The following is a 67,500-nucleotide window of genomic DNA, read 5'->3' as shown; positions in this document are numbered from 1 at the left end:
CAATATTTATAATACTTTTTCAACAAAATAAAAGCAGTACAAAAATTACTACCACAACGTATGAATACAGTACAAATAAAGTATTTAGACTTTAGGGAGAAACATGTTTAATTGTCATGAAAACATTGTTAAAACTGTCAAATGTGAAATCAACAACACTTTACAGTAAGGATGTATTTGTTAACATTAGTTAACCCTCCGTGGCATACCCAAAACTTGACAAAAAAATAAAAAATAAATTAATAAATTTAAAAAAGGAGGGTCAAGTGTTTGGTGTCATTGTAAAGAAAACTTGTAAGATTTTTTAATGATATTGATTATGATACATTCTGAGACTCTCAGACTAAGAAACTGATGAAAAATCACACAAAATGTTTTTCTGATTTGACATTATATATCTCTAGGTGTAAATAAGGTGGCTCCAAAAAACTGCTTCTGTTTTGTTCCCAATCATGTCAACTGTACCTGAGAAACATTCTGTGTTGATACGACAAAGCAATCAAAAGTTATAGCTTTACAAAAATGTGTCCAAAAACATCTCCAAACAAATAAATATATAATAATTGTACACAAGAACTAATTACACATGCAAACACAACAATGACTAAAGGTTTGCATAGCATGCAGACATGATTTTAGTAATGAGATTTCACAGAATGAGTTTTGACGGTTCAGTACTTGGACCGCTCCTCTTCTCCACATACATGTCATCACTAGGATCCGTCATTCAGGCTCATGGCTTTTCCTATCACTGCTATGCTGATGACACACAACTCATCCTCTCATTCCAGCTGGATGATCCGACAGTAGCTGCCCGGATCTCAGCGTGCCCAGCAGACATTTCGTGTTGGATGAAAGATCACCGCCTCCAACTCAGCCTTGCTAAGACAGAGCTGCTCGTGCTTCCAGCGAGCCCAGCAATTCATCACAACTTTACCATTCAGCTAGACTCATCAACAATTACACCATCCAGGACAGCCAGAAATCTTGGAGTTGTACTTCACAGACCACATCGCAAAGACTGCCCAATCATGCAGATTTGCCTTGTACAACATTAGGAAGATCAGAGCATGCTACACAACTCTTCGTCCAAGCTCTTGTTCTATCCAGGCTGGACTATTGCAATGTTCTTCTGGCAGGCCTTCCTGCATGTACTGACAAACCTCTGCAATTGATCCAGAATGCGGCAGCGAGAGTGGTCTTCAACGAGCCCAAAAGAGCGCACGTCACGCCTCTCTTCATTAAACTGGCTGCCAATAGTTGCTCGCGTTAAGTTCAAGGCATTGATGCTTGCTTACAGAACAACCACTAGCTCCGCACTCCACTATCTAATCTCACTACTTCAGACTTATGTGCCCTCCAGAAGCCTGTGTTCTGCGGGTGAATGGTGCCTCGTGGTGCCATCTCACAGAGGCACAAAATCACTGTCCCGGACCTTTACCTTGACCATTCCCTGCTGATGGAATGAGCTGCCTAATTCCACTCAAGCGGCTGTGTCTTTAGCCTCTTTCAAAAAACAGTTAAAGACACATCTTTTTCTTGAACAACCAACCCATTCATACTAATGCACTACCTTCATGTTCTTTAAAAAAACACTGTGTAATAGCGTGTACTGCTATTAGCTATGTGAGACTTGTATTACAGCATTTATTATACTGTTGCCCCTTTTATTGGATGAATCGCTTCTATTGATCTCCTCATTTTTAAGTTTGAAATGTTTTTAAATTTTACATTTGTGACGGAGTAGATCGTCACCGTTGGCGAGGCAACACTGGCATGCATTTACACACCACAAACATCCCTTTTACTCCCCTACTGCTATCTGCTATTGGAGACGTGGGTGCACATGTGATCCCTTAGCTTACGGTCATTTCCCTTACACATACACATTTTCCCCTCCATCAGTAATCATCCCGGTTACACACAAACACAGTCTTGTCTGTTTGGTGTTTGTTTGTCGGTGGAGTCGGTCTTCCGGATGGCAGGAGTTGGGGCGGCCAAGCCGAGCGCTCACTAGCGGCTGGCTTTTATGACGTCAGTCCCGCGTTGTCGACACAGTGCCACAGGAAGCCGATGAAACCATGTCTGTGTGTTAATAGGGGAGAACTGTTATACATACCTGGGAAAAGAAAAGTGTATTAACATATTAACAAATCATCTGGATGCCATTGTGTGTTTAATGTTAATGTTTTATTATTATATTAACTCTCTGATGTATATATGTAAATAGATGTATCTGTTGTACATATTTATCAATTTATACTTACCTGAGTGTGGTTGGCTCCAAAGGGGGGAGGAGCCTGGGCTATAAAGTGAAGCCCGGACTTTACTCGGGGGTTCTTCCAATGTCGGTTGAGCAAGCGACTCTAAGAGCTTTCCAAGAACATATGACACATGGCTATTTGATGAGATTGATGTTTTTACTGATTGCAATAATATGTACAGTGCACATTTGTTTATAAATTATCAAAACAGAACACTTCTGATTTATCTGTAAATTTCAAAGCACTTGTTCAGTTTTGGTCATAATGTCTACATGCATTGGAAAGTAGAGCTTCTAAACTTTCAAACGATACCGATTTTGTGTTGGTCAAAACTGTAGTACATTAGTTAACATGAACTAACAATGAACAATGCTTATACAGCATTTATTAATCTTGATTTATGTTAATTTGTACTTATTGAAATGAAAAGTTATATATTTTAACAATAGTTAATGCAATATGAACTAACAATGAACAATTGTATTTTCATAAATTAACGATAACAAAGATTAATAAATGTCTTAAATAATGTTTTTATTAATTGTTAGTTGATGATACCTAATGCATTAACTAATGTTAACGAATGGAACCTTATTGTAAAGTGTTGCCATGAATCCTAAAAATCGGCTTTACTGTCTTAGTGCAAAATAATTTGTTTCTTTTTTCTTTTGACGTTGAGGTGAAATATGAGCTGGACATGTTCTTGAGATTCATCCTTTCATCTACACTTCTGACATCTGTACGGCACTGATCACTCGATGAATGAATGTGGAAATCAATGTAAAATCTGAGCAAGTGCTCAGTCCAGATCAACATCAGTGTGTGTTCACAGTTTACCTGATGCAGGTCGTTTCCAAGTGCAAACTCTTGAAAATATCCCGGAGCAGCAGAGGACTCTCGCACATCTTGTGCTGACAGCCGAGGTGGTAATGCACGCCGGGAGGAAGATTATAGTTCCTGAACACATACACCTTCACTGGAGGACCTCTGTTCATCACTGTACTCACTGCTGACACCTGCAGGACCAACAACACACACACTACTCACTTCTGCACTGGAGATAAAGTTTGTATGAACTATCTTCTGTGTAGTCTGATTGGAGATGTGCTGATGATGGTTTTTGTGTTTTGACATTTCAAATGTCCGTCCGTGATGTTTCAAAGAGAAGATCTGAGCCCATTTTCTCCCTGTGAAGAGTTGAAATGATGAAACAGCTGTGATGTGAGCACTGTCACATTCTGCTTGTGTTCTACAAGTCTACAAGTGATTTAATAAAATCATGTTAACACACATATTGTTTATGTCTTGTGTCTATACTTTTGAAACAGTGAGTATTTTAATGTTTACAGATTGACCCCATTGACTTCCATTGTAAGTGTCTCACTGGAACACACATTTGTGCTTTTGTAAAGAAAAGGAGGGACGAGTCGAAATTAATTTTTATGGTAATCAACAATTGCCACTTTTCCACCATTGTGCTGAATGGTTCTGAGCACGGAACGGTTTGATTATAAACCGTTCTCGACCTGGAGTGCTCGGTACGGTTTGCTAACCGTACTCAACCGTGCTGGGGGAATGGCTTTAGTACATGGTGACTTACGATTGTCAATTTGCCAACGCCAAGGTAACGTATAGCGCTTTAATTTATTTCTGGCTTGCCAAGTTTGCTAATATTTGTCTGAAGTTAATAAAAGTTAGTATATGTTTAGGAGGGCTGTTAGATTCCAGAAATCTCGGAATCAACTCCAATTCTGATTCCTGATTTCGTAATCAATGGAATCGATTCCAAGAGTCGATTCCAGACTCATCTTTTCTATTCTTTTTCGATTCCGAAAAAAAAATACAAAAACACAAAAAAACGGCAGGTTAAGTCTCATAATAAACAGCTCATTACAAAGCGTTCTTTGCACTATTTAAGATAGCATGAATGACATTTATTATTAACGGTCTATTTTAAAATTAACAATGGGCCTAGATGCACATCCCAAACGCGGCGCTTTAATCTCATGGGATAAGGGAAGTTTGAGCAGCTGCGCCTGTATTTTGAAAAACTACTGCAAATAATGTTTAAACACAATTTAACCCACATTGAAATTGCCTGTTAACATTTATTAGTTGTTCTTGTTATAAGGTTTATATTAGTATGCAATTGTCCACGACCTTTTGTACACTGAATAAAATGTCCAAATAAAAGCTACACTTTAGTTTTATTTAAAAATCCAGGTTTTGTCCTGGTTTATTTCATACAATATAAAAATATATTTTAGAATGTGTATTTTTTGTTATTAACAATTTGTATTGATTCCATTCATAAGACAAACAAACACAACATAAAATACAGAATCAATTATATACATTAAACTCCTCCCCCCGACACAAACACGCACTACAGTGGCCACCAACAATTAGAACATAAAAATAAAAAATAATAAAAAACATAAACAACATGAATGCACATACACATCTGCCCCTCCCCGAGAACCCTCCAAAAAAGCCAAATATAATATAATGTGTATTTAACTTTTTAGCTAGTCTGGGAACTTTGACCTTTCTGCATCTTTGTGTCTGATGGCATACACGAGCCCTCATGATGATAAAACTCTCACCTTTTACTGTTTGCTTTCCTTTTCGTGACATGAGACATGTCTTTTCTGTGTATTAGAGTAAAACCAGGGCAAAAGCTGTCCTAAAAACTGGAACATGTGATCATCCTCCATAGTGCACTCGCTCCAGTGTTTAGTCATGTGTTACCAATGGACTGATGTGTTACGGACATTTCACCGCACCAAAGTGGAAAACAAAATTGTAACTGCGCCACTGTAACGGTTTTGCTATGAGAACTGCTCGGCCCGATGGTTGAAAAGCGGCTATTATGTCACAAATACGGTTGTTTGATCTTAGCTTGTATTGAACCCAGAATATTCCTTTTAAGCTGCGCTATGGAATTATTATTATTAGTAGTACATAAAAAATCCATGTTCAAAACTTTGATCACAGGTAACATCAAACCTGGAGATTCATCAACAGAAGAGCAGCCCCGAAACACAACGGATGTAAATAACAAAGCTTTGTTTGAAGAGACAACAGACCCCTGAGAGGAAACACACAGAATTATATATAGTTAAACACATTCACACACAAATATACAGAGGGTCTCAAAAGCCACTGAATCAGAGCTGCTGGTTCCTCCTCCATCGATGGACAGGATCCCTCTGTTCTTCACTGGCTCGATGTAACCCGCCAGAACCAGAGCTTCTCTCACAGCTGCCTTCAGACACAGAATCAACTTCTCGTGACAGACACAATCTGATAGTTCAGGGATTGAACCTGCAACCTTCTGCTTACTAGCCCTGAGCCTTGACTACTACACCACACCTTGACAGCGACTGATCATGTTTCTGGGAACTCCAGCAGATGACGAATGAGTTCCTCCACTCTGCTGATGTAGAGCTTCACGTCTGACATGTGCAGAAGAGACTGAACCAGAGCTCGATTATCCACACTCACAGTGATCTACAAAACACCACAAACACACTTGCTATTTACATTTAAAAAATATTCTACAGTCTAAACTAGAGATCAGTTTCCATCCAAAGATGTCAATTCATGTGTAAATCTGAATATCACAACAACAATTCACGAATAAAGCAGCATTTAATGGAAATACAAATGGAAGTTGAAGCCACTGTGGCTCTTTTATTAAATGTAATAAATGATTTTGGGGGCCTGGGTATCTCAGCGAGTATTGACGCTGACTACCACGCCTGGAGTTCGAATCCCAGGGCGTGCTGAGTGACTCCAGCCAGGTCTCCTAAGCAACCAAATTGGCCCGGTTGCTAGGGAGGGTAGAGTCACATGGGGTAACCTCCTCGTGGTCGCTATAATGTGGTTCTCGCTCGAGGTGGGGCGTGTGGTGAGTTGTGCGTGGATGCCGCGGAGAATAGCGTGAAGCCTCCACACGCGCTACATCTCCGCAGTAACGTGCTCAACAAGCCACGTGAAAAGATGCGCGGATTGACGGTCTCAGACGCGGAGGCAACTGAGATTCGTCCTCCACTACCTGGATTGAGGCGAGTCACTACGCCACCACGAGGACTTAGAGCGCATCTAAATCTGTCATCATGGATAATATTCATCCATATCTTTATCCTCACTTCAGTTACTCAGAAGCAAGAGCATGCAAATAAAAATGTGACCCATTAAACCTCATCTAGTGAAATATATACTGTACATATATATATACAATTCTTCAGCTTAATTTGGTAAATACTTAAATAAAGAGTATTGTAACAGAGCTGGTGTGTTTAGGGCTTGTTTATAATTCAAAGTCCCCCGTTATGCACCAAATCATTATTTCTATTGGTTTTTATTGGGATTTTGGTTGAACAATAAACTGCATCTGGGATTTTATTTATTTTGGACTCTTGTAGTCTCAGTGTCTGTCATAGTAAGGAAAGACTAAGAAAAACATTTTCTAAAAACTATCAGCCTTTTCCATCACCTTAGTTATCAGTATCGGCAAAATCCACTATCGGTTGACCTAGAGTTTTATTTCCTAGTTTATGTGCATGTCTTCTTACTAGAGGTGTTACGGTTTATCGTGGCACGATACATCGCGGTTCAAAAATGTGACGATGCACACCTACACATCTACTTCTTACCGGATAAAAATGCATCCACCTTTTTTATGTGCTTTATTTTGGAAAGTTTATTCATATCTTGGTGTTTCCATCTAGCATTTTAAGCAATTTCCCAAAGTTTGCATAAGGATACAGTATATGGTTGGATCCCAGCTACTGATGCTCTTATTCTAGAAAAATCCAGAATGGACCTAATTGGAAATCAATGATCCATTGAATCACTTCAAAGGTCAATAGAGGTCAGAGGTCATTCTGTGCATGACAGAAATTGACATTGAGTTGTATATTTGCTGTTTATCTAACATACAGAGACTTAAAAAAGCATTTGGACACCAAAATCACACTTAAAAATGTCTGAATTTCATTCCATTAATAACTAAATATGGCACTAGGAGGTGATCTTTGGTGGGGTACTTGTATGTTTGTTTCACTGTCAGTTTCACTGCAAACGATTGAACGCTCGGCGCAGAGGAGCTGAAGTAATTCCTGAGTCCTTTACTGGGAGAGAAGGTGGTCGAGGGTTCCACTGATGTCGCCTGCTGTTCTTTCACTGGCAGAAGGGTCATGTGACCCGTTTCCTGTTGTTGGGTGGATGGGGCGACATCTTTGACATCTGATTTAGACTCTTCTGTTTTAAGTAAGCTGCCAAAGTAAGAGTTGATATGGTGAGACAGGTAGATGTAGGTCTCGCCCAGGTGGACGCTGAGTGAAAGAGGGGCGTGGTCTGTTTGGCTATGAGAACACTGGTGGGTGGAGCTACAGTTTTGGTCTGGGATGTTCCTGTTATTTTATTGGTCACTTTCCGCTCATTCTTACCAGGAGTGGCTGTCTGCATTAAATCCGTAGGTGGCGTTTCAGCGGGTGTTGTTGAGGGTGGGGCAGGGCCGGGCTGTGATGACGCATGCCCGGCCCCTAATCAGGCTAATCAAGCTGACGAGAGGGATAAAGGCACCCGGAGGCGACAGTTTGGGAGAGAGAGAGTTACGGGAAGCTGCCCTGCTTGTGTATATGTCTTTTGTCTTTATGGCTTAATTTTTCAATAAATAATTATTTATTGTCAAGCCGGTTCTCGCCTCCTACTTTCCCTTTTACTCCGTGTTACATTGGTGCCGAAGCCCGGGAAGGAGGAGGAATGCGCTGTCGTGGAGTCCTCACCACTGCCATCCACCCAAAGGAGCAGCCGCGGCTATCCGCCTGGATGCGGAGGAACAGCCGCTGTCCGTGAGGGGAGGAGGGGCTTGCTGCCAGCCACCTGGAGCGGTGGAGCCACTGCCAGGTGTGGTGGAGTTCCCTACCAGCCGCCGAAATGCGGCGGGGCGTTCCGTCCGCCAGGGGATGGAGGACTTGCTCTGGTCTGCCCGGGGAGGAGCGGCTGTTGTCCGCCAGAGGGTGGAGTGGTCGAGGACCGGACAAAGGTGTGTCAGAGAACCGTCGAGTACGTTTTTTTTCTCTCTCTCCTCTCTCTCTCCCTCTGTCGCTCCGTGTTGGCCTTTCCCTCTCTTTTTTTTTGTTGTTGTTTTTTTTCCCTCCCCTTGTCTCCCTCCCAGGTCTGAGAAGAAGGGGAAGGCCTACCGGCAGGTGGAGCCTCCTTTCTGGGGGGAGGGGGGGGTGTGTAAGCCGACGAGAGGGATAAAGGCGGCCGGAGGCGACAGTTCGGGAGAGAGAGAGTTACGGGCAGCTGCCCTGCATGTATGTCTTTTGTCTTTATGGTTTAATTTATCAATAATATTTAATGATTATTTATTGTCAAGCTGGTTCTCGCCTCCTCCTTTCCCTTTTACCCCACGTTACATATATTTCAAAATAGAAATCACACAAAAACAACTACTTAAACACCTCTCTACTATGATGACCTTGTTTAGCAAAAAGTCAAAACTGTCATGTGGTGCAACCGTCCGAAGACAGAAGAAAAATTCAAAGTCTCATTAAAAGATGAAATTCTTGAAAAATGTTGGCATGAGTTAATAATCTTTTATTATTTTTTTTTTCAATGTAGTGAAACAATTTTATTTTCAAATATGATTAATATTTGTAAAAACGTTTGTGCATCAAATCAAAGTCATGTGGTGTGACCAACATGTAGGTAGAAATGTTGTTGTCATGTGACAAAAAAACGAATAATGATTTTGATCATTAAATATCAATATTTTGACATTTTAATGAAAAGGCACATTTGGTTCAGGTCATTTGGTGCAACCATGAGAAAATGCATGAAATTTGTAAAAATATATTTCTCACTTTGAAACATGTTTGAAAACTATTTTAAAATGAATGATGAAGTTGCGTTCACTCTCATGTATTCAAGGTGTAAGGAAACTATTTTAATATCTTTTAATTGATGGTGTTACACCACATGACATTTTTAAAGTCATTAAATATATATATATATAAATGTTTTTCAAACAATTTGTAAAAACAACATGAACTCAGAGATACATGTCTACGAACTTGACACTTAATTTTTATCACCTCAGACAAGCTTATTTGTTATATATTGTGTAATGTTGCACTTAACAGCTTCTTGCACTGAATCAAACGACAGACACATGAAACAGTGTCAGGTGTTTTGATCAGACAGGCAACATTAAAAACTGTAATCAAGGATTTGATGGCACAAACACATACTTCCCATTATGTAAATATGAGTTTTTAAAAACCTATTTAAGGTGAAAATAGCAGAAACATCAAACGACACAGGCCATTGATATTAGATAAAAAACTACACAAAGCACAAAAGCACTAGAACCAGGACTTCACCCTAAATGACCTCTTCTTTCAGCTTTTAACATTAAGTGCAATTATTCTTGGTCAGAAATAAGAGAAAATGAGACAAAGCTTAAATCACAGTGGCATTTTTCTGCTCTCTCTCTCTCTGAGTTTAATGTCGAGTCGCATCCCAACGTGTTTAAGAGCAACACCTTCTGTACCGGAGTGTGCAACATCATCTTTATGCACTTCAGTTTAATTAAACAAAATACACTATATCTTATGTTCTAATCCTGTATCTCCCTCATGTTCACACCCATCCCTAAAATCCCTTCCATCCTCGTTTTAGCTTATTCATCTTATCACGTAAAATATTCCTCTCTGAATTATAATTATTACACCTCATTATGACATGCTCAACATTTCCAGGAACATTACAAACATCACGTTTATCTGATATACACTTAAATTAAATAAAGGGTTGATTTTTATCCAGTATGGATTCCTTGCAGAGATGGACATCTCTGTATGTTGTAATAGTGTCCCCCTTTGCTATCTGTGTCCTACTTCTTCTGCCATCAGTCCCTCAATGCCACTCTTATTAACGATTAGGCCTCACCTTTTCCATAGGGAACTTTCAGTATTTCATCATCCTTTAATTTCAACGTTCTCTTTGCAATCCCATCTGCTATCTCACCAACATGAGCAGGAACCCAACAAAAGTATACATTAACTGTCAGCATTATCATGAATATTTCCATCAATAAATCATCTCTTATTGTTTCTTTTGAATTCAAACTATGAAGAGCTGCAACAGAGTCAGAACAAATGACAGCTCTCTCATGCCTTACCTTTCCATACGTTGACCATACAATATAAGCTGCACATTATCTAACATCCTGTAACATGACTTCGCAACTGACATGTTAAACCCTCAGTCATATGACCATCTTTCAACCTTCATTATAGCACTCTGAATACTATTAGTCTAATATTTTCCCCTCTTTTCCATATAGTCTATCATCTGCATAAAGTGACGACCCAATATCAATACCAACATTCATAAAAATATCATTTATCATAATGTTAAACAGAATACCATTTACAATATCAAAATACACTATAGCACTATCATATTCGAAATCCACTTTGACATGTGTTAAGCAGTCCTCTTTCTTCTAAATAGTATGACAATCTATGAACAATAACCTTTTCCATCCATTTACACAAGTGAGGTGTTAACGCTATAGGCCGGCAGTTTCCTGTATTATCTGGGTCTTTGCCAGGCTTACTAAAAGGTAGTTCAGAGCACTTTTCCAATGGCCAGGCATTACACCTTCTCTCCATATGTTATTAAACAAGCTTAATACAATTTTCAAGACTTCATCTGGTATTTGTCTGAACATAGCATAGTTGGTCTTGTCCTAGAGCCGTATAACCACTTTTCCATTTTTCTGCTGATCGTGCCCGCTTGTTTTGAAGTTAGTGGGCATTATGGTGCATGTAAACTGCACATGCTCCTTGACCTTGTGAATAAGCCACACCCCACCTGATGTCATCAGACTCAAAACTCCGCCCCATGTCAAAACAGTGCCAGTAGTGAAGTGCAAAGAGAAAAAGGTACCGCAAACATTAAAAGGAGCATCGCAAAGACGAAATACTTTCCACAAAGTTAAATTCAAAGAGAAATGTGTTGATGCCAAAAGTCTGTTGCAGATTTTAAAAAATTATCTCAATTCTTGGGTTTCGTTAACAACATACATTGTTTTTTGCTATTAAACACAGCTTTGTCTTTTGCAATACTTTATTTTTTTTTATTATATTTTTTTGCATATATATATATATATATATATATATAAGGCATCATATTGACTCCATAGTAGACATTTACCCATAATTCCCATACATATTTAATAAAAAAAACATTTTTTTTTAATAAAACGGGAATGTTATTATCCACATGAGAAACATCTATAACATTTTATTTAAAGTAATCACCGCTGCATTATGAGAGGTTTGATAAATAATTGATTTGATGTGACAGTTGGACTGGAAGTGCAGTATTTATATAAGTGGAGGAGGGGTCTCACTGGCTCTGTGCGTGTGACGTCAGCACGCAAAGCCCCAAACCCGAGACTGAAGCTGTAAACAATAAAACCCAACCCGTCCATCATCCATGCGGTAAATATGCAGTTATCCGCGATGACGGTTCCGTTATCGGCGCTCTTCTGCCTGTTCTGTGCCCTCAGACCCGCTCGAGGTGAGTGCATGTGTGTTTAAACCCGGTTCGGGTGTTTATTCAGTGATGTTTTGACACCCGTTCGCGCGAGCAGCACTGCTAACGCTAAACCCGCTGCATCCGCGCGACGTTATTCTCATTCATCCACCAAATCTGCCGCTTTTATGTCAATATTCAAGGCGAGATCGATTGCAAATCATTATTAGAGCTCATATACAGTAAATGCCCGCTGGGATGCGAGAATACAGAGCTCTGCTTTGGGCTTTTCGAGGAGAGTTGAGTGATGCTGGCTAACACATCCAGCTTAAAATGGATGGAGGAGAAACCATCACTCACCATCAACACAACATCATTAACAATAAACAAACACCATCATTTATCATAAACACAACATCATTAACCATAAACAAACACCATCATTTATCATAAACACAACATCATTAACCATAAACACCATCATTTATCATAAACTAACACCATCATTTACCATCAACACAACATCATTTACCATCAACGCAACATCACTAACCATAAACAAACACCATCATTTATCATAAACTAACACCATCATTTACCATCAACACAACATCATTAACCATAAACACCATCATTTATCATAAACTAACACCATCATTTACCATCAACACAACATCATTAACCATAAACACCATCATTTATCATAAACAAGCACCATCACTAACCATAAACACCATCATTAACCATAAACAAACACCATCATTTATCATAAACAAGCACCATCACTAACCAATAAACACCATCATTTATCAACACAACATCATTAACCATAAACACCATCATTTACCATAAACAAGCACCATCATTTACCATAAACATCATCATTTACCATCAACACAACATCATTAACCATAAACAAACACCATCATTTACCATAAACAAGCACCATCACTAACCAATAAACACCATCATTTATCATCAACACAACATCACTAAACATAAACACCATCATTTACCATAAACAAGCACCATCATTTACCATAAACACCATCATTTACCATCAACACAACATCACTAAACATAAACAGACACCATCATTTATCATAAACAAGCACCATCACTAACCATAAACACCATCATTTACCTTTAACACAACATCATTAACCATAAACAAACACCATCATTTATCATAAACAAGCACCATCATTTACCATCAACACAACATCAATAACCATAAACAAACACCATCATTTATCATAAACAAGCACCATCACTAACCATAAACACCATCATTTACCATCAACACAACATCACTAAACATAAACGAACACCATCATTTATCATAAACAAGCACCATCACTAACCATAAACACCATCATTTACCTTTAACACAACATCATTAACCATAAACAAACACCATCATTTATCATAAACAAGCACCATCACTAACCATAAACACCATCATTTACCATCAACACAACATCATTAACCATAAACACAACATCACTAAACATAAACAAACACCATCATTTACCATCAACACAACATCATTAACCATAAACACCATCATTTATCATAAACGAGCACCATCACTAACCATAAACACCATCATTTACCATCAACACAACATCATTTACCATCAACACAACATCACTAAACATAAACAAACACCATCATTTACCATCAACACAACATCATTAACCATAAACACCATCATTTATCATAAACGAGCACCATCACTAACCATAAACACCATCATTTACCATCAACACAACATCATTAACCATAAACAAACACCATCATTTATCATAAACTAACACCATCATTTATCATAAACACCATCATTTACCATCAACGCAAGATCAAAACCACCTGTCTAATATTGTGTAGGTCCCCCTCGTGCCGCCAAAATAGTGCCAACCCGCATCACAGAATAGCATTCAGAGGTTATATTCTTCTCATCACAATTGTACAGAGTGGTTATCTGAGTTACCGTAGACTTTATCAGTTTGAACCAGTCTGGTCATTCTCTGCTGACCTCTCTCATCAACAAGGTGTTTCCATCAACAGAACTGCTGCTCACTGGATGTTTTGTGTTTTTGGCACCATTCTGAGTGAATTCTAAGAGACTGTTGTGTGTGAAAATCCCAGAAATACTCAAACCAGCCCGTCTGGCACCAACAATCATCCATGTGATTAGATAATCAGCCAATCGTGTGCAGGGCTCCAGACTAAAAAATGATTTAGGAGCCATTGGCTCCTAAACTGAAACATTAAGGAGCCAAATGGCTGTTTTTAGTCACCAAATCACAGAATTGCTCGATTTAGATTGCTGTTCAGAAACCAGATTGAAAGACAGCTGATAACCCATTAAACTGAGGTTTAATAAACAGTGTATACAGTTGAGAAGATAAGTTTGCATTCCCTTTTATCTCATATGTTCACACCTCTTTTGTAATTTATTATGAGAATTATTATAATTTCAAAATCTACATTACAGATAATTACATATAGTATAGTATGCATATAGTAGTGTGTTGTCTTCTTGATCATCATGAATGTTTGCACCTTGTGTAATAGTTGTGTACAAGTCCCTCAATTGTCCTGTCAAAAGCTTGATCTCACATGTGTATATATATATAAATATACAGTACTGTGCAGAAGTCTTAGGCGCATTATATTTTTCACAAAAACATGTGTCTTAAACGGTTATTTTATATATTCTGCCTTTAGTGTACCAGTAGGAAATATCAATTTTAGATTTCAACATTGCCTTTGCAAATAGAACTGAACTGAAGAAGAACAAGAAGTCCTGCAACAGATGTCATGGCCCCCACAGAGCCCAGATCTCAACATCATTGAGTCAGTCTGAGATTACATGAACAGAAGCAATTGAGACTAAACAGACGGAAGAACTGTGGTGAATTCTCCAAGAAGCTTGGAACATCCTATCTGCCAACAACCAAGAAAAACTGTGTCCAGGAGTACCTAGGAGAATTGGGGCTGTTTTAAAGGCAAAGGTGGTCACACCGAATATTGATTTAGCTTTTTTATGTTGACTGGACTTTGTATGACGTTAAAGCTAGGGTGTGCAATCTTTTCCAGAAACATTTTTTTGTTATACTGGTTGAAAGTCTCTTCACATCCTGATAGCAATCAATAATTTAAGTGGTCTAAATGTAAAAAAAATATATGTATATTTTCTGTGGAAAGGACAGGACTAAAAAATGATCGACCAATCATTGCATTCGGTCTGAATGTAATGATAGGATGTCCTTCCTGTCTGTCAATCTATATTTGCATACCGCCGCGCAACTTGTTTGTGCAGACAATCGCACGTCATCAGCGTGGGTTCTTTGACGCTGTGCAGAGTGAGCGCGAGAATGGAAGGCGAACCGCAGCTACCATATGTTCCTCCTGAACCACCAGTAAAAGGAAACATGAGGTAATCCGAAACCGTTGCGATAGATTCCACCAACACGTCTCTCCTGGTGCTTAGACTCTGCTGTGTGTGTGTGTGTGTGTGTGTGTGTGTGTGTTCATGTGTGATAGAGGAGGCGTGGCTTTGGAGACACCTCTGAAGCGAGGGCGGGCTCTATGCTTTCAAAGCTAGCTTGCTAACTGCTAGCCTCTCTGGATTACACACCCTAGCTTTAATTGATAAATGAAAACTGTTTATGGCATTATATTTGAAGATATCCTAATTATGCAACATTTTTTACAAGTGCCTAAAATTTTTTGCACAGTACTGTATGTATATATATATATATATATATATATATATATATATATATATATTTAAAAAGAAAAAATTATGTAAATATACATATTTTTTTATTTTTTATATTGTCTTAATCTTTCTTTACGGATACCTGATGGCCCAGACAGAGAGACTACAAGAGTGCAAACTGAAAGAAATTCCAGATACAGTTTATTGTGCTACTCCAATCCCAATTAATAATTACCAGAAGATAAAAAAGTGGTACACAGTACCGGACTTTTAATTATAAAGAAGCCCCAAATACACATGGGACTCTTATTTTGAAATGTCTGAGCTCCCGGTTGTGAGCTCACTGATGGATGATTCGCTGAGAAAGTGAATCTGATTCAAACTGCTAACCTGAGCTCCTGAGTTCAAACTCTCAGTTCTTCTCGAGTGATTCATGAAAAAGAACCGGTTCAAAAGACTCATTTGTTCACGACTCTCTCGCGCTGTTTTTGTTCTTGCGTGTGGTGCAGCGAGCTCATCACAAGTTACAGAACGGGTGAAAAGTGGCGCGAGACACAGTGGTGCGCACTCTAAAGATATATTCAATAACTCACAAGATGATATCTGATGAAACCACATATGAACGCACAAACCTGACTGTTGCCAATGGCGACTACATGTTATTGATTGTCGCAATCAATTATTTTTGGTCGCATTTGCGACCATTTTAGTCACAGTCTGGAGCCCTGGTGTGGCAGCAGTGCATAAAATCATGCAGATATGGGTCAGGAGCTTCAGTTAATGTTCACATCAACCATCAGAATGGGGAAAAAATGTGATCTCAGTAATTTAGACCGTGGCATGATTGTTGGTAAATTGTATCTTAAGAAAAGTAAATTAAAAATAAATACAATTAATAATAATAATTAAATAAGTAAATTATTGTCTTATATGTTTATGGCTTTGCATTGTACATAGATATTAGGAAATAAACTGGCCTTGTTTTGTAAACTGGCACTTTTATATTAATTTAACAATGCATTTGGTGATTTGGAAACAGTTCTCTTGAGTCCGAATGAGAAACATTGAGTGAAATATTGCAATATATCGCAATACACAAAAAATAAAGAATCACAGTAATATCGTTTTGTGACCTAAATATCGATATTATATCGTATCGCCAGTTACCTTGTGATTCCCACCCCTAGTATTTTAACGTTTACATATTGGCCTCATTGACTTCCATTGTAAAAGCCCAGGTATACTTCGTGTTTGTGTATTCCGGATCGGCTCGCGCTTGGTCGACTGCATTGCCTTTGTGAGTATACTCTTCTGACCGCGAGCGAACGCAGTGTGTTTGACGCATGCCCACTACAACTCCTTTGTGATACTCTTTCAGTGGAGTCAAAGGCCGGCGCATGCGGCGACGATGCGCACAGATGATGACCGTGTCCACGAGTCGAGAAAATCTGGTCAAACTGGCTTATGACGAAATGTACGTCACGCAAACTGTGCGCAGAGCGATCCGCAACACGGACGTGCGAAGTATACTTTGCCAATGAGTGCCTCACTGTAACACAGATTTGTACTTTTTTTTAATTTATTTTTTATGGTAATCAACATTGTCACAAATGCTGTCGATTGAGCTCAACTTTAATATTTCTTTAAACTGACTGCTCACACTTGAGACTGATTAAGCCCAGAAAACCTTAAAAATGTAAAAGAATATGATTAATACTCTATTAATAATTCACATCCTATTGGCGGTAGATTATATTGAACAAAATGGTGTGTGTTCTTTATAGATTTCATAGCAGCTCACTAAGAGTTTTGTGCTGTATAGTTGTTTTTCTGTAAAAAATATATTAGACAATCACCATCATGAACATTGTAGTGTTATCAAAGTGTAAATGTATATTTCTACTCATGTTAACATATTGGAAATGTTGGTGTATGTTTGATCCAGAGTCACTCCAGACGGCAGAATATCAGGTGTGAATGGACCGTCTGCTCTGTGTTTGGGTGTTTCCAGATCGGCTTCATCTTTTGTGATGTTTTGAACTCTTGACACTGGACCGTTATTTCATATAACGGCACTGGACCGTTCCGCTGAACTGAACCGTTTTTCTGCTTTGGCTTCTTTTGGAACTATTTTTATTGGCGGTGCAAAAATAAGCAAAATATTTGGCCATCTTGTTTTGTGCATCTTCGTGTCTGCCGTTAATCAAAGCCGTGCTCATATTCAGTGTGATATTGTGTCGCATGTTGTGAAACAATGCTGTTGCCTGTGTGGTGTACAGGTTACTATGGCAACCCCTTGAACAAGTACATCCGTCACTACGAGGGTCTGTCGTACTACACGGAGCCGGTGCATAGCAGTCATCAGAGAGTCAAGAGGGCGCTGTCGCATCAGTTCCTGCACCTGGAGTTCCACGCGCACGGCAGGTGAGACACTGATCTGTTTTACTGACGTTTCAATGTCATCAGGTGTGAAAACACCTCTAAATAGATTTTACTGAGGTGTCGTCTTACGCTGCACTCACATCAGGGCAGAATTACTGTCATTAAGTGCGTTTACATGCACGTTCTTACACGATTATGCATGTAATAAGCCAATGACACGTGTGGTCATGTTAATGCCTTAAACGGTGTTCTTTTGTCGGTCATAAACGGCATCAGAATAAACCGATCGACACTTTACCCATTTTTACCCATTACGCCAATTTCATGTTGCATGTAAACACCTTAACCGTCACCGGCTGATCCAGTGTGTGCATGTGTTGTGAGCATGCCTCTTCACAGTTTGACGTCAAACGCAGATAAAAATATGATTATTTCAAATGTCAAGTAAACACGAATTTCTAGCATTGTCTGATTATTTGAGAAATCATTATCAGTTTTCTAGTAGTTAAAATGGATCACATCTTTGTAGAACTTGTATTTAAAAGTTATAAACTTCTTCCACCTTACTGTTGTGACATTATAAAAACATATTTCTAATATTATAATAGCCAGTTTTACCTGGTGCACTTTATTTGCTCTTCAAAATTATGCAAAATAAAAAGATAAACTAATGTAGTTGCGAAGTGTTTTACTGTCATCAATAACAAAACCACTCGTGAAACATTTTGATTTTGCCATTGAGTGTTGCCATAGAAACAAATCATTACTGAGTCTGTTATCATCTTGTAAATTAGAGGTAGTTTTACAGATTAATCGTGCCGATAGTTAATCGGTTGTTGACAGAAATTGCACAGATAGTTGCCGATCGATTCATCATTTCAAAATAAGAGTCCCCGGTGTATTTTGGGCTTGTTTATACTTAAAAGTCCTCCGTTATGCACCAAATCTGAATTTTTTTCTGGTTATTTTTGGAATTTTGGTTGAACATAAAACTGAGAGAAAATCTGAGATTTTATTCATTTTGGACTTTTGTCTTTACCCACCATAGTAAAGAAAGAATAAGAACATTTGTGACATTCTATAAATCTATTCAAAAAAACTATTGGCCGATTAATCGGTTATCGGCCTTTTCCACCACCTTAGTTATCGTTGTCGGTAAAATCCACTATCGGTCGACTTCTATCGTAAATACCGTAATTCCGATGAAACGTGAAAGCAAAGTGGGTCAAAATGTCGAAGTTATGGTTTATTTATCAAACGTGCAGCATTACGAGTGTCGGTCATAATTATCTCAGACTCTCTGATTGTCTTCACACAGAAGCAAGCGACCGCTGTCTAGAATTAATCCAGAAAATGAGCACAGTTGAGACTCGACTATAAACTCGAAAATAAAACCACACGCCGTCACGTATTTGGACTCGTTCTGTTTATCGTCATGTCTGCTGCTTATGTTCTGTTTGTGTTTCATGAAGTGACAAGTGAAAATGCAATAAAAAGACTCATCTGTTAAACTGTAATTAAAATCTTTTTTTTTTCACGGGGCTTTTACTTTATATATATTTGGTCTGTAAGTAAAACTGTATTTGTTATATTCTAATTTGAGAACTTTCTGATGTGTATGATGATTTGACAGTATTGTGTACAGTAAATAATCATATTTCATAAGTTATAAAAACAGAACACTTCTAATTTTGTCAGCAAATTAAAAAGCACCTGTTCAGAGTTGTTTATATTGTCTATATACTGTACATTGTAAAGTCCAGTTTCTAAACTTTAAAATGACCATTTTGTGTTGACCAAGCGTGAAGTCATTAACTAAAAAAAATATTTCCAGCGCCAGCGAGTGTCAGAATATTTTTATTATTTATGCGACTTAAATGTGCTGTAAGTGATTTTAGCTGTTCTACTTCCACAAGACTATTGGATAAGCCACGCCCCCTCTTTCCAAAACCACACCCTCCAAGTATACCAAATGAGCTTTACTGAGACCGACATCATGCAGAAACGGTTGTTAAAAACAACTGCAGCAAAATAGCGCCCTCAGCTGACAACTGTTATGAACAACATGGCATAAAAATGGCATTAAGCCTCAATAATTCACTGCAACTACAACACTATGAGAACATGCCAAATGATTGACAGGCAGGGAAGTGTCATTGTCCGTGGACACGTTTTTGTTTGTTGTTTACAGAGTCTAGAGCTGTCAGAGAGACCGGTGAGATATCTCACAACACTTATTTCATTAATATCTCTCAGGTTTTCAGGTAGTAGGACATTTTTTTAAGTTAAAGTGCAAGGCTGTTTTCTATTTTTATTTTTATTCTTTTGATTTTAGCAATTTGCATTCTTCGTGCATATCACCACCTACTGGGCAGGGAGGAGAATTTATAGTAAAAAAGGATTTAAATATTGAACTGTTTCTCACCCACACCTATCATATCTCTTCTGAAGACATGGATTAAACCACTGGAGTCTTATGGATCACTTTTATGCTGCCTTTATGTGCTTTTTTGAGCTTCAAAGTTCTGGTCACATTCACTTGCATTGTCTGACCTACTTTCAACATTCATTCAGATGCAAGAATAAAACGCTCTTTTCCATGTAACCTTTTTTTCTGTGTAAAACAGTTGTTGTGTGTGAAATGTTTCATCATCTCAGTTGTGTTTCCATGTTACAGACATTTCAACCTGCGCATGAAGAGAGACACACAGTTGTTTTCTGATGATTTTAAACTGGAGATGTCTGGAGAGGAGATCAACTATGACACCTCACACATCTACACTGGAGAAATATACGGTGAGCACAACAACAAACGGACAGCGCTTTAGAGGAACTTATATAAAGCAGAAAACAAGAGTGCTATATTCCAAGTCTTCTGAAGTCGTACAATAGGTTTGTGTGAGGAGCAGACCCAAATACAAGTTGCTATTCATTGAAAATCTTACTGCAGCTCTTCTGCAGTGTAACTGAGTCTTCATCATCGAGGTCAAACACGGCGTGACATCAGTGCAGGAGGTTTGAATCTGAATGAGATTTACGAGTTGTGATCTAAATCTGTTTCTGGTCTGGACCGGCCTGCAGGTGAACAGGGCACTCTGACTCACGGATCCATTGTGGACGGGAAATTCGAGGGCTTCATTCAGTCTCATCGAGGGACGTATTACGTGGAACCGGCTGAGAGATACCTGGAGGATAAAAACGTCCCGTTCCACTCTGTCATCTACCACGAGGATGACATAAGTGAGTCAAACTCAATCCTGCAATTGAGCAATCCTGCTCAATCAAATAGTAGATATCCACTTATATATACAGTATATACATAACAATACGGAAGCCCTGAACCGCACCGTGAAAATAAAATGTGTAGGTGAAAATTTATTTTTAGGTGTGTAGTGCCTTCCTGAGCCTGTCTTTTTTTTCTCTCTAAGTGGCATCTGGGGGCTGAGGTTGTTACCGCATGCTAATTGTTAGCTAGCAAGCAAAAAATTAAAATAATTCTCATGTGTTGCCTCTTCAGGAGGAAAAAACAAACTTTTTGAGAGGAAAAATTTTTTGTTTTTAAAGAAAGAATATTTGCAGAACATAGGCTCAGGAAGGCACTAAGAGACCTTAAATAAAAAAAAATATATACCCTCTTTTTTTCACAGTGCGGTTCAGGACTTCCATATAACAGTGTTTCTTTGGAACAATATTTTGCTGCTACAGTTCTTTGACTATACTTAATGTTGTGACTATTTTGAATTGTGAATCTGTGTTCTCTGTCTCTCATCACGTGCTTCAGATTATCCGCATAAATACGGTCCTGAAGGCGGCTGTGCAGATTCATCTGTGTTTGAGAGAATGAAGAAATATCAGTCGTCAGCGCTGGAGGAGCCGCAGAAGGTCACATGATCTACATCTTCTGCTGAACCTGTCCATTCTCGAGAGATTGAAAGAACTCAGAAAGACTCGTTATTTGATATATGAGCAATAACAGACCAGAGAACATGACTTAGAGACATGATGAGTATAAATGCTTTGGTTTGTTTGTAGGAGGTGAATGTGGAGCAGAAGTCTGCAGATGATCTTGTTCTCCTGAGGAAGAAGAGGATGACACAGGTGGAGAAGAACACGTGTCAACTCTTCATCCAGACCGATCATCTGTTCTACAAATACTACAAGACCAGAGAGGCCGTCATCGCTCAGGTACGACACTAACTGTCCGTTAATGATTGATGATTTGCACTGAAATGACAGATGCAGGTGATGTTGTGTATCTCTTCAGATCTCCAGTCATGTGAAAGCCATTGATGCCATATACCAGGGCACAGATTTCATGGGCATCCGTAACATCAGCTTCATGGTGAAGAGGATACGGGTAATTTCACTCACCTGCGTTTACTGTAACTGGACTTTTCTCTTCATAATAATAATAATAATAATAATAATAATAATAATAATGATGTTCTTGCTCGTGTCAGATTAACACCACCAGTGATGAGCGAGATCGCTCGAACCCGTTCCGCTTCGCCAACATCGGTGTGGAGAAGTTTCTGGAACTGAACTCTGAACAGAATCATGACGATTACTGTCTGGCGTACGTCTTCACCGATAGAGACTTTGATGACGGTGTGTTGGGTCTGGCCTGGGTCGGCGCGCCCGCGGGTAAACCACAGATCTTCACTCACATGAGAACTGGTGAACTCATGAGCCGTCCGGCAGGTTCTGATTCTGTCTGTGTGTTTACAGGGAGTTCTGGTGGAATCTGTGAGAAGAGTAAATTATATTCTGATGGGAAGAAGAAATCTCTGAACACTGGAATCATCACCGTTCAGAATTACGCTTCACACGTGCCTCCTAAAGTCTCACACATCACCTTCGCTCATGAGGTCGGACACAACTTTGGATCTCCGGTGAGTTGATAAAGAATTTCCTCACAAAATAAAAATGTAATTTAGTTTTTTTGTAAAGTGAAGGAAGAGTAGTCCAGCATACACTTGAACTCCTTCAGTACAGTTTAAAAAGCATCTCTTGAGAGAATGAACAGAATCGACACTGAAAATACAAGAGTGCTTATATTTGTGTAACGTGACACATTTCCCATACTTCCATTTGTGTTATTTCATAGTTTTGATGACTTTACTATTATTCTAAAGTGTAGAAAATACTTATAATAGAGCGAGTAGCTGTTTCCAAATGTTTAACTGATAGTGTACATGTATATGTAACTCATACTCAACCTTAAAATATTGATCGAATAACTGGTTGTTTCTTCAGCTTAAGTGATTTTCATGTCCCAGAGGTTAAAGGTCACATTTAAGATTGAACTGGAAACTTTTACCAGGCCTTCATCATTCCTTTTTGCTACTTTTCAATTGTTTTTTATGTGTAGATTTGACTGTTTTTGCCTCCCAGACCCAGACTTTCAATATTAACCATTATAGCTTGGATGATGATCCTTTTAAATCAAAATATTAATAACGACAGTCTTGACCAACACAAAATAGGTATTGTTAGAAAGTTCAGAAGCTCTACTTTCCAGTGCATGTAGACATTATGACCAAAATTGAAAAAAGTGCTTTGAAATTTGCATGATAAATCAGAAGTGTTCTGTTTTGATCATTTATTAAAACAAATTGCACTGTACATATTATTGCAATCAGTAAAAACAAACTCATCTAATATCCATGTGTCATATGTTGTTTGAAAGCTCTCAAAGAGTAAAATACAACCAGCTCATTTGTTTTACTCATAGACAAAAATATAGCAAGTAATAGCTAAGTATATGTCTTTGACAATTATGTTTCATGTGAACAGGTGTTGATTTATATGCCGCGTTTTCACTTATAACTTCACAAAATATAAACTGAACGTAAAATATCACATGCCATTACTTAGAGGAGGTGATTATCTTTCAAATGAGTCCACACACAAGATAATCAGATGCAGAGATCATTAGATAACCAACATGAAGCACAGTGTGCACACAGCATCTGGCAACAAACACGTTAGCTTTCCTGGATGTCATCGGAAATGATGTAGCATCATGGAACGCTAAACCAATCAGATTGGGTTCAGTTTGCTCCAGCCAGTGGTGATAGTCCTCCATATTTGGGCAGAGAGTCATGTGATCAATCACAGTAATTACATATGTCCACCAGGAGATGGCGCCAAATACATGATACAGACTCAATGATGACTCAAATGACACAGAATGAAACTCATTCTGTGAAATCTCATTACTAAAATCATGTCTGCATGCTATACAAACCTTTAGTCATTGTTGTGTTTGCATGTGTAATTAGTTCTTGTGTACAATTATTATGTTTTATTTGTTTGGAGATGTTTTTGGACACTATGATAAATTATATTTGTAATGTTATAACTTTTGATTGCATTGTCGTATAAACACAAAAATTTTCTCAGGTACAGTTGACATGATTGGGAGCAAAACAAAAGCAGTTTTTCAGAGCCACATTATTTATACCCAGAGATATATAATGTCAAATAAGGAAAAGTCTTCTTTAAAAAGATCCTCCTTTTTTGTTTTTGTAAGTCCACAGTGATAAAAGTGCCTGAAGTTGATGAAACACTCATCTATAACACATTTATAACAGTATACATTGAATATTTATTAATGTAGAATGTAAATAAATCAAGATTATTATTATTAATAATAATGTGAGGGACAAGGCCGTGTGTTTTTGGTGGTAATGATGATTTTGTCTCTGCTCGTCAGCATGATTCGGGGTCAGAGTGCACGCCGGGCGAATCTAAAAGCCAGGACAAGAAGGAAAGAGGAAATTACATCATGTACGCTCGAGCAACATCAGGAGACAAACTGAACAACAACAAGTTCTCCGTGTGCAGCATCAAGAACATCAGTCAGGTGCTGGAGAAGAAGAGAGGGAGCTGTTTCGTGGGTGAGTGGACGAGAGAGAATCTGTGACGCTTCACAAATATCACATGATCACTCTGACATTGTGACACTTCTGTTTGTGTTTGTACAGAGTCCGGTCAGCCCATCTGTGGGAACGGTCTCGTGGAGCCGGGTGAAGAGTGTGACTGCGGTTACAGCGATCAGTGTAAAGACGAGTGCTGCTACGACGCTAATCAACCAGATAACAGGAAATGCAAACTCAAACCAAACAAAGTGTGCAGGTAAAACTTTAATTACACATCTTTAGCTTCAGGTAAACACTTCAAGCTCATGATTTCGACCCAAAATCAAAGGATCTCCTATTTCAATCTCAATCTTATCATTTGTTAAAGTAAATGGAGTTCTCTCACTGGATATAGAAATGAAATATGTGTTTAAATGAGCTGTTTCAGTGGCTATGTTTACATGCACCCTCATAATGTGATTATATGTGATTACGCGGGCGAAACAACAACATCCATCATGTGTATTCCGATTCACACGCAAATGACTCTTATGAACCGATTCTTTTTAGTGAATCAACACAGACAGTGCATCCAGTGTAGTCGAAAATGACTCACAAACTGACTGAATAATTTTCCTTATGCCAGGCTGTATTTAAAGAGACATAATTGCAACAAGTTTTTATTTGTAATAAATATTCATTTAACATTAAAAAGCATTAAAAACATCACATTTCTCAGCAAATAATCAGAGTAACGGCAAGTAGCATGTTAATGGGATTGAAATGGTATGCCCAAATCATGTAAACATCTTAATCTGATTATTCCTTATATTTATTGCAGTAATCAGAGTATAGGTGTACATGTAAACATAGTCACTGATTAACGTGTGTTAAATAACATGTTCAGTCCAAGTCAGGGTCCCTGCTGCACTCCTGAATGCATCTACAAGAGTCGTAACGACAAATGTCGTGAGGAGTCGGAGTGCGCTCATCAGGGCATGTGTAACGGAGCGTCCGCTCAGTGCCCGACCTCTGAACCCAAAGCCAACTTCACCGCCTGCCACGGAGACACACAAGTCTGCCTCAACGGGGTGAGTGACCAGTGACATCACAGCAGAACCACAGTATCACACATGACATCAGAAGTGATTAATGAACACACCCTGTTCTGTGTTTCAGGGCTGCTCGGGCTCGATCTGTGAGAAGTACGGTCTGGAGGTTTGCACCTGTGCCAGTGTGGACGGCAAAGACGAGACTGAACTCTGTCACGTGTGCTGCATGGAGAAGAGTCAGTACACTCATATTACAGCTATATTCAAAATTACATTTTTCATTGTTTTATTCATTTATACATTTCATAACACAGCACAACAGTCTTGTTCCAGAAGTTAAAATCCCATTCATTTTCTCCATTGATTAATTGATTTTTAATGATAACTTGTAAACATTTTAAGACAGCCCTACCGTGAGCTCCAAAGTTGCTAAACAATGTCCCAGGGGTGCACAACACCACCAAATTAGGAAAGCACATAAAAGCTGTAAACACAACAGAAATAAAACAAAGGACAACAAAATTAAACTACAACAAATAAGTTCATGTTTTTGTAAATATTTATTTTTTGATCATTTTGATGTCCTTTGTTTATTTCTGTTGTGTTTTCAGCATTTATGTGCTGTTGTGTTGCAGTATATGTGTCTGTTGAAGATATCAGTCCACGTTATTTCAACTTAATTTAAAAAAATCATGTTTAATAGCAGAATTCCTGGTGAAGAACTACACTACCCATAATCCTAAAAGAGAGATCAACCAATCAGAGAACCACTACTCCCATGATGCACTGTGAATGACCCAATCGAGTCGCTCTCCCTACACTCTCAAACTACTGATGTGTGTATTTAATAGGGCTGTCAATCGATTGCAGTTTTTAATTGAATATATTACATGGTATACCGATGAATTAATCACAATTAATTGCATATGTAAATATTTGCTGAGAAAGCCCCTCAAATAACAATAATTCAATATATAGTTATATTTAATTATAGATAAAATATGAATATTAAAAATATAATTTACATTTACATTTATGCATTTGGCAGATGCTTTTATCCAAAGCAACTTACAGTGCACTTATTACAGGGACAATCCCCCTGGAGAAACCTGGAGTTAAGTGCCTTGCTCAAGGACACAATGGTGGTGGCTGTGGGGATTGAACCAGCAACCTTCTGATTACCAGTTCAGTGCTTTAGTCCACTACACCACTACACACTCCATTTAGATAATTAAAACGCATTACATTATTGTGACAGAAGAGTTAAGCATTGATGAGACAAGACAAAAAGTGCCTTTAGAATCCAATATATTCTTTATTTTCATTTTATTGAACAGAAGCCAATCACTGGTCTACAATTCACAGCAATCCATTAGGACGCATCAATGTACACCTGCGTCAGACGGATGCTTTTGGAGGGTCTCGGTTGCGTTGCGTCATAAACATACTGTTTTTAGGTCACTGCTTCAAGTTAAACGTAGTTTAATACTTAGTAAAACATGTCTGAGGTCCCTGCATTCAGTTTTGTACTCCATCAAGCTGTGTTTGTACGCAAAATCACTGTCAGTAAGTGTGGTTTGTTCTCTGAATAAGCTGCGTGTTGTCTATACAGCTGACGTTTCGCTTACTGCCCCCTGCAGAAAACAGGTGGAACTTCAAGCTTGAATTGCTCCCTTGATAGGAATTAGGGATGTGCACGAGTAGTCAAATACTCGAGTATTCGTTTTGCAGTAATTATTCAAAGTAAAAATGCTATTCAGGTTTTGCTTTGCCGGCCATATATACAGTGAGATGCATGTTAAATCCTGAACACACAAACTAACACTCACAGTTGTAACAGAATGCACTGGGTGGCGCTGTTGAGTGTGGACACGAGTTGATCACATTTGATGAGCAAACCGTCCTGTCAGTACCTTCAGATGGACACCAAAAAAGTGGGTTATTGTGAGAATGTGGCTTACTGTGAGAAAGCTGGGCTCCTGTTTAAATGTACTGTATAAGCGGTGTACTCTGTACTCCCGTATATGTGCAGCTCGTCAGAAAGCAGCGTCCCCGTAGCAACGTAATCCCCACGACGCTTCTGTAAACAACAATCATGGCATACGAGAAAGAGTTTGCTAGCAGATATTCCATCAGTTAAACTGGTGTGTATAAATGAGTATAGTTTACTGAACATGTGGATATGCTTGTTTTTCTCAACACATGAGATACAATATAAACATAACTATTATATATCAAGTGTTTATATTCGTCCTGTATGTTAATTGCGTCAGTCTACTTCATTAGCGGTTTCTTTTTCCTCACTTTGCGTGAGCTCAAATGCTTTCATTCTATTCTTTTTTTTGTTTTCATGCATTGCTTGTTTAAATGTTTTCAACAAAAAAACACAGGACAGAATATAAGCTTGTTTTGCATATAATTAGAAGCTTTTTTTAAAACGGTGATGCAACCTTTATGATTAAAAAAATTATTTTACAACTGTTTCTCATTAAATACCTTCATTTAAATAATAGAATATTCCAGTATTCGTTGTTATGAGCTTAAATATTCAAATACCAAATAATTGATGAATGCCCATCCCTAGTAGGAATATTTCTTATTACGTTCCGGGGACATGATTAATTGCGTCAATATTTTTAACACATTATTTAATTAATGAATTGCACTGAATTAACGTTAAATCGACAGCCCTAGTATTTATCTGAATATTTTGCAAAGAAACCCTAAAAATAAGTTGTTTCTCTACTTATAATCAACAACTTTAAATCAGTAGTTTTGTATTTTTTAAGTAATTCGTAATGATTCATGGGATTGTAATGCATTCCCTCATTAAAGACGTTAATGTTGTGATTCACCTCGGAGCTGGTTGCTTTGGTTCAATGCTCATAACTCTTTTATGGAGGATTTTATGGAATCACTACAGAGAAAATGATTGGGAAAAATACTTCCGGAACAAAACATGGATGAAAAAGTGGATGGACACTGGCACGCTCTATTTCAGTGTTCATTCAGTGTTCAAAACCTGGAAGTAAACCTGGTTTATTCTGTCATTTTTGTAGTTATGCTTAGCTGTAAAATATTTGATTGGCAACAGATGTGTTTGTAAATCTCTACATGTGAATGTGTGTTGTGTGGCGCAGTGAACCCAAACACCTGCAGCAGCACCGGCTCCGAGCATCTCGCACGATTCTTCAACAAGAAGGTGACGACTCTGCAGGCGGGCTCGCCTTGTAATGACTTCAAGGGGTACTGTGACGTGTTCATGAAGTGTCGTCTGGTGGACGCTGACGGTCCTCTCGCCCGACTCAAGAAAGCCATCTTCAACCCAGAGCTCTACGAGAACATCGCTGAGTGGATAGTGGCAAGTGCCTTCTTCATTTATTGGTTGTAGTTCCTCTTCAGATTATTGTGTACTTTGTTGTGTGTGTTGAACATGTTTGTATGTTTGCTGTGTTTCTGTGCACAGGCTCATTGGTGGGCGGTGTTACTCATGGGAATCGCTCTGATCATGCTCATGGCTGGATTCATTAAGATCTGCAGTGTTCACACACCGAGCAGCAACCCAAAACTGCCCCCTCCAAAACCACTGCCAGGTAATTTAACCTGTGACCCCAAACTAACCCCTGTGAAAACAGGTCATTTACACCTGATTTACTAGGGCTGGGTTAAAAATACCAGTTTCTGATTGATTGCGATCATCATTTGAACGATCTCGATCTTGATTCTCAATAGTAGTGTAGAAGTTTATCAGCGAGATCCTTTCACTGCATGTTGAGAGTAAAACTCGTTCTGTGTCCAAAGACAAGATCCACACAATCCATTTGACACTGAATAATGTCTCTTTTAATATCTGTTCTTTACAGTCAACTGTAGGTCAAAAACATTTAATTCTAATCACACATAGCAGAGAATCTGTTCGTTAATATGCACTCAACCAAAACACTTCTGTAAGACGCTCGCTGAACAGTATCGTTTTAACACTAGCTAAATAGTGCAAATTATGCATGTAAACAATAAACATGTAACTATATATAATATATTACATTTCAAGACATCATATTTATTGATGGAATACTTTGAATGGATTTGTACATTTAAAATAAAAGCTAAAATATGACCAAAACTAATGATAAATTCATTTGACAAGTTTATATTTTTTCTCGTTAGAAGTTCCCCTGTATAATTAACAGCATTAGCTGAGAGAATTTAAGCAAAATGAACATTACAACTGAAATAGGCCTGGGCGATATGACGATATATATATATATATATATATATATATATATATATATATAGATCTTGGCGACAATTTAAAGTTTCAATCGATAGAGATTTTACTATATTGTGTATATCGCAATAAGTAAATATCCATGTGCATGGCAAGCGTGCATCTATCAGTGGGCGGGACTTCACGTGAGATTGAGAGAGATTACAAATATCAATGAAATTCAGCAAATACAATAACATTCATCTTGCGTTCGGCACTTTATAAGTGCTAAATATACTTCTCGTTTGAGACTCGCATCTGTGTGTCACAGGATTGTCACACTTCCTGTTTGTCCTCCACAGACAAGAGAGCGCAGAGCGGGATCACTCGCGCTATTCAATCCGGCTTCCCTCGATATCGCGGCACAGACCACAAAACTTATGTGACCCATTTCAATTCTACTGAAAAGTTTTTTTTACCTTAAAGTGCTGTTCAGCTGTGATGCCAATTTGTAGGTGAACCTGGAAGTCTAATTCGCCATGGGTTCCCTCGGGATTTCCCTGTGGGTTTTTATAATGGGGTTGTTCTACAAATTAAATGTGAATTTTGAAGCTGCCGTGTGTTTTTTAAAAACAGTATGCAAATCAATACGGCGTAAAAAAAAAGGATGTGGTGTTTCAGTTTAAAATCTTTTTTTTTTCTTCACCTCTGTCCTCTTAAAGGCACACTGAAGAGACGACGAGCTCAACAAGCCAGTCAGCAGCAACATCAACATCACAACCAGAACCAGCACCCTCACGCTCACGGACACCAGAACCAACGGCAGGCTCCACGCCAGGCCCAGCGCCAACCGCAGCCTCAACGCCACCATCGACAGCCCCGTGAGAACTACCAGATGGGTCAAATGAGACGCTGAGACCCACAAACACCCACAGTGCCTGTGATGAGCGGTACTGCAGACACCCGGAGTCTCTGGTCCACTGACACACTGAACAAAACCACATCCACTCATCTGACGCTCTACAACTGTGTGCCAAGTGTTGACTTCCAGAGTTCCACAACAGTTCTAGAACTGTGCGCCAACACACACCAACGTTTTTGTTTGAAATTGCATCTACAATGAAGTCGTTTTTATACACTGAAAATGAATCAACCACACTTTGAAAACGGATTTACCGTAATTATGTACGGTACGTAAACTTGTAGAAAGAGTTCACATCTTCATAGAACTCATAATTAAAAAGTTGTAAACTCTGACATGATGTGAACGCACCATTAGTTGTATAAAGTTCTAGTACGGTACAGGCCAAGACCACACTAATCCATTTTTAGTTTCCTAACATCATAGTTTTCGAAAGTATGCAGTAATGGAGAGTAGAGGAAAATGGCGTTCTAGTGTAGAGAGGCGTAAACGTAACAAAATTAATGCGTTTTCAAACGAAAGCCTTTAAGTGTGAACGCAGCCTCAATTTCTTGAGTGATTGTCGAGTTCTATAATTTTGCAAACGGTTGTCTGAAGTTCTCGAAGTTTTTCTTGTTTGTTCCAAAATCTAGACTTTTTAGGCAACATCCACACTTCTCCGTTTTAAGTTTCCTAACGTCATTGTTTTCCCAAATGATCAAGTTATGGAGAGTGTTTTCGAAAGTCTCCATTTTCAGTGCTCTTACAGTGTGGATGAGAGGCGTAAACATCACGAAATTAATGTTCTTTCAAATAAACGTATTAGTGTGGACGTGGCCTTAGGCGATTGATTTGGTTGACGGTTCTAGACCTCTGATGGGTGTAGATTTTGTTCAGTCTGACGGTGGAGCAATGGGGCTTTACTCCAAAGAATCGAACCATCCACCATCACACTACAGTCCAGCAGATCCGCTGTGATTCTACATCACACTACATCAGAGTCCTTTTCTAAAGCTTTCATGAAGAATCAGGCACTAAACTGGAGCGGTTTACAGGAATCCGTCATATAATGCTTCCACCTGCCAGAACCTGATCCAGCCGCATGGAGTTTCCTCTTTTTGGAGTAAACATGAACAACTTCATCATTCGATCATGTTTCTCAGCTTGCTATGGGAAACACGGAACAGATACATTTATTTTGTTTGTTTGCCCCTCCTTGACGGAGTACTCGAGTGCCAAGGTTTACCGGGGTATTTGTAGCGCCTTCTGTAGTTCCCTGAGTCGTTTTGCTTTTTTTCTTTGCTTTTAAAACTCTTAAAATCCAGTGAGACTCTTAGTTTGAATCTCTGGAGCTTTGGACGGGTATCGCCACATCATCGGAAAAGGACTTTTATTTTGTAAGAGCAGAAGTACGAGCCTTTCCTTTTCCGTATTGCAGAAGCGCCACAGCTGTACAGAGAAACCATATTAGTTGTATTATATGTGAGAACAAATTATTTCTTCTACTGTCAATAAGAGATTTACAGTTGCAGTTTTGTTGAAACACTCAGGACTCAAAAACGCAAATGAAGGCGATCGTTCAGCATGCGAAAAGAAAAGGATCACGCGTGAGCTGTTTTACATCATTCCATCGTTTACATACTTCATTCCGTGCATCAAGGCGTTTACGCTGTTTGTTTGTTTTGTTTTTTGTATATAGTTCCCACAAAACACTCCAATCTCAGCTCGAGTTGCTCACCGCATGAAAGTGTCAAACATCGTCTCGAAACAGACTTCCTGTTCACTCCTCAGTGTCCCTCACATTCAGTGCACTTCCTGTAAACACACTGAATGAGGGAACGCATCAGAGAAATGTGCATGACACAAACTCATTTTAAATGTAATTGTTTTATCAGTCAGATGGTGATGTTGAGGGATACTAATAGCAGGAAACGCCTTCAAGAGTTTAGAAATATAAAAGAATGAACTGATGAAAATCCTAGTAAAATCAAAGTAATAAACTGGAAAACCAATGCTAACAAAAATCATAATTATTCTAACAAATAACATGCGACTATAGTAACACCATGGTTAATTTGTGGTACAAGTATGGTTTTTAAAACCATGGTTTCCACCATAAAAAAATAATGCCCTTTTAAAAATTAACCATTTTAAAAACCATTGTACATATTAGAGGTAGACCGATATATCGGTTTTACCAATTAATCGGTGCCGATAGTTCCTATATGTTCCTTTATCAGCAAAATGTTTTGTTCCTCTGTGTTCCTCTGATCATTATGTTTTATTTATTTTTTTAAATGAAGCGAGGGCATGCAAAGAAAAATGCGACTATATGGAAACGTTCCTTTTCAGCACATACATCGTGTCTGTAACTTCATATATTGTGAATAATACTGTGTATAGGCTAAAAAAATTTAGTAAATACTTAAATATAGAGTCACTTATGCACCAAATCTTTTTTTATTATTGGGATTTTGGTTGAACAATAAACTGAATCTTGGATTTTATTCATTTTGTAGCCTCTATGTCTGTGCCCGTTATAATATAGTATAGTAATCTTTTAACATTCTTTAAATCGAATTTAAAAACTATCGGCCGATTAATCGGTTAGTTATCGGTATTGGTAAAATCCACTATCAATCTAGTACATATACCACAAATAATCAATGGTGTTGCTATAGTAAAACTAGCATGTTTTTGGCAGAATTAATAATATTTATTTAGAGATTGAACGAAAGTGGATTTTGCCGATACCGATAGTTAAGGTGGTGGAAAAGGCCGATAACCGATTAATTGGCCGATAGTTTTTAAAATCAATTCATAGAATGTTACAATATTTTCTTAGTCGGCACAGACATAGAGGTCAGAGTACAAAATTAATAAAATACTAATTTTTTATAATTAATAATAATTTTATATTTGTTTTTTAAATTTTTTTTTAAATTTTTTTTTTTTATAATTCCCAGATGTAGTTTGTTTTTCAACGAAAATACCAATAATAATCAGAAATTTTTTTCGATTTGGTGCATAACGTAGGACTTTTAACACTAAACAAGCCTGAAACACACCAGGGACTCTTATTTTGAAATGACAGAGACTTGGATCCATTTGAATGCTCTATATGTAATGCTTACCAAATTAGCTTTTTATAGCCTATATATTATTCACTAATCAAATTTTCTTGCATGCCCTTGCTTTAATGTAAAAAAACTTAATTTTCAGAGGAACATGGAGAAATAAAAAAAACTATCAACAACTATTGGTATAGATTTTTGGAGATAATCGATAGTTCCAAAAAAAGCACCTATCGGCACCGATTTATCGGTAAAACCGATATATCGGTTTACCTCTATTTTTATTACCATAGTTGGTTGAATATAGTTACTGTAGCATTACCAGGGTCAATTTTGTTATTATGGTGGATAGTTCAACTATATGTTTACTGTAGTAAAAGCTTGGTTAATTTATGTAAGGGATGGATAAAGGTATTATAAGTTAGGGTTAGATTAGGTGCTCCGTACAGAGTCTAACAGAACCAGTTTCACTCACATCTCAATTCTAACCATGAGTAGTTGCTTTATTTTGTGTTTACTGATCAACACAGTGAATCTCATCGGTCCAAATCTCACTCCTCAAAACTGCACATTAAACATCAGATATGTTCTGGTTCAGATATCTTCACTGGAAACGTGTTGTGTGGTACTGGTTAGCTCAAACAGACAAGTTCTACTTTTCCAGAAGATCTGAACCTCCAGCTGTTTGTGGTGCTGAATCTGTTGATGGCGTCTTAACAGAGAATTCTGCCCCCAAAACAGCAACTCTTACTTGAAGTCTGTCAGATGAAGGAGTACGAGCATTTGTGAACTTCTCATTCTACTATGAGCAGCACAAATGACCTAAACTTATTTACTCGAAGAGGAAATATTTACTGAAAGCCCATGTTGTTCTAACAGTGTTGCATCATGATATTAACACAAACTTCAGTTTACAGTCACACAGCAGTTAATCACTATCATCATCATCATCCTCATCTTCATCAACAGGACAATTACTGGAAATGAAAAGTCAGAGTTGGGCAGCAGTGTCAGGTGTGTAATGGACAGGAAACAGAGCTCAGGATCTCAAACCCTCTGAGAACCAGCAGAGCAAACATCTAGAAAGAATGGACCTGGGGCGATGCCATCTTTAATTTGACACCAGTTAAAACAAGTCTGTGAGTGAGAAACATACAGGCTGATCAGTGGATTCTTCTGTTTTAAGGTCTTTACTCACGTTTCATTTTTCTAACCAATGTTCAATATTTTCTATATCTGGATGATGTACATCAAATTACACAACAGTACTACTCATCAAACAGACTGTATGTCTTTCTCTCACAGCTTTAATTTATTTACATTGAATTAAATATGGCATCTATTCTGAGAAAGGTCTATAAAGATTTGATTTTGAAGTGTTGTTGCCTTGAACGGTTCTTTCCATTATTCTGAATGGAGTTGCACCTCAAACAGACAATTGGTATGGCAAGCCGAATTGACATTTAATCATGACATTTAATTTAATGAATTATAGATATCCATAATTCAGTTTTCACTAGTTGAAATGCTAATTCTTGATATCAGCAATGGAATTACTAAATGTGATATCAGTAACTAGTTTTACACTAGAAAAAACGTTAATTCTTGATATAAAAAATGTCCTTGCAGAAATACCCATTCTTGATATCAAAAACTGAATTTCAGCTAGTTAAAAACATAATTCTTAATAACTGTAACTGCATTTTTACTAGTAGAATTCACAATGATCTGTCATTCAATCATGTTCAAAACACAATTACAGATATCTATAATTAATTTCTTATTGAAGTTGAAATTCTGAATACACATGTATATAATGCTAACTGTAATGCTAACTTTTGACAGCTGTAAAAACATTTTCAACATGTTAAATTTAGTATTTCAGATATCTGGAAATTTTCTGTTATCAGTAAATTGAAGAGTAATTAAAGGTATCATAAAAGTCTTTTTTACTAGTTACAATCACATATGTGAATTTAACATTGCTGCTAGTGAAAACCAAATTACAGATATTAAAAATGAGCATTTTTACTAGTTGTAATAGCATTTTTGATATCAAGAATTATTTTATTTTATTTTTTTTACTAAAAAGTGCATTGCTGATTTGTGAAAATAGAATTTCAGTAAGTAAAATTAATTATAGAAGTCTGTAATTGTGTTTTGAACAAGTGAATGACAGACCATTGTGAAATTTTACTAGTGAAAATGCAATTACAGATATCAATAATCATGTTTTTTACTTGTAAAACAATTAAATGTTTGATATCAAGAATGTGTATTTCTGCAAGTAATGTCATTTTTGATATCAAGAATTAAAGATTTTACTAGTAATAATTGCACATATAAACAGTGCAGTGTGAAACTTTATTTCTTGATATCAAAAATGTCATTACTTGCAGAAATACACATTCTTGATATCAAACATTTAATTGTTTTACAAGTAAAAAACATGATTATTGATATCTGTAATTGCATTTTCACTAGTAGAAATTCACAATGATTTTTTATATCAAGAATTTGCTTTTACTAGTAAAATGTGAACTTTTGAAATGTGAAATATGAATTTTAACCATACATTTATTATAGATGTCTGTAATTGTGTTTTGAACAAGTTAATGACAGATCATTATGAAATTTTACTAGTGAAAAAGCACTCACAGATATCAATAATCATGTTTTTTTTACCTGAACTAAATCTATTTTTGAAATCAAGAATGAATGTTTTTGCTTGTGCAAACATAATTACTGAAATAAAAAATAGATCTCTATAATCTGATTAAATGTTAATACAGCTTGCCATATGAAGGTTTTGAAGCGTCTGATTTCTGCTCAGCGTCCATCTCGACAGCGACCCGTGATGACTGTCGACTTGCTCTCTTGTAAACTATGTACAGTAACTGCAGAATTTCTGCTATATTTGAAGATAAATTTTGATACTTTTCCTGTTTGCCTCTAGAAAAGAGCCTGTCAGATCCAGACTGACCACATCGAGAGATATTTCCTCTCTAGAAACACGTGAGCTTGAATTCTTCACAGCGGTCGTTCGGATGAACTTTGTGCACATGATTATTATTATTTTCGGTACTGCCATCATGATAAAGAAACATTGAGGTGGTTTGATGTTTTTCCTGTGGTCTGGACTGAATTATAGAGGAGATTTGAATATTTGCCTGTATGTGACTTTTTAATTTTTACATAGTCTTGATGAAACTTCATAGAGGAAGAGTGCACTGAAAAACGTCTTAATTGAGTCAAAATGTCGTAGGTGAAAATAGGCCAATCACTAAAGTTTAAAAACCAATGAAAATAAGAAAAAAATAATAATGCTACTGTCTGTTAATGTTCACTGTGTTTTATACAGTACCTACATTTTTGTTCACTTTGAACATTTTTACGTAACATTTCAAAACGTATTGTGGAAGAGATGTAATTTTTTTGGAGTACTTGAACTGCATTAATAAAAAGACTCGGTTGAATCAGTTTGTCTTGTGTTGTTTGTGAATGGACGTGTCGATGTGATCGTGTGTAGAGTCTTTGATTTCTGTTTTTTTTCTCTTTAAAGTCTCACAGCGTCTGAACTCTTTCTCCTCAGACGGTTTCAGGTTGGTCACTTCACCAGACACGCCACAGAACCACATCCTGACAAGAAAAGATTTATATGACATCACACTCTGGGCTTAACGCTGTGAAAGTTCATCTGTAATTATGAATTTCATCTATTGTTAAATCCATGTAAACTCACTTCTCTTGAGTCTCTCCTGATTTGATCCGGATTCTCCACACACTGAGTTCCAGATTCTGATCCGATCTGGTCCAGCTCATGATGTTTCTGACCCGTCTCAACCAGCTGGACCAGACCAATTCTCCCCTCCAGACCAGTCTGATGGACGTCAGGTGACCCACATCAGTGTCCACTGTAATGAGAGACGTGAAGCTCTTCTCACCTGAACTCTCCTGATACCTGCACAGGTGAACTCATTATTACAGTGTTATAACATGTATTCATTTCACAGGATTAAAAATGCACAATAACAGTATTTATTTCTTAAGATGATCAGCAGAGTTGCATCATGATGGGATGTAATAGACACACATTGTAAACTCCATGTGCGGTCTGATGTATTAGTGACGTGTTTGATACAGAACGGTTATTATCGCCAGCAGACCTACAGCAGTGCATTACTGGAAATGATTGATTGATTGATTTGTGTATTAGTGCTGTGTGGATGCTGTTGAACTGTGCAGTTTATTTCTTTCTTTAGTTTGAGTCTACAACAGAGACAGAAACAAAAGACACAGAAATTCAACATGTCTCTCTAATGGATTGTATAACTGTTTGATATTTATCATATCAGATATATTTCTCAAAGTTGACTAGGCCTGTATTATCAAATAAAACAGGAGTTTGTTTAATTTTACAGGCAATAGATAATACATCCCCAATCTAATTCAGTGTTTTCTACTCTACAGTGGTGGCCAAAAATATTGGCACCCTTGGTAAATATGAGCAAAGAAGGCTGTGAAAAATATGTGTTTATTGTTTATCCTTTTGATCTTTAATTCAAAATATTCACAAAAATATATCCTCTAATGGATATCAAACAACTGCAAACACAACACAAGTTTTATCCAAAAAACAAATATTTTTTGTCAAATATATGTGTGGCACAATTATTGGCACCCTTTTATTCAATATTTTGTGCAGCTTCCCTTTGCCAAGATAACAGCTCTTGAGTCTCCTATAACGCCTGATGAGGTTGGAGAACACATGGTGATCTGAGACCATTCCTCCATACAGAATCTCTACAGATCCTTCAAATTAAGAGGTGCACGCTGGTGGACTCTCCTCTTCAGTTCACCCTACAGGTGTTCTATGGGGTTCAGGTCAGGGGACTGGGATGGCCATGGCAGAACCTTGATTTTGATGTTTGTTTTAGACCATTGTCTTGCTGGAAGGTCCAACCACAGCACATTTTAAGCTTTCTGGCTGAGGCAGCCAAGTTTTGGTTTAGTATCTGTTGGTATATGATAGAGTCCATGATGCCATGTATCCGAACAAGAAGTCCAGGACCTCTGGCATAAAATCAGCTCCACAACATTAAAGATCCAGCACCATATTTAACTGTGGGCATTGGGTACTACTTCATCTCTGTGTGTGCCAATCCCATCTCTGGTGTTTGCTGCCAAAAAGCTCTGATTTTGTTTCATCTGACCATAGAACCCGGTCCCATTTGAAGTTCAGGTAGTGTCTGGCAAACTGAAGATGCTTGAGTTTGTTGTTGGATGAGAGCAGAGGCTTTTTTCTTGAAACCCTCCCAAACAACTTGTAGTGATGTAGGTGACGTCTGATTGTAGTTTGGAGACTTTCTGACCTCAAGACCCAACTCATTTCTGCAGTTCTCCAGCTGTGATCCTTGGAGATTCTTTGGGCACTTGAACCTCCTCACTGTGCGTGCAGACAATATAGACACACGTCCTCTTGCAGGCCGATTCTTAAGATCTCCAGTTGATTGGAACTTGTTCATTATTGCCCTGATGGTGGAAATGGGCATTTTCAATGCTTTAACTATTTTCTTATAGCCACTTCCCATTTTGTGAAGCTCAACAACCTTTTGCCGCACATCAGAACTATATTCTTTAGTCTAACCCACTGCAATGGATGTTTAAGGGAATTTGGCCTGTGTGTTTCCTCATATTTACACCCCTGTGAAACAGGAAAGTCATGGCTGAACAATCTAATGTTCCTAGTCACCCAGGTGCACTAAAAAAATTTAAAATATGAATGGGAATATACTTCAGATATATTTTAATCATAAGAATTTCTAGGGGCCAATAATTGTAGCAAACGTGTTTAAGAGAAAAATATGTATTTAATTATGAGATCCCCCCCCCCCCAATTACTTATTAAATGTTAGATTATTGTGAATATTTTGAATGAAAGATCAAAAGGATAAACAAAGACATATTTTTCACCGCTGCCTTTGCTCATATATACCAAGGGTGCCAATATTTGTGGCCACAACTGTGTGTGTGTGTATATATATATATATATATACAGGTGCATCTCAATAAATTAGAATGTCGTGGAAAAGTTCATTTATTTCAGTAATTCAACTCAAATTGTGAAACTCGTGTATTAAATAAATTCAATGCACACAGACTGAAGTAGTTTAAGTCTTTGGTTCTTTTAATTGTGATGATTTTGGCTCACATTTAACAAAAACCCACCAATTCACTATCTCAACAAATTAGAATACATCATAAGACCAATAAAAAAAACATTTTTAGTGAATTGTTGGCCTTCTGGAAAGTATGTTCATTTACTGTATATGTGCTCAATACTTGGTAGGGGCTCCTTTTGCTTTAATTACTGCCTCAATTCGGCGTGGCATGGAGGTGATCAGTTTGTGGCACTGCTGAGGTGGTATGGAAGCCCAGGTTTCTTTGACAGTGGCCTTCAGCTCATCTGCATTTTTTGGTCTCTTGTTTCTCATTTTCCTCTTGACAATACCCCATAGATTCTCTATGGGGTTCAGGTCTGGTGAGTTTGCTGGCCAGTCAAGCACACCAACACCATGGTCATTTAACCAACTTTTGGTGCTTTTGGCAGTGTGGGCAGGTGCCAAATCCTGCTGGAAAATGAAATCAGCATCTTTAAAAAGCTGGCCAGCAGAAGGAAGCATGAAGTGCTCCAAAATTTCTTGGTAAAAGGGTGCAGTGACTTTGGTTTTCAAAAAACACAATGGACCAACACCAGCAGATGACATTGCACCCCAAATCATCACAGACTGTGGAAACTTAACACTGGACTTCAAGCAATTTGGGCTATGAGCTTCTCCACCCTTCCTCCAGACTCCAGGACCTTGGTTTCCAAATGAAATACAAAACTTGCTCTCATCTGAAAAGAGGACTTTGGACCACTGGGCAACAGTCCAGTTCTTCTTCTCCTTAGCCCAGGTAAGACGCCTCTGACGTTGTCTGTGGTTCAGGAGTGGCTTAACAAGAGGAATACGACAATTGTAGCCAAATTCCTTGACACGTCTGTGTGTGGTGGCTCTTGATGCCTTGACCCCAGCCTCAGTCCATTCCTTGTGAAGTTCACCCAAATTCTTGAATCGATTTTGCTTGACAATCCTCATAAGGCTGCGGTTCTCTCGGTTGGTTGTGCATCTTTTTCTTCCACACTTTTTCCTTCCACTCAACTTTCTGTTAACATGCTTGGATACAGCACTCTGTGAACAGCCAGCTTCTTTGGCAATGAATGTTTGTGGCTTACCCTCCTTGTGAAGGGTGTCAATGATTGTCTTCTGGACAACTGTCAGATCAGCAGTCTTCCCCATGATTGTGTAGCCTAGTGACCCAAACTGAGAGACCATTTTGAAGGCTCAGGAAACCTTTGCAGGTGTTTTGAGTTGATTAGCTGATTGGCATGTCACCATATTCTAATTTTTTGAGATAGTGAATTGGTGGGTTTTTGTTAAATGTGAGCCAAAATCATCACAATTAAAAGAACCAAAGACTTAAACTACTTCAGTCTGTGTGCACTGAATTTATTTAATACACGAGTTTCACAATTTGAGTTGAATTACTGAAATAAATGAACTTTTCCACGACATTCTAATTTATTGAGATGCACCTGTATATATATATATATATATATATATATATACTGCACAATGATGACTTAAGACATTACAGACATCACATCTTCATTTTCTGTAAATGCATGATTTCCTGTAAAGCTGCATTGAAATGATGCATGTTGTGAAAAGCACTTTACAAATAAAAATGACTTGACTCTATATTATATTGTATTATATTATTTTACTGTATATTTGTATTTTAAATGTTTGTTTTAATTTTTAATATATCATTCATATCTAGTTCTTGACCAGGAGTTTTCATTTCGTTCGTGTGTGTGTTATAATCAAGTTATCAAGTTAATTATGTGGAATATTTATGTGAGATCTTAAATTGGTCATCAAGACATTATGATATCATTTATTAGGTTGCCAATGTGAATCTTTAAAAGCATGCTGTCATGTGAACGAGTAATGACTGATGAAAGTATCCATTAAGTACACTAAACATACTCAAACATGACTGAAAGTAATGCAGTTCAGTAAGTGATTCACATGTTGATTCAGCGAGTTCATTCAGATAACTCATGAGTTGGTGACTTGTTTGGCATGACTATTAGAAAACTGGTTCATAGGAGTCATTTGGAATGATTCATTCAAAGAGTCATTTGTTTGTAATCTGACTATAGTAGTCCTGCGCTGCATGTTTGTTTTTGATGCAGCCAGCGAACACAACGCAGTAGAAAGACGTGTTGGTTTGCCGTTATTTTATGGTACACATGGTCTTTATATCTCATATTCACGTTAAATCGCAAGCTTACAACTCGATTATTTCTTTTGCAGTGGTGCTGGAGATTTTGTAGTGGAACAGCGGTGCAGGAAACGCTAATGATTCAGACTGAGAATTGATATTAATTAATTCATTACAGTGTTAATTGTTTTATTTTTATAAAATAATATGGCCACATGAAGGTAAAAATGCCATTGACAAATATTGCTAAATCACATGCAGCTCTAATCAGATGATGAATAACTGATTTTTAAAATTACTCTAAACCACTGATAACACTGTGTGTGTGTGTGTGTGTGTGTGTGTGTGTGTGTGTGTGTGTGTGTGTGTGTGTGTGTGTGTGTGGTGTGTGTTTGTGTAGTGTGTGTGTGTAGTATGTGTGTTTGTATAGTGCGTGGTGTGTGTAGTTTGTGTGTGTGTGTGTGGTGTGTTTGTGTAGTGTGTGTGTTGGTATAGTGTGTGTGTGTAGTATGTGTGTTTGTATAGTGTGTGGTGTGTGTAGTTTGTGTGTGTGTGTGGTGGTATAGTGTGTGTGTGTAGTATGTGTGTTTGTGTAGTGTGTCTGTGTAGTATGTGTATGTGCGTAGCATGTGTGTTTGAATAGTGTGTAGTGTGTGTGTGTGTAGTGTGTGTATGTGCGTAGCTTGTGTGTTTGTATAGTGTGTAGTGTGTTTGTGTAGTGTGTGTGTAGTATGTGTGCTTGTATGGTGTGTAGTGTGTTTGTGCAGTGTGTGAGTGTGTAGTATGTGTGTTTGTATAGTGTGTAGGGTGTATGTGTGTTTGTATAGTGTGTAGGGTGTGTGTGTAGTGTGTGGTGTGTGTATGTGCGTAGCATGTGTGTTTGTATAGTGTGTAGTGTGTGTTTGTAGTATGTGTGGTGTGTGTGTGTAGTATGTGTGCTTGTATAGTGTGTAGGGTGTGTGTGTGTAGTGTGTGTGTGTGTGTGGTGTGTGTATGTGCGTAGCATGTGTGTTTGTATAGTGTGTAGTGTGTGTTTGTAGTATGTGTGGTGTGTGTGTGTAGTATGTGTGCTTGTATAGTGTGTAGTGTGTGTGTGTAGTATGTGTGTTTGTGTAGTGTGTGTGTGTGTGTGTGTAGTATGTGTGTTTGTATTGTGTGGTGTGTGTGTGTAGTATGTGTGTTTGTATAGTGTGGTGTGTGTGTGTGTAGTATGTGTGTTTGTATAGTGTGGTGTATGTGTGTTTGTATAGTGTGGTGTGTGTGTGTGTGTGTGTGGTGTGTGTGTGTGTGTGTTATGTGGACTCACAGTACTGTGGGTAAGTATGTGCGGTCTCCTGTGGTTCCGTTTAGTGAAACTGTCACAGAAGCCTCGACGGGTTCAATCACATTCAGCAGCAGAACTCTAAGCTGGTAATGAAACACTGAAAACAGGGTGTGCAAGAAGAATTATATAAACAGAAACAGGAAACACTGTCCTCGTCCACTATTTTAAGGTCACCTCTGCATGTAGAGTGTTTATTCAGACCACAGTAGTGCCCGCGGGTGTGGATGAGTCTAAACTTATTTTACATTAAATGTGATGTGCCACTATAGAGCGCAACAGTCTAGTTCTGGAAGTAAAAATCACATTTATTTTCTCCAAAGAGGAATTGATTATTAACAATAACTTATGAATCTTTAAAGACACATCTGTCATGAGCTCTGAGGTTATTAATCAATGGTATATACTTCTGCTGAAGACATCAGTCCACGTTATTTCAACTTCATTGTTTAAATATAATGTTTAAGAGTGAATACCTGGTGAAGAACTACACTACCCATAATCCTAAAGAGAGATCAACCAATCAGAGAACCACATCAAAAGAGCTCCGCCCACTCCCATGATGCACTGTGAATGATGCATTCGAGTCTCTTTCCCAACACGCTCAAACTACTGATATATTTGTATATATCTGAATATTTTGCAATGAAATTAAAATATTGTTTCTATATATTTATAATCAACAACATTAAATCAACAGTTTTGTATTTTTCTATTGTTTAAACTTGTTTACGTCATTCACAATGCATCCTGGGATTGTAGTTCATTCCCTCATTAAATATGTTAAGTACACAGTCTTGTATCTTTGTCTTTTTGTCTGATTTTTAAATAATTTTTAGCTTCAAATGAAAGTCTGTGTTGTGATTCTCGGAGCTGGTTGGTTTGGTTCATGACTTACAGCTTTTGTATGAGGACTTTATGAAATCACTATGGAAACAATTTATGGGGAAAAAAATTACATTTTGAAAAAGTGGGCGAGAACTGTTGTGCTCTATAAACAATTTAAACAGCCTTTTTCCTTTCATGTTCACCATAGATACTTAAAACATGTCTGTAATAAAAAGCTTTAAGACATGAGATTAATGTTAAAGTGATTTCTATGATTTGTGGATTTCTCTAGGATTATGGGTAGTGTAGTTTTTCCACTGACTTCTACAGAAGTGTATACCATTTAACATTCTCAGAGCTTATATCAGGTCTGTCTCGAAAGCTTTATACATTATTATTAAAACTCTATTTCTCTGTGGAGACAATAAATGAAATCTTCCAGAAGCAGCTGTTATAACTGCTATATAACAGGAGTGAAGCATGAACTGACCTTTATAAGGTGTATCTGGACCAGTTTTCAAGTACAGGCCTTTAGCTTTCTTTCCCACGCGCACACGTTTGACGTCATAGCCTAGCGTGTTACAGCGCTTCTGTTTGCAGTCCAGACACAGGCCTTTTTTGAAGGTGCTGTCGTCACGGCAACGGTAGCCTATTATGGGCTGGCTGGTGTTGAACAGAGAGTCGGTGAAAAGTTTGACTGCGCGTTCATGGGCACATTTGATCGTCTTGGGTACACCTGTTAGAAACACAGGGTGGAAGGTGACGCTTTAAACATAACGGCATACTGAGAATGCAATAATAAATACATTAAACAGTAGTATGCCACATTGTTGTCACACAACCTCATTATATCTTTATATATATATATATATATATATTTAATTCAGAGTGTGGCATCCAGTTATCATACAATTTGTATCCAGTTTTTGTCCTGTTGCCTCAAACCGGCTAAATGAGTCTGTCATTCTGGTGGTATTCTTTATTAACTGTACAAAACTGCATACAAATTAAACTTACAGTCAAAATCCACTCAAGTAAAACTGAATAGAGTCAACAGTCTGTCCTGAAGTAAAAATCCCAATTTTTTCCATAGACAAATACATTTTCAACAATAACTTATAAAACGGATGTTTTTTTCCTTAAAGACAGACCTTCCATGAGTTTGCAGACAACAGTTTGCATTATTTCAACTTCGTTGTTTAAAAATGATGTTTAAGAGTGAATTCCTGGTGAAGAACTACACTACCCATAATCCTAAAAGAGAGATCAACCAATCAGAGAACCACATCAAAAGAGCTCCGCCCACTCCCATAATGCACTGTGAATGACACAATCGAGTTGCTCTCAATACACTCTCAAACTACATATATATTGGTATAAATCTTTTGCAGTAAAATGAAAATATATAGTTTCTATACTTATAATCAACAACCTAAAATCAATAGTTTTATATATTTCAATCGTTTTTATTCCGTTACGTCATTTGCAATGCTTCATGGGATTGTACTCGGAAAGTCTGGGCTCTGAGTTTCCCACTGGTAATTAAGACTTTGTGGTGGCATGTGCGCTCAAATCGTAAATTCGATCATTCGACATGACTTGAACACACCAATACTTCCAGGTAACTTGTCAGACTGGAAATGGAGCAGTGTGTTTGGTTGTATTTTGCATATTTTGGTAAATGTAGTAGGTCATCATCTGATATTTCTGTGTACAGTATACATAATGCAGAAGTAGTATATAGAATGCAGTAATGTGGAAATGTTTAGCTGCGAGTGATCTGTGTTGTTGTTGTTGTTGTTGTTGTTGTAGTTGTTCTGGTTATGTGCAGGAAGTGTTTCAGTGTTTTTGGTACCTTGCAGTCCATACTGATAAACATTATTGTAAATGTCGAGCATCTTGCAGCCGGGCTGAAACGAGCCACCATTTGGATAGAAATCCACGTGAGCGACCGTTTGTTTTATTCCCACTCCCAGCATTATACTGCTCTTGGCAAACGTGTGAATGGCGTCCACAAACTGCGCATCATCTGGAGACAATCTGTCAAACGCAGGAACACCTTCAAACTGTGGCCCGGCGGGATCCAGACCTGTCAGAGACACCGTTTAAAACAGAGCAAAGATACACAAGCTTTAAATGGGCTTTTAAGTGCTTCAGATAGGGGGATGTTGGGTATTTTGTTAATTAACTAGTCTACAAAATTCTGTAGCAATGCTCATTAGCGGGAGCAGCAGCACGAGTTTCCATCATGTTTGTGTAATGTGTCAGTTTTCATCAGAAACCCACAAACAGATTATTTCAATATGACTGGTGAGTTCTCACAGTACATGTGATGAAGACTCTGGTGATCTGGACTGACATACAGAAGATCACGTGAAACACGTGATGTCAGTGGATTACGCAGGTTCTTCTAGATAAGAGTGTTGCATTTAATGGGAAGTTTCTGTAATGAAACATGACATTCAGCCGAACTCAGAAAAAAACCATCTGCTGAAAATAGGTGTGTATTCTAAAGAACTGTCATATTAAAGTAGATGTCAGCAGGGATGATTGTTTGGATGGTAATATGGTCGTGTATTTCTAGAGCTTCATGCACCAGCTAAGCAACTGCCATCCCAGAAAACAAAAAACGTTCCCCTAACGTTAGCGTATGGTTCCTGTTTGGTTATTTTTTGTGAACCAGTTTTTAACACTCTAAGAATGTTCTCTTTAAGTTCTAAATAGACCCCATACAGAATTTGCGGTCTCTAGGACAAACTCTATAGCGCCACCACCAGTTAAAAAAAAAACATTTGTTCTAGAAATTCTTTTTGCATGTAATTATGCTCCTCCTAATGATACAAATGGACCGCTTAAATTAAAACTCATCCAGTTACAGTGGCCACCATCTCGTATTATGGTGTTTATCGTTTATTCGCTAATATTCCCGCCAACTTTACCCGATTTGCCTAAACAGTGGCTCAAAATAATCTGATCCACACAGGATGAATAATACCAAATCTTGATTTTTTTTATTATGTTAAAAAGTTACGTTAACACAAACTTAACAAGATCGACAGGATGTGAGGCTATATCTTGCCAAAGGTTTGTCGTATTGAAACAAAACTTGGTATGCTTCATCAGGACCATGATCTGAGGGTACAAGCAAAGTTTGGTGACAGTGCCACCTATAGCTCAAGAAATGTGAGCTTGCCTGTAACTTTTGAACCGTATTGTCTAAAATCATGATGTCTATGGATTCATTGGGTCATGAGGATTTCAAGGATACCCATATCAACCATACTGCCTCTCTGGTACATTGATTTTAATAAAAAAGTTAAATATCTTTTGAACGCATTGTCAGATTTATAATAAACGTGGTATGCATCATTGACATCATGTCCTGAACGTACTTGAGCAGTTTGGAGACAGCGCCACCTATAGTTCAAAAGATAATCCACACTCGTGTGCTGACTCCAACCTTGGCATGTCTTTTTGCCATTCGTGAATCATGTTAACTGAGTGGCACAGTCTGTCAGTTTCTGTAAATGTATATATTATTGGCTAATCAAGAGATTAAGATTGCAGAATCATAGGGAGGTTCTTATAACAATTGAAAAGATAATCATATATGCGCCTTTTGTCGAGCTTCTAGATTTCATGACCAGATGTATTTGAATTAAATGTTGTTTTAACATGTTTGGTGGTGATAACTTATATTTTATTCCAGAGCTTTGAGGTATATTTTTGGGTGAAACTGGAGTGTCGTAGAGGAATATAGCTGATATAATGGGTCTGATCAGAAGGTAAAAGTTATTTCCACATTCTCCATGTCTTCAGAAGTGATATGATAGGTGTAGGTGAGAACCAGATCAATATTTAAGTCCTATTTTTCTATAAATCTCCACCTTTGTCCAGCCCTGACCAAAAGGTGGCGATATGCACAAAGAATGTGATTGCCAAAAAACAAAAAAGAGGAAAGTGAAAGTGGAGATTTATAGTAAAAAAGGACTTAAATATTGATCTTTCACCCACACCTATCATCTCACTTCTGAAGACATGGATTTAACCACTGGAGTCTTATGGATTACTTTTATGCTGCCTTTATGTGCTTTTTGGAGCTTCAAAGTTCTGGTCACCATTCACTTGCATTGTATGGACCTACAGAGCTGAGATATTCTTCTAAAAATCTTCATTTGTGTTCTGCAGAAGAAAGAAAGTCATACACATCTGGGATGACATGAGGGTGAGTAAATGATGAGAGAATTTTCATTATATTCAATTATATAATAATTCTTATTCATTATAATTATTAATCTATTGATGGCTTGTCTGTTTATTGAAGTTGCAGCAGGGTTGCAGAATGGTTTTTGAAATTAAGTGGTTAAGGGAACGTTAGGGGAACGGAAGTACAACCTAAAACAAAAACGTTCTATTTCTGTAAAAATGGAAAACCAAAAAATGTCTTGCAACCAAAACCCAATGCTAACTGTGAATCCTAATATAGAAAACTGCAGGTATATTAGAACGCCTGCCCTCTTTCTTCCTGAATGTAAACACTGTCAAACTGAAATGTGTGTGTTTAAATGTATTTCTATTTTAAGGTGTAAACACACCAGTGATGCGGCCAACTTTCCTGGAGCCTCTGAAGTGACTTCCTGCAAATCCAGCCACATGTGCACCCAGACTGTAGCCAATCAGATGCACTTTATCCATGGAGAGCTGGACAGCTTCCTGTCAAGAGGGAAGTGATGTCATGACTTCATCATGTGTTTCACTCATATATACATTTCTATTGGACCAGCAGCATGTGAAGTGTTTTATGTTTTGTAGATTTCAATCTGAAAATGTTCCTGTGAGATTTGAATCACCTCCAGCCACTTGAGCAGCGTGGCCACATCCTGTCCCACCTGACGGCTGTTCTTGGCTGCGACTGGATAAGGCTGCAGGGCCAGATTCCTCCAATCACTGATGAGCACATTGACCTGACCAATCCTGATCTTCAGAGCAGAAGCCAACCTGAAGATCCACTGTTCCATGATCCCATTCATCTGCAGAGAGAACAAGTGAGTCACGCTGACATTACTGCTGTTTCTTCAATGGGCACTTTAATCACTGTGAACTTCTCGAGAGGAAAAACATGTTTCACTCTCTCACTCGTTGATTTAATTATTCTTCTAATAATGTCCATCAGTGTGTGTTCATGCATCACAGGAGATTCCAGCACATCTCACATTCTGGATTGTGCTGGAAATGATGCTGATGGAAATCACATTTTTAACCTTTTTCAAATAAAATGACCAAAGGATCATTTCATAGCTAACATTTGATGCATCATAAATGCACATAATTAATTCATATTTTCACACTTTTTGCATAATTTGGCAAAATTACAGCTTGATAGGAAATGATGGCGAATAAAAAGTGATATTTCCCTTGATTTTCTTTTAGTCTCATATTTCATGCTCTTCACTGACACTTTTGTCCACTTGGTTGACAAGTACACTAACTTTTGATAAAACTTTATTAGGGGTGAAATTGTTTGTTGTTGTGGAAATGACGTCACAACTGCGGGACAGTCGAAATTTTGATCATTTTTTTCACACAGTAAATATTGGTTTATGTTTATTTTACTCTTTGTTTAGATGATCAGTTGTAAACTTGTAATAATTAGTATTTTATAATGTATTTTCATAGTTTAATATTGAAGGTCTGGTACAAAACTAAAACAGTCAAATCTATAAATAAAAGATATTTAAAAAGTACCAAAAATAAATCATGAAGACCTTGAAAACAACAAGAATAAAGTTGAGATCTGTTGAGATAAAAATCAATCCCTAAAAAGTGCACGCTGGAGAAACAAAATAAAGCACTTTTAAAAAATAGTGTTTATAGAAAACATATACAGAGATGTGAAATATAAAGTTCTGCTCTTGTTTTCATGTTAATATGCGTCTCTGAATCTCTTTCACAGATTTGATGTGATGAACGTCAGCAAAAAATCTTCTTCATTGAGTACTGTCATCTAAATATTCTTTAAACAAAAAGCAAAATGACAAGATATTTTGAGAAACTTTAACAAGAAAAAAAATGTGATTCACTGCAAAAATATATTAGTTTTTTTTCTTGTTGTCAGCGTTTACCAAATGATTCAGATTCTTCAGTATTATGCATCTTTGCTTGTCAAGTAAATGTATCTTGTTTTAAGAATGTTTTTATTATTATTATTGTTATTTTTCCAGACAACATTACAAAAATACTCGGTAGGAAAGAGAGATTTTGCAGTCACCCAATCACATTACAGCTTGTGAGTTTGGAGTGTTTGTCTGTAATCTTCATCAGTCAGTGAACAGACTCGTGAGTTTTGATGTAACAGAAACAGAAGTGAATTCACATGAGCTCAACATAAACATGCTATTTTATGTTGAATCAGCAGAACTGTGTGATTCTTCAGAACTTCCTGTCTGTTCTACATGTTTGTTGACGTGAGTTCAGTTCTCCACACAGAAGATCCAAACACACTGAATCTGTTAGCAGGTATTAGACGTCATGAAACATCACAGTTGACATCACGTGATGAAGCTGATTGTTACCGTCCATCCGTGTATGATCAGCACCAGTGGATCACTTCTGTTGTAGCTGCATCTGTCCAGCGTTTCAGATCTGAACGGAACCACAGTACAGGTTTCTTCAAATACATTTCCCTCGTGATACACATGGAAACTGGATTTGACCCGCAGTGGCATCTTCACATGATTTGAGATGGAAGTCTCTGCAGCAGCGCGCACACACATGAACACACGTGTCATTTCAGAACATTTAACTAGCAGCAGCAGCACAGTATCCTGTGGTTTGTTGGATGTTTCCATGGCAAACATTTAAAGACTTTATCTAAGAACATACAATTATAGAAGATCATGGTCTAAAATAAAAGCTCTCTTCATACACATCAGACTTTAAACCTACAGAATGTGAAGGAAGGATTTATTTTCTTACCTGTGAAGTTTGTGCTTTCTTCCACAGCTGAAGTCAAAGTGTAAATGAGACATAAAGAGGTCACGACCCTGCTGTAGATCAACATGATTCAATGAGATGATGGAAAAATCCACTGGATCTGTTGGGAAGTTTCTGCTCTTGTGGCAGAGAGAAAGCCACCCACTGGAGGGAGGAACCTGTTTTAAGAACTGCTGAATGCAAAGCACACACACACACACAGAGAGACAGAGAGAGAGAGACATTGGTACTCACAGGCAAACATTCTCTTCTCTGATTGGCTGTTGGCTTTAGGCACACTTTAAATGGGGAAAATCTGGTGGGTCCATTGGAACAGAAAATAGAAACTATTTAATTTCAAGCATTCATGTCTTAAAAACCCCTTTGTTGTCTGTGTTGTTTCACTTGTCGAGTCTTGACATGTTCTCTCAGCGTTGTTAGAATGTTATATTGTAGCACTTCTAATGTTACAGTCTTCAGATGAATCACTCATGTTGTTGCATTTCTCATTTGTATGTTAAATGAATACATGAAAATGAGCCTGTTTTATTCACACTTCATTTTACATTTAGCAGATACTCTTAGTGACTTACAAAAAGTGATTTAGCTTCACATATATTTACTTTTGTGTTTCATGTATTCTCATATGAATTAGTTTTGTGTTCCCTCGCAATATGTTTTACGTTCCCTCGCAATATGTTTTGCGTTCCCTCACGAATGTTTTACGTTCCCTCGCATTATGTTTTGCGTTCCCCGGCAATATGTTTTACGTTCCCCCGCGATATGTTTTGCGTTCCCCCGCATTATGTTTTGCGTTCCCCGGCAATATGTTTTGCGTTCCCTCGCAATATGTTTTGCGTTCCCTCACGAATGTTTTACGTTCCCTCGCATTATGTTTTGCGTTCCCCGGCAATATGTTTTACGTTCCCCCGCGATATGTTTTGCATTCCCCCGCGATATGTTTTGCGTTCCCTTGCATTATGTTTTGCGTTCCCCGGCAATATGTTTTGCGTTCCCCGCGATATGTTTTGCGTTCCCCCGCATTATGTTTTGCGTTCCCCCGCATTATGTTTTGCGTTCCCCGGCAATATGTTTTGCGTTCCCCCGCAATATGTTTTGCGTTCCCCCGCATTATGTTTTGCGTTCCCCGCAAATATGTTTTGCGTTCCCCGCCAATATGTTTTGCATTCCCCCGCATTATGTTTTGCGTTCCCCGGCAATATGTTTTGCGTTCCCCGCATTATGTTTTGCGTTCCCCCGCATTATGTTTTGCGTTCCCCGGCAATATGTTTTGCGTTCCCCCGCATTATGTTTTGCGTTCCCCGGCAATATGTTTTGCGTTTCCCCGCTATATGTTTTGCGTTCTCCCGCGATATGTTTTGCGTTCCCCCGCTATATGTTTTGCGTTCCCCCGCGATATGTTTTGCTTTCCCCCGCGATATGTTTTGCGTTCCCTTGCAATAAATTTACCATGGTTTACTTAAATAACCATATTGTAACCTTGATATTTTTAGTAAAACCATGGTTTCCGTCAATAAATAAATAAATAAACTGTTAGCCTACAACAATCATGGTTACTACAATATTACTATAGAAAACAAAAAACATGTTTTCTGCCAAAAACTATGGTTACAGCAGTCTAAAAATATTTATAGCAGTTTATTATAATATTGTTAATATTTGTAAATGCATTAGGTATCATTAACTAACAATGAATAAAGTATTTTTTACAGTATTTATTAATCGTTGTTAATGTCAGTTAATAAAATAGCATTGTAAGTTTGTTAGTTCATAGTGCATTAACTAATGTTAACGTATACAACTTTTGAATTTAAAAATCATATGTTGAAATTAACATTAACCAAGATTAATGTAAATGCTGTAAAAGTATTTTTCATTGTTAGTTCATGTTAACTAATGTTGTTTACTAATGTTAAAGAATTTAACCTTATTTTAAAGTGTTAACACAATATTACTATAGTAAAACCATACTTAAACTATTGTAATTGCATAGCAAAACCCTGACCAAAAAAAAACTTTTACTGGTGTCTCCAGCTTCTCAGATGTTTCTCATGAGAAAAAGACTCCAGTAATCTCACATGTGAGTTTCACAAGAGATTTGATGAGATCTAAGGGAGGACTGTAATCAAAAGTCAATGATCTCAACATGAACGATATTTCTCATTCAGTTCTCTCAAGAGCAAATGATCTGAATGATGATAATAATAATAATAATAATAATAATAATAATAATAATAATAATAAATATTCCTTACATTTATATAGCGCTTTTCTAGGCACTCAAAGCGCTTTACATAGTACAGGGGAATCTCCTCAACCACCATCAGTGTGCAGCATCCACCTGGATGATGCGACGGCATCCATAGTGCACCAGTACATTCACCACACACCAGCTATTGGTGGAGAGGAGAGAGAAGAGTTATAGAGCCAATTAGTGGATGGGGATTATTAGGAGGCCATGATTGATAAGGGTCAATGGAGGGAGTTTTGGCCAGGACACCGGGGTTACACCACTACCCTTTACAAGAAGTGTCCCGGGATTTTTAATGACCACAGAGAGTCAGGACCTCAGTTTAATGTCTCATCTGAAGGACGGTGCCTTTTTACAGTATAGTGTCCCCATCACTATACTGGGGCATTAGCACCCACACAGACTGCAGGGTAAGCACTCGCTGCTGGCCTCCCTTATACCTCTTCCAGCAGCAACCTTAGTTTTCCCAAATGAATATCCACATTCATTTTCAAAGCCTTGAATGGTCTAGCTCCACAGTATTTATGTGACCTTCTATCACGCTATATTCCATCACATTCCATAAGATTGCAAAATTATGGGTTGTTAATAATACATAGAATATCAAAATCCACAAAAGGAGGTAGATCCTTTTCATATTTGGCTCCTAAACTATGGAAGAGTCTCCCTAACACTGTTCGGGATGCAGACACACTCACTCAGTTTAAGTCTAGACTAAAGACTCATCTATTTATCCAGACAAACACCTAATTTATCCATCAACTCATAGTTATGCTGGATTAGTTAGGTCTGCCGGAAATGGAAACACTTCTCATATTCTATGGCATCTACGCTAATATTATTCTATTTGTTTCCCTGTCTTGACCTTGGGATACATATCCTGAGGTCACCAGAGCCTGCCAAGATCCAGCTCTGGTCCTTTCTGATGTCCGACTCCCACTACTCTGTGTTGCTGAGTGATGACTACTAACTGCAGCCTGTGCCAGCCAGATATCACTTCAGATAAATTAGCTGTATGCCTGGCTGAATAGATGAGTCTTTAATCTAGACTTAAACTGAGTGATTGTGTCTGAGTCTCGAACCATGCACTCCACTGAACCTCACCGAAATGACCTGCCGGTTGAACTGCGATGCACCTCACTGATCTCTGCCTGCATCACCTCGGTCTAATGATGGACTACACTCTTATAATGGAATACATAGACTATCAATTAATTACCAACAAATCCCTTCATCAGCCAACTAACAAAGGACAATTGCATCAATGTGAACTTCTGCAGTTAATCCAGGATGAACTTCAAAGACATTAGTCATTAATCTTACAGTTCATACAAAATCTTTGTTTAAACACTGACCCTCAACACTTACTTAGTTTAATAATCTTAAACCATGACTTGCACTATACATAAGTAATATTGTCATTATATTCATGATGTTAGTCAGAGGGGAACTGGCCCCCACAGTGAGTCTGGTTTCTCTCAAGGTTATTTTTCTCCATTAATCAACATCTTATGGAGTTTTGTGTTCCTTACCACAGTCACCTTCAGATTGCTCACTGGGGGGTCTAAATATAAATATAATTATTTTCTACCGTTTATTTTAAGGCACAATTTACAATCATATCTTTTTTTTTAAAACCGCACTATTATGACTCGAAGACATTACTATATTACATGTTTTTCTGTTGAAGCAAAATTTTCTGTAAAGCTGCTTTGAAATGTGTTGTGAAAAGCGTTATACAAATAAAAATGACTTGACAGCTCTGTTCTCTTACTGCATATCAACTATTAACTCATTTGTGTCTGTATTTATTTCTCCTAAGGAAATAGTTGAGAGTTAACTGAAAACTCCATGCAGTCTCATGAGCTATGAAAGAGCATCATCTGAGCAGTAATACTTTTCTATTAAATGATCTCAACATTTCAAATGTTAAAACATGCCAAGAAAAACTGCAGATAAAAGTAATGATGGATATGAACTCCTGTTACTCTAATAACACTGTAAAAACACAATAACCATCTGTAAATCCAGAATTGCCCTTGACTTTGATTAATAATCATAATCATAAACAGACTTCCAGTAAATGAAAGTAAAAGCAAGATTGTATCAGTACTACACGAGTGATTTATGATGTTTATTTCATTATAAAGTGTTTCGTTAGATTCACTCCACCTGCGTCTGTGAATGTGTGTCATCTGTGAAAGGTTGACTCGTGGGTAGTGATTTTGTCCCAGAAAAATGAGCCATTGCCAAGATTCTGTAATATTCCCTCAAACTTCCAAGCAAACATCTAATATTGTGTCCAACTGTGTGTGTATGAAAGCAAACTACATTTGCAGTAAAAGTTCAGTCTTTATTTCAGCAAAAACATAAACATAGAGTTTAAGTCTTGGGATTTCATTACAAAAAATGATTCTCTACTTTACTTTTATGAAAGACAGTCAAACTCAAATAAGTCTGATCTACACACACAAATACATAAACACTTACTATACATGTAAGCTTCAAAAGAACATAAAACTTTCAATTACCGCTATGACATTTAGGTTAAATAAACATTACATGAAAATGCAAAAATCAAGTGGCAAAACATTTTCAGCTCTTTTTGACAAACAGGTTGTTTTTTTGTTTCCATGAATCATTAAATGTAAATTGTTGCGTGTAGCATGTAGAAGTAAAAACTGCTTATCAGACGTGCAGAAACACTGAATGTTCACATTCAAATGCAGCCGTTCATTATCTTCTGTAAATTCATGTTCATGTTTCTGGTTTCTAGCTCATGTTGATCATCTCGTACTTGTCCTTCAGACTGCTGTCCTCGTCTTCATCCTCCTCTTCCTCGGGTTCTTCATGAGGTTTGTCTGTGTGATTGGAGTGATGCAGCTCGATCAACAGGAAGTAGATAATTGCTCCGGCCACGCCCCCTACCAGCGGTCCTGCCACAGGAATCCACCACCAGTAATCAGCAGTACTGCAGTACACACACACACACACACACACACACACAGAATATTCACTGTATATCACTGAGAATCGAAAGATGCACAATCATTGTGAAATGCAATATTTCCATTTGTTAAATAATATTTATGTGTTTTATCTGTTACACAAACACACAGCTGATGATGATGGAGACCAGAGATCATGTGAGCGTCTGGAGTTTTCACACTGGTGACTATCGGTGTTTGTTTTATTTACAAATACATTGTTGTTGACAATATTTGACAATATTTTTACCCTCATTAGTTGGGGTTCCATCCACATATTTGTATGTGAATTTTGGGATATTGCATAAAATCTGTTGGACAGAAACACCAAGATGCAAAAGCAATCTCCAAAATGCATTTTTTTTTAAATGTACACGCTTTCTTGAGGTGGATAATTATTTTCTTTAATAAAAAAGACATGCACATAAAGTCTGATGGAAACACATTTACAGAATATATTGTATAGAATATATATAGTAGTATGAGTATAGTATTATATAGTAGTATAGATATGCATTAAAAAGTCTTGTGAAAATATCTATTTTGCACCAGTTTCCCCAGAAGTGACGATTTTGTTCCCTTAAACACATGAAATGGAAACGCTGCTTTATTCACATTGTTTTGGTGATATTCTGATTTTGTGCATAAATGAAACAGTAACACTTAATAAAGTTCAACATTAGTTAACATGAACTAACAATGAACAATACTTTTACAGCATTTATAATCTAATTTAAACAGTAACACATTTATCAAATGAAAAGTTGTATATGTTATCATTCATTTATGCAGTATGAACTAACAATTGTATTTTTATTAACTAACATTAACAAAGATGAATAAATCCTGTTAAAAATATTTTGTTCATTGTTAGTTTATGATACTTAATGCATCAGCTAATGTTAATGAATGGAACCTTATTGTAAAGTGTTACTAATTACATTTTTTAATAAATTAAATTCACTTTATTAACATTAGAACAGGGTTTCCATTCATTCTTGAAAACCTGGAATTTTGCAATGCAGTTTTCTAGTCATGGAAAATTAGAAAAATACCTAAACATCCTGGAAAATATTTCTGTTTATTAGAACTGTCTGACTGTGTTGCTAACAAGGTTTTTGTTACATGCACAAAAACATGTTAATGATCGGGACTTGGAATAGGAGTGAAATACACATTCGTATGGTTATGTCACTGCCGGCGGCTGCACATTGTGAAATAACATCAACGGTGGACTGGCATGAAAGAATCCCTGTCACGTACATTCTCTGTTCATCTCCTGTCATCTCTGCTTTTTATTTGTATTGATATTATACAAAATATGATTTTTCCGTTCCTACATTGCTGTTGTCTTAACCACAAAAACATTTGCGTTATAAACTTTAGACAACTGATTATTTTTTAAACTAATTCACACCCTGAGTTGGTAGCGTGGTGATTCGGCCTCGTGATGTGAGTTAATTTTCAATAATTCAATGATCGGAGTCTGCTTATACAGCAGTTAACACGTGTAGTATGTGGAAAACATGGAATCTAGTCATAAAAATTGCATTAGCAATAAAACACTGAATGTCATGGAATATGACATATTTGCACATAAATATATGTTTGAATGCACAATTAATCGAATTAAAATTGTGATGTGTCCTAGTGTGATGATTAAACTGCAAAAGTCTGTGATTTAATTGAATAAATAAATAATCTCCAAGTGATGCACGCTTCAAAATGAATGTGTAGAGACGGCTGCTCATACACTGAAAACACCTCATCATGATCATCACATGCACACTTGTGAGTGAGATGACAGAGCACTATGAAGTGCACTACACATACAGACTATACAGTATATGTAATTTAATTAAATCACACTGAGACATGTAAAGAAATCTTTATCTGGAGGTGAGAAACTACCGTCAAAAACACACAGAAGTGCCAAAATAAAAGCTCGATTTAAATGGACTCATGTATTTGTGATTAAATATTACACCTGTTGGGCACATAAAATGTCCTGGAAAAGTGTGCCTTGAAAAGAGTGGGAACTGTGAAGAAATAGTCGTGAGTGTGTGTGTGTGTGTGTGTGATACTGTATCCACGGTCACATTTACAGCTCTTAAATGCATGTGATGATATATAATGAATAATCAGTATTTATATATTCATGTTTGTGTGTGTTGAGCTGATAAACACCATGAAACAAAAGTCTGAAACTCCAGACACTTTTTGTCTTCCGAATTCTAGTGAATTTCCCTTCCTTACAGCGTAACTGTCTTTGTAGGCTGTCGAGTGCAGTTCAGCTCACTAGAGATCTAGATGAGTTCTTGTAGAGTTCCAGATCATCTGTTGATGTTCTTCATGTGTTTTCTCACCTGAACACCTCCATTCCCCATCCGGCTACAGCGGTGAAGAGCCGCGGCCCGAGATCTCGTGCGGGATTCAGAGGGTAACCGCAGTTCAGGCCCATAGAAACACTGATGCCCAGAAGAATCAGACCGATGGCCAGAGGCTCCACACCTTTAGGAGCGCCGATGTTCCTCCCATCAATGATGGCCAGAATACACAGAACCAGCATTCCTGTTCCGACCACCTGACAGATGCACGAGTCATGTGATTCAAACTGACAGATCAACATCATCATTTTCATCAAGTGAAGATGTGTTTAAAGCTTCTGTGGATGATAAAATACTCGTACAGAGATAAGTCATTGGTAGTTTGACTTCCTGAAGTTCCGACACGCTTTAAAAACATTTATCTGTTTGTTTGAGCGACTCGGCATGTCAACTTCTGATTCAAGTTTGGGGCGGGACTATCCTTTTGATTGACCAATGACAGATAGGGGCGTGTTTTGAAAACAGTCTTAATTTTTGAAATTCTGTTTGGTGACGTTAGTGGTGCAGAAATGACACTTCAGCTTTAACACAAAGAAGTCTTTTAAATAATTTACTGAGAATTTAGGACATGAGTTACAGTAAATGTGGTAGTGTTAGAACAGTTTAATTGTGATAAGAGTTCACTGTGTCTAATTAAAACTATTTAATTGTTATTTGTGAGAGAACAAGTTGAATTAGGTCAGTAGGTTCAGACTCGTTTAATTGGTGGTTTTCTGGGTAGAAAAGTTCAGCTGATCAATGAGCATTAGGCAAATTCACAGAATGAGGACAAACATTAGTCTGGGTTACTACCATCTGTCTGCGCTGTCAACACAAACTCTCATTTCAACATGTGTTCATTTTAATGGTAGGTGGGTTTCCTGTCAGATTCCAGCTTTTCCTCAGTTTATATGATCTCGACCTGATTACTCACAAGCACGAGTCACTGTATGAGACTTGTTGATTATTCCCGGTCAGATTGAGATTCTTTATTTATCTCATAAATAAAGTGTCATTTCTCCTCCTCCTATTGCAAAAGTTTTCAAACATCTTAGTGAATACGCCCCCCGTTTACCGTTGATCAAACAAACAGATAGTCCCGCCCCCAACTCACGCCATTGGTCGAGTCAGTGTTGTTGTGTCAGGCTGAGCGGGTCGCTCAAAACAAACAGGATTTTTTATAGCACCACAGAGACACAGTGTTTACAGTTTTCTAGAAAATTAACCTACGAATGGCTTATTTAAAGTTGTCTCTGCATATTAAGCTGGGATACGAGAAAGTATTTAATCATAGAAAAAGTTACATCAACGTTAAATCATAATTTTCTGACCTGATCCACGAATCCACCTAGTATTGTGAGGTGTCTGCCGGGATATGATGCAAAAATGTGTCCTGTGGCATTGATTCCCGTCACAGACAGAATTCCACTCGTGAATTCCATGAACGCATCTAAACAACAAAACCATTCATCATCACATGATCCTGATCGCGGAGAGACACCAGAGGAAAATCTTATTGCTTAGATGTTGCTCTTTCATAGCTCATTGAACTGAATCAAGCTCTCAGCTCTTCAGTCAACATATCAACTTCAGTGTTTCTCAGGAGAAACTTCTGAGAAGCAGGAGAGACCAGAAAAAGTCTCCATTTGCTCTCACTGGTGTCTATGAGAAATAATGGTGATAATAACGAGGGTTCATTTGTGTGTTTTTTTTCTCTATGTGACAGCAGGATGAAGCAACAGGAAATGAATTTAAGTGATTTGTTTGCAATTGATTTGATTGGAGGAAACTCACCGAAATAGAGTCCAAACACTCCGGCCGCTCCAGCGAACGCTCCCAGCAGCTGAGCGAGAACATAGATGGGAAACTTCCAGATCTTCAGCTTCCCCAGAACAACCATCGCCAGAGAGACGGCGGGATTCAGGTGACCACCTGACACACAAACAAACTCATTAACAGATCACAAGAGATTAAATAATCCAATATTTGAGAGCTTTAATCTCTAAAGGTTTACGCAAACACTACACAAACACTATTTAAACACAAACATCATAAACACTGCACAAACACAAACTCTATACAATCATAAATACTAGAGAAACATTACACAAACATAACTATTATAAAAACATAAACACTACTCAACATTAACACTATATACACACTGCACACTCTACAAACACAAACACTAAAATAAACTCTATAAACACGGCCCTAAAATGAACACTACAGAAATATTACACAAACATGAACACTATACAAACACTCAACAAACATAAACACTACACATATACATACTACATGAACATTAACACTATAGACACACTTCACAAATACTCTACAAACATAAACACCACAAAAACACTATATACACTGCCCTAACATACACCCTACAGGAACATTACATAAACATAAACACTACACAAACACATACTACATGAACATTAACACTATATACAACTGCACAAATACTCTACAAACATAAACACCACAAAAACACTATAAACACTGCCCTAACATACACCCTACAGGAACATTACACAAACATTATTGTACAAATATTATACAAACAAACACTACACAATTTAAATTTACTAAACAAATAAACACTTCACAAGCACTATATCAACACAAACACTATAAATACTGTGCAAACATGAACACTATACAAACATAAGTACTAGGGAGACATGACACAAACATAAATATTATACAAACATAGACACTAAATACACTACACAAACATAAACACTACAAAAACCAACACTATAAACTCCTAACATGAATACTTCAGAAACATTACACAAACATCACCACTGTGGAAACACTAAACAAACATTACACAAACACTATAAACACTGTGCAAACATGAACACTATAAAACATTAATCCTAGAGAAACATTACACAAACATGAATATTATAAAAACTAAACAAACACATAAACATAAACACTACACAAACACATACTACATGAACATAAACACTATATACAACTGCACAAATACTCTACAAACATAAACACCACAAAAACACTATAAACACTGCCCTAACATACACACTACAGGAACATAACATAAACACTACACAAACACACAATACATGAACATAAACACCACAAAACAAACTCTATAAACACTGCCCTAACTACACACTATAGGAACATTACACAAACATAAATATTATACAAACAAACACTACACAAACATTAACTAAACAAACAAAGCACTATATAAATGTGAACACTAAAAAACATTAATTCTAGAGAAACATTACACAAACCTGAATATTATAAAATATAAAAACTAAACAAACACAAACACTATAAACTCTTTCCTAACATGAACACTACAGAAACATTACACAAACATCACCACTGTGGTAACACTCAACAAACACTATACAAACATGAACACTATACTAGAGAAACTAGTACATAAGACACACAACCATCCTTTCACACAAACTCATTGAATAAACTCATCTGCTTTCTGTTAAACACACAGAGACACACAAACACATACACATACACACGCACACTCACACAGAGACACACAAACACATACACACGCACACTCACACAGACACACACTCACACACACAGACACACACTCACACACACTCACTCACACACACTCACACGCACACATACACATACACACGCACACTCACACAGAGACACACAAACACATACACACGCACATTCACACACAGACACACACTCACACACACAGACACACACTCACACACACTCACTCACACACACACTCACACGCACACAGACACACACACACACACACTCACACACACACTCACACACAGACACACACTCACACACACAGACACACACTCACACACACTCACTCACACACACACTCACACGCACACAGACACACACACACACACACTCACACACACACTCACACACAGACACACACTCACTCACTCACGCACACAGACACACACTCAAACACACACACACACTCACTCACACACACAGACACACACTCACACACACAGACACACACTCACACACACTCACTCACACACACACTCACACGCACACAGACACACACACACACACACTCACACACACACTCACACACAGACACACACGCACACTCACACACAGACACACACTCACACACACAGACACACACACTCACACACACACAGACACACACTCACTCACACACACACTCACACGCACACAGACACACACAGACACACACTCACTCACTCACACACACACACTCACTCACACACACACACACATACACACTCACTCACACACACAGACACACACACACTCACTCACACACACACACACAAACACACACTCACACACACAGACACACACACACTCACACACACACACACACACAAACACACACTCACACTCACACACACACACAAACACACACACACACTCACACACACACACACACACAAACACACACTCACACTCACACACACACACACAAACACACACTCACACACACAGACACACACACTCACACACACTCACACACAGACACACACACACACTAACTCACACACACACACACACACACACACTCACACTCACTCACACACACACAGACACACACTCACACACACACTCACTCACACACACAGACACACACACACACTGGCATGTGCTCGGATCTATGGGTCTGTTGGAATGGTCGCCCTGAGCAACATATGACCTTGGAATTCAGCAGAGAGTTTGACATCAAATCAATCGTCATTCAGGAGCATTATGATGATGGTTGAGATGATATCACAAACCATCCAAAACTTACACAATTCACCCAACTTTATAAAACAACAAGAGTGACAGATTATTTTATCGATACAACAGAAAACTAAAACGACCCTGAACAATAATGAACTGCTGTAGAGACGCAGAGAGATTTATTGATCACTTCTGAGAATCCTGATAATCACATTATGACTCACATGTAAGAGGCAGTGATATACAGTATGTGTGATGTTATATAACACATGTGCAGTGTTGTGTCTATATAATAACATGATGTGTGTGACGTTTACCTGAGACGCCGCCGGCCACATACACACCCATCATGAGTCCAGTGCTGAAGCCGATGTGAATGGTCAACGGCTCGCCGAGAGTGTTTCTGCTCAACACTGTCTGAGCCACAGACCCACAACCAAACAACTGACACACAACAGTTCACTGATTACCACACAACAGTATACATGGAACCCCACACAGAAATCACATAAATGACAATAGTGAATATGCAATATATCTTGTGGTCACACCTGACAATATGATTCCATTTGTGTACATTAGTAAATGCTTTAGGTATTATGAACTTTCAATGAACAATATATTTAAATATTGAGTAATGTTAATTCATAACACAATTGGTCATTGTTAGTTCATAATGCAGTAATTATTGTTAACGTATACAACTTTTCATTTTAAGAATATATTAGTATGTGTTGACATGAACAAAGATTAATTAATGTTCTAAAAGTATTGTGTATTGTTAGTTCATGTTAAATACTGTTAACAAATTGATCTTGGGAATTACAAAGTGTTACCTTTTTCATCGATATAAAAACAAATATTCCAAAATACTACAAAAAATGGCTGTTTTCGTAAATGTAACAAATATTTTCCCCAAAACGATTGGAATTTGAATATGTACATATATGCTCTAATATACCAACTGTAATTCTTTATATATATATTTATATATAGCCGTATATCAGATGTCTGTATGGGATCATAGAACAGATACACCGTATGAACACAAATGTTCTAAAAGATCTTAAATGTCACATAAAGATGAGGCAACACTGGCCAATAGATTTGGTGTTATATATATATATATATACTGTATACATAATTCAAATGATTTTGTCAGTCTGTATAGAATAAAACGGCTGTTTCTGGAGTAAAAGTGCATTTTTCAGCTGATCTTGATTTGAACTGAATGACAAATCTCCCATCAGTCCCATTAAAAACATGCAGATATACTCACCACCAGCACAAACGTCCCGAGGAACTCGGCGAGGAACTCTTTGAAGATGCCGTGTTTGATGACACAATGATGCTTCATGTTTGAGACAGTTTCACTCTCGCTGTGATGTGTCTGATGTGAATCCACACACAATCTGACTGTCAGACTGAACGCTCGGCTGCATTAAACTCCCCAAACACACACACACGCATCGATCTGTCTCTCATTGTGTGTGTGTGCATTTACTAACATGATATGTGCTAAGTTTGACCTCTGACCTGGAGTTTAATTCATGAGTTTAATGTCTCAAGCTAAACTATTTTTACTCAGAAATATCTTAAAAATTACTCAATTTATTTTAGGCCTTCAAGCCTATTTTGTGGCAGGAAATTATCGTGGGCACTGACAAAAAATTACCATGGTATTAGCAGGGGTGTCTCTAGGATTTGTAAACATCATGGGCTAAGGGAACCCCCAAATATTTTCACAAGTAAGAATGGTGTACTCTTACCATGGCACAGTGATGGTAATACTATGGTATTTGCTTGATACTTGAGATGCATGTCTAAGAACCATGATGGTTTTGATCCTCTTTATATTGTAAAATGTGTTTACCTGCAGTACAGAGTCGTTCACGTGCTGCACACGCAGGTGTTGAACATACTTAAGTCTTTTCTGCATTCTAACGTGTCTCATTACAGTGAGAAACTGCTTCAAATGATTCAGTGCGTGCGGGAGCTGTCCAGATTATTCAAAGTGGATTGTGAACCGATTCAGACTGTTTTGACAACCCGTTTGAGCACTTCAGTGAAACAACAAACAAACAAAAAAATCAGATTCATTCAACTTAAGAAGTGTATTTATTTCCCCCAGTAACTTGAGTTATGCAAATGAAGAAGCAGAATATTAAAACATACAGTTGACTGAATTCATGTGTGATGTTCCCTGAGAGTTTGACATCATCAGTTCAGTCATGTGAATACTAGAGAACACAAGCACATGTGAATAATGAATGATGATAAAATGTGCTCATGTGTCAGTCTGAGGTGAAGACTCGCTCCTCTTCATCATCATCATCATCATCATCAGTCGTCTGCTGTTTATTGGGTCTCTTGTTGCGTCTGCAGACAGATGTGGACATACGGACGGCTCAGACCCTAATCCTCACTTGTAAGTAAATATATGTTTCCTCTTGTTCTAAGTTATTTACAATATCAATTATTGCACAATCAGTGAATTCACAAATGTGTTTTTATGCTGGATTGGCACTGGTCATGCTGTCTCACCTGATCTCGCAGCGGAGAGCGGAGAGTTGTGTCTGCAGCTGATCGTTCACTTCCTGTTGCTCCTCCACATCTCTCTGGAGCTTCTTCCTGCTGTTCTCCAGTCTCTCGATCTCCTCCTCAGCCTCGTCCAGCTGACGCTTCAGTGTTTTCAGATGCAGAGCAAGCTGAACACACACACGACAGTGAGAAAACACACCTGCATGTGCTTTTACAAACTGTGTGACCAATCAGATTAGAGCTTGTTGCTTTTGTGTGGAGTATTTTTGCCTTGATTTCCAGTAGAAATATCTAAACATTATTAAAACAAGATAAATTTATAGCTAAAGATAGCAAGATAAATGACAAGATGTTTTGTTTTCAGAGAAATCTCACAACATTTAGAAACGTTTATGCTTATATTAAGAAAATGATATTTGTCAGTTGGGTAAGGAAAAACTCGATTCAAAGAGAAAACAAGATTATTTTTCTTTCCCCATTGGCAGTTAGTTTTTTCTTGCTTCAAGCATAAATCCCACCAAATTTAGTTCGATTTCTCTGAACACAAGACTTAATATCTCATGCCATTTTGCTTCTACAGTCATTTTTTCTTGTTTTAAGGATGTTTAGATATTTTACTGGAAAACAAGACAAAAATACTCCGTAAGAAAATGATTTTTGCAGTGTATCTCAACTGGTAGAGTATGACAGGAGGAACATCAAGGTCATGTGTTCGATTGCCAGTAAACACACAGATTTACGTATAATGTGGATTGAAGTCGGATTAGATAAAGATGTGCTTCTATGTAAATCCATCAGACATGAGTGTACGTTTAAAGCTCTGAACATGTGTGTCTACACTCTTTCTGTGAATAATAATACTGATGATTTTTCCTGACAGGTTGTTTTGAGGATGGGTGAGAGCATCACCTGATCTCTCTGGTCCTGTAGAGACATCTGCTCTTCCTCCAGGTGAACGATCATCTCCTTCATCTTACGCTCCAGTTTACGATTCACCTGCTGCAGCTCATTATTCTGTCTGAACGACAGAACGACATCATCAGTTAATCAGTCTCTGTTATTCCTGAAATCACAGTTTCATTCATGAGTTTCTCTCACTTCTCCTCTTCCA

General features: G+C 37.7%; 4 protein-coding genes across 5 annotated transcripts in view; 1 reads left to right on the top strand and 3 right to left on the bottom strand.

The window, feature by feature from the left end:
• Window positions 1–11,724: 11,724 nt before the first annotated feature.
• Window positions 11,725–37,510, top strand: LOC127436233 (disintegrin and metalloproteinase domain-containing protein 10-like). Its single transcript, XM_051690268.1, has 16 exons — window positions 11,725–11,870; window positions 17,835–17,979; window positions 20,615–20,733; window positions 21,019–21,177; window positions 21,719–21,819; window positions 21,970–22,122; window positions 22,202–22,294; window positions 22,398–22,581; window positions 22,666–22,829; window positions 24,656–24,839; window positions 24,927–25,077; window positions 25,708–25,891; window positions 25,980–26,088; window positions 28,993–29,213; window positions 29,319–29,445; window positions 30,782–37,510. Exons 1-16 carry the CDS (start codon window positions 11,798–11,800, stop codon window positions 30,973–30,975), a joined length of 2,361 nt encoding a protein of 786 aa, XP_051546228.1. The 5' UTR covers window positions 11,725–11,797; the 3' UTR covers window positions 30,976–37,510.
• Window positions 37,511–43,667: 6,157 nt separating this feature from the next.
• On the bottom strand, window positions 43,668–55,396 carry LOC127435669 (hepatic triacylglycerol lipase-like). The gene is made up of 7 exons (XM_051689307.1): window positions 51,490–55,396; window positions 51,087–51,265; window positions 49,365–49,544; window positions 49,110–49,227; window positions 46,370–46,603; window positions 45,005–45,250; window positions 43,668–43,786 (listed from the first exon to the last, which is right to left on the bottom strand). The coding sequence occupies exons 1-7, from the start codon at window positions 51,572–51,574 to the stop codon at window positions 43,668–43,670; spliced, it is 1,161 nt and encodes a 386-aa protein (XP_051545267.1). The 5' UTR covers window positions 51,575–55,396.
• Window positions 55,397–56,102: 706 nt separating this feature from the next.
• aqp9a (aquaporin 9a) lies at window positions 56,103–65,244 on the bottom strand. The gene is made up of 6 exons (XM_051689606.1): window positions 65,128–65,244; window positions 64,166–64,292; window positions 60,906–61,043; window positions 60,443–60,561; window positions 59,112–59,329; window positions 56,103–56,729 (listed from the first exon to the last, which is right to left on the bottom strand). Exons 1-6 carry the CDS (start codon window positions 65,203–65,205, stop codon window positions 56,531–56,533), a joined length of 879 nt encoding a protein of 292 aa, XP_051545566.1. The 5' UTR covers window positions 65,206–65,244; the 3' UTR covers window positions 56,103–56,530.
• A 711-nt stretch (window positions 65,245–65,955) lies between these two features.
• The window catches only part of LOC127436167 (cingulin-like protein 1), a 27,400-nt gene continuing 25,855 nt past the window's right edge, over window positions 65,956–67,500 (bottom strand). For both annotated transcript variants that reach the window (XM_051690160.1, XM_051690161.1), the window contains exons 16-19: window positions 67,488–67,500; window positions 67,299–67,407; window positions 66,393–66,556; window positions 65,956–66,227 (exon numbers count right to left, since the gene is read on the bottom strand). The exon at window positions 67,488–67,500 is cut by the window's right edge and continues 112 nt beyond it. In XM_051690160.1, the coding sequence (XP_051546120.1) occupies window positions 66,143–66,227; window positions 66,393–66,556; window positions 67,299–67,407; window positions 67,488–67,500 (371 nt within the window). In that variant the 3' untranslated portion in view covers window positions 65,956–66,142. The remainder of the gene's footprint in view (window positions 66,228–66,392; window positions 66,557–67,298; window positions 67,408–67,487) is intronic.

Source organism: Myxocyprinus asiaticus, chromosome 46, assembly GCF_019703515.2.
Source record: "Myxocyprinus asiaticus isolate MX2 ecotype Aquarium Trade chromosome 46, UBuf_Myxa_2, whole genome shotgun sequence".
NCBI lineage: Eukaryota > Metazoa > Chordata > Actinopteri > Cypriniformes > Catostomidae > Myxocyprinus > Myxocyprinus asiaticus.
The sequence above is the reverse complement of the archived record's forward strand: the minus strand, read 5'-3'. Positions and strand labels throughout refer to the sequence as shown.

Excerpts from the sequence above, each read along its gene's own strand:
- aqp9a (XM_051689606.1), bottom strand. The coding sequence starts at position 65,205 with ATGAAGCATCATTGTGTCATCAAACACGGCATCTTCAAAGAGTTCCTC. Across the intron at positions 64,293-65,127 it reads TCGGGACGTTTGTGCTGGTG|TTGTTTGGTTGTGGGTCTGT; the intron begins GTGAGTATATCT and ends GTTGTGTGTCAG. Across the intron at positions 59,330-60,442 it reads TAGGTGGATTCGTGGATCAG|GTGGTCGGAACAGGAATGCT; the intron begins GTCAGAAAATTA and ends TGCATCTGTCAG.
- LOC127436233 (XM_051690268.1), top strand. The coding sequence starts at position 11,798 with ATGCAGTTATCCGCGATGACGGTTCCGTTATCGGCGCTCTTCTGCCTG. Across the intron at positions 22,123-22,201 it reads GAGAGGCCGTCATCGCTCAG|ATCTCCAGTCATGTGAAAGC; the intron begins GTACGACACTAA and ends GTATCTCTTCAG. Across the intron at positions 29,214-29,318 it reads ACATCGCTGAGTGGATAGTG|GCTCATTGGTGGGCGGTGTT; the intron begins GCAAGTGCCTTC and ends TTCTGTGCACAG.
- LOC127435669 (XM_051689307.1), bottom strand. The coding sequence starts at position 51,574 with ATGTTGATCTACAGCAGGGTCGTGACCTCTTTATGTCTCATTTACACT. Across the intron at positions 51,266-51,489 it reads AGAAAGCACAAACTTCACAG|AGACTTCCATCTCAAATCAT; the intron begins GTAAGAAAATAA and ends GCGCTGCTGCAG. Across the intron at positions 49,228-49,364 it reads CGCTGCTCAAGTGGCTGGAG|GAAGCTGTCCAGCTCTCCAT; the intron begins GTGATTCAAATC and ends CCCTCTTGACAG.